Raw genomic sequence first — 60,150 nt, forward strand, 5'->3', positions numbered from 1 at the left:
AAGACAGTTAAATAAAGTGCTTTACAAATAATTACAACAAGATTGAATAAAAATAAATAGTTACATAGAGAAATAGCTCAGATAACTGATGCCCAGGGGAAAGAAAAAGAAAATTTAAATAACTTTAGCTGTGTACATATAGAGGTAAGGTATTCCATACCACATGATGAATGCCCTATCATATATATGTTTTATTTTATCTCAGAAAATTGATGAGAAATGCAACGGATTATCCGAGTGCTCTCTTTGGTGAAATAATATAGAGGGGATTACGTAGACTGGATAGAGTTAGACACTATAAAACTTGAAAAGTGACCAATTACATTTGATAATAAATGGGAGAATAGAAAGAAAGATAATGATGAGATTTCAAGACTGTGTTCCTGCCTTTTTCTGTTGCAAAGTTTACAAAACAAAGAGCAGTGATACCAGTATGCAGCCCTGAGGAACCCCAGAATGAAAGTGGAATAAGCCTCTAGATTGACAGAGAGGCTCCTGTCTGTGAGGTTTCATTTAAACCAGGACAGAACTTTACCTTTAATACCAACATGTTCCAGCCAGAATAGCAAACATTATGGTCTCTGTTATCAAAGGCTATTGACAGGTCCAGAAGCATGTTAGCAACAAAACCTAATGATTCTGAATGAAGGATTTAAGAGACACTTTACATGTTTTAGGTCAACAATAATGTAGTCTTGCCTGTTACTTTACTTCTCAGCAGGTAAACATTTAATATTTTTGTATTTTTAAGTGGAAAACATGAATGTCATAATAACCCAAGAACCTTACTGCCCCAAAAATATACCAGAAATACTCATAGTTGAGTTTTACAAAGGCATGATGCTGTCACCACCATGCTTAACAGATGGTAGGGTGTTATTTTCTTTTTAGTTTTAAAAGCTTTAACTTGAATTCTCCATACTGGTCTTCATAGCTGAGTTGTTATTCTGATCTCTTTCCAGTAGTCATTTGGAAATTCCATGTGGACAAAAAAACATTTTTGTTGAAGTACAGCCTTTTTTTCTCAGATGGTGGAGCTTCAGCCCATTAGCCTCTTGGTGAATCACTTTTGCTTACATGTAATACATTTTGAAATACACATTTTACACTGCAGGTGATTAGATGGGGTTTCTCTCAGAAATACCTGCAATTCTTACTCTTTGATTAAGGTTTATCCTAACAAGTGCTATCAAACAAATTATATAGAAATCACCAGCTGCAGAAAATCCTGATTATCTTAGAATATGAATTTGCGTTGTCCTTGTCGAGTAAATATTCTCTCATAACTTCATCAACTCCGATTGAAAGAGGGTTTGCATTAAACTGAACTTATTTTAAAAGCTATTGTTTTTGGCTTATTATTGCATAATAGTTCCACACTGCCAAATATACAGTTCAATTAACTAATAAACCCCAAATGAAATTGTAATAAAACAATCCCCATGAGGAGTGTTTGGAATATTTCTGCCTGTAAAAACAAGATTTCTGCAAACAACTCCCCTCAATCTTTTCTCTATCATGCGACTGTTTTGCATGAGATGTATTCTCTTATTGCTTTTAGCTTCCAGTGCAACACATTTATTGATCTTTGGAAGACAAAGGATAAAATTGGTTTTGCTTTTGCAAATGGCATTGACATTTGCATCAGTAGGGAAAAAACACATATACTTTATTAAAGCCAGTCATTGAACGGCAGCACCTGAAAGTAAGCAAGGATCTTTAATGGACGGCATCCAGGAGTTGATCATTAAGAGGTTATGCTCAATCAAGACATCTTAGGATAAAATCTGTCTATTCAAATTGGGAATAAACATGAACAGAGATAGGATTAGAGTCCTTAGATATTTACTTCCTATAGAGCAGAGCAAGGCCAGATTCACAGAATCATGCATTTAAAACATTATAGAAAATCTCTTTTATGATGGGTTTAAATGGTTTTGCTCTTATGTTGTTAATATATTTTTTTCTCTGTTCATTCAGGACCATCCTGATGGGATGACTCTGGTGAAGGAGGAAGGGGACAAAGACGAGAGCAAACAGGAGCCGGAGGTGGTTTATGAGACAAACTGCCACTGGGAGAATTGTTGCCGGGAGTTTGACACCCAGGAGCAGCTGGTGCAGGTGAGTGTCCAGCAGAATTTACAACTTTTAAACATCTCCATAAAGAAAAAGTAAATCAACGCAGCATAACCTGTAACTTTAAGGATCTTAAGAGTTTTCACAATGTATCGGGCACTTTCCAGGACATGACTAGTTACTATTCTGACCTTTGTGGGATCTACTTTTTCTTTCCTTCTGAACTTAACTTGATAGATTTAGAAAGTACTTGGTACAGTGCAGAGTAAATTATGAGAAAGTAACCTGTTACTTTTAGGTAGGTGTGCAGTAGGGCTTTGAAAGAAACCTTAAAAGTACAAGAAAGTAAAGGCTGTTTTATTTACTGCATTAAAAAAAAAGATTTTACTATAAAAGGCATGGCGAAATATCTCAACATCTATAGACCGTAGTTTGCAGGGTAACTTTTAAATGTGTGTGACACTGCAAAAAATATAGACAAATAAGTCTTGCCTGGAAGCATTGCCAGGAGAAAGCCTAGGGGCCCAAACACATTAAATCAGTGTTTTATGCTTCCCTGACTCCCTCTCTTTGAATGACCAGAAGGACACAACCGGTTTCCTGCAGCTCCTCAAATCTGCTCAAAAACATCCCAACAAGCCATGCTTCCCTCCCCAAACCTCCCTGATCCCTGCCACATAACCAGAAGCTGCCACTCTGGACAGCACCTCCTATCAGGCCTCAGCTTCTGTGTCTGGCAGCCCACAGTAGAGCTGAGGCTGAATGTTAATAATGCTGCATTGCTGATTGGTTCCAGGGACAGAGCTAATGGGCTCAAAAGCCAGTGTCCCATCACACAGCTGGATTGTGTGAACTTATTTGGCGGGTTAAGCCTCATAGAGTTCTGTGTACTCTACCGGACCAGACCCCCTCCCTGTCTGTTATCGTAACTGTCACAGAAGCCCAGAAATGGATGTTCCCCCATCATACTTCGCCTGAGGGCTCCATCTAAAGCAAAAAATACCATTAGCGTAATCATCGTGTCACCTTTACTGCGGCCAGAGCTGCTTTTAGCTTTGCTTTGCTGCATGTGAACCACTTAGCCTTCATCTGAGTGAGAAACCAGACTAGAGTTGGACAAGTGATGAAATTACACCCGTACGAGCAACGGGGAAGTGCTCACATACACATGTGCAGCTGAGGAACACATCAGGACACATCTGATAGAAAGATCCTAAGCTCTCCACAGCTGTCTACCTGCCGTCTTGACATCGCAATCCTCAGCTGCGGTGGTAACCCCTATCTATAATTGATATCCTCAGCACGAAATGGGCTTGCCTCCCGTGTTTGAAGGGCTCAGCTCAAAAGGTTGAGGATCTTGACAACTTCTTGCCCCTTTTTCAGGAAGTGGGATGAGTAAAAGTGGTTGGGAAGCAATGGAGGCAAAGATTGCTCACCTTCTCCCCCTGCCGTACTCATAGCCTGGCTACCATCAGAGGGACAGTGTGTCCTCTCTCATTAGTTTCCTGTTTCTGTCTTGGAATTTTGTATCTGGCATTCGACTTTCTGATATGACTTTTTATTTCTCATTTTTAATTGCACGTAGAGATATGCAGAGAGATGCCAATAACAGTCTTCGCTGATGGAACCCTTTCGCTCTAATGTAGCAGAGCGGAGGGGAAAATGCTCTTATCTCTCCACACCCCCACCCCCTCAGTAATAGGATAAGTACAGTATTTGGACCACAGTGGCTCTTTTCTCTCTCTGGGAGGGGGGGTATTTCCATATATCCAAACAATAGAGCGTCCCTTCCCCCGTACTTGTCTTCTTCTTAAACAGCTTCAGGGAGGAAAAGCGTTCAAGAGAAAAAAACATATATATATATATATATATATATATACTTTTTTTTTTTTCCTTAGCGCAAGCAGTTTTAATGTTTCATTTTCATATTCAAACATCTTTATTAGGACTGCCATGTTAACGGATCTATTGGAAAGTATTTCAAGTTTGAACCGTATCTATCCCTGTTTCTGTTTGGTTAGCCTAATTTTGGAAATAAGCCTTAACGCCACCCTCATTGCTTTTCACCTTGTTCAAAAGCGCTTCCTGTAGAGCTCTTGATGCGTATTTCTACGCCCCTCCGACATGTTTTTCACTGGCATTCCTTTATCACGCGAGTTTAAATGCTCACGGTGCCGACGATAAGATAAACATCAGATCTATGCAATTTGGCCCACTTTATCAGGCCTATCCAGTCAGCAAAAGCCAGGCGGGTGTCAATTGTAAATTTGAGATATTTATTCGATATATTATAATTCTACTCACTTTACCTCTTAATCTGGACGTTCTCCAGCCCCCCATTTTTCTATTTCAGTGTAACTTTCTCTCTCTTTCCCTCTCAATTTCTTTTTTTCCTCCCCCTCCTCTCCTTCCCCTCAAACAGAGCACTTAAAGATAAGGCCTGGTGGATTCTTTAATGTCTCTTGAAATGGGCTTTATTCCTAATTGCTATTTGGCCTTTCTTAACATTATGTTATTGTTAAACTTTTTGTGATTTTTCACAACTGATAAGTCTTCAAGGAAGAGGTGTGGCCATCTTAGCGACTTAATTGCTATATTTAGCAGCTACACTTCCCATTTCCAGTTGAGATGCTGCTAAAATTCTTAAAAGGGTCATAGAATGCAAAACCGAGTTTACATTGTCATTGATGAATAACGATAGATCAGTGGGTGAAATGGACGTACAGAAAAGTTCAAACCCCATCAACGCCTCCTTTCTCTGCAAATCTCACAATTCTAAACTTCCAACATAAAACAGGCGAATCCAAACGAAGCACTGCATTGGTCCTGGCCTGTACTTTTGTCATGCCCCCTGGGGGCTGCTGGGTCGCTGACTGGGCCGGACCGGGCATTCGAACCTAGCCATCAGCTCCGCAGCTGGTCTGAACCTGACCCAGTGACAGTACGCTTCCCCTCGTGCTTCGCCCCGGCAGGCGGCGGGAAACACGGTAAGGCAGGCGGGGGGAACCATTGGGCTGTCGTTGTCCAGGCTACCGTCACCGGGTCGGGTTTGATCGCTCCATCCCTCGCTGACTCCCTGCACCACACCAGCCCCGGAGCTGACGGCTCTGTTCTGCTGCACTGTAGGGGACCAAAATCCCTGACGATTTTGAAATTCCCCCCGGACATTTTTTTTAGGTATGAAAAGTAGGACATGTCCGGGAAAAAGAGGATGTCTGGTCACCCTACCATATCAACAATTTGATGTTTCAGTGTGTGAGTGCTTGTTGCTATGATGTGTCTTTGCTCAGCACCAAATGTCCTATATAATAATGACCCCTTTAAGAAAAACAACTTAAACTAATCAAATAGGTCTTTAGCATTATTGCAGACTAACGTGAAAGCATAAATCTATCTAATTTTTCTCATTTTGAGGTCCTAGTTTACTCAGAGGGGCCTCAGCCTGATTGTTGATTTCCTTCAGCATCTAGACAACAAATGTCCATTTGGCTGCTCCCTTACGCAGGGGCTTGGCAGTTTTTACTCCATAATCCTTTCCTGATTCAAACTGGGGTCCCCCGCATTGAAGTGGATGACTTCTAGAGGGTAAATTCATCTTGCAAAGCTGCTACTGATTGATCCTCAATCAGAGCAAGATTTGAATGTTAAATCTTATCTCTGCAAAATATAACCCATCAATTTCCAATTCTATTAGCAGAAAAAGGGGGATTAAACCTTAATTTCTAAAAAAAAGTCACGGTGTGATGGAATGTTTTTGTCTGTCCTTGGCCAAAATGCTGATCATCTGTCATCTTCCAGCCAACCGAATGCATTATATAGATATAAGTAATGACTTTATATGATCTTATTCTGTAGACCATCTAAGAGATGAAAGATCATCAGTAGGGTATCAGAAAGTCCATATGTACCTGTTCTTGCACTTTACCAAAAGCATACTTGGCACTATAATTTTGTCAGCCGTAGCTCCATGGATGCAGCCTTGTTAAAACTCCTGTTGTGTGCTTCCCCTGTGTTAAAGAATGATAAACGCCGGAGCAGTCTTAAAGCAACCCCCCACCCCCCTCAGCCCTTCTCTCTGGCTGCTGGCACAGGCCTTTAATTGGTAAAACGCTGCTTTTTTTGATCACGAGAAGGATTAGGCCCTTATCTGTCTAGAGTATCTTACTCAGAGATGAAAAGACTGCTGAATTACACATGCCAATTTCAGCTCCCTGCCCCCTGGTTCTCATTCGCTTTCTCTCATCCTCCCTCCTTCTCTCACTAACCCACTCTCAATTCCCACTCTCATTTCTCCCTCCCTCCTTCCCATTGCTTTCCATCTTTTCCCTTTTTGTGCTTTTGCCTCTTTTTTTCCCTCTCCACCTCTCTTTACACAAAGCATTTCAGCTACTGACATCACAAAAGAGCATATGATTTATTAGGCAATGTTTGATAAAGCTAAACGGTGTTACGGGTCCCATCGCTTTGTGAAATTGCCTTGTAAACAGAGCCTCTTTTCATGCAAGCTTGCATTCTAATGCATGACGGCAGCATCCCAAAGAGGGTTTGATAAGGAAACATGGAAATGAATATTGAAGTGAACAAATGGTGTGAAATAGCAAGAAGGAAATTATATGATTATATGTATTCCAATATCAAGTGTTGAGACGTTGTGATACATAAAGCTATACCTCAAACTGTTAAATCTTCAAGCAGTGGTTAATGGAACATGCACTTTGGTGGTTAGGGGTTCCCCGATTACAGGTTTCTGGCTGATCACGGATTCCTGATTCTGATTTTGACTTTATTTATTTTTTAAATAACTGACTGTTGGTTATTACAAGATCGCAACACAAAATATTTCAAAACTTCTGAAATAACTTACTTTAATGCATTGAAAGTGGGTGGTTTTCAGGCCTTTAGGGAGGTAGATAAGATCAGCGGAAATTATCTGTTTCACATCTAAGTATGGGCTGATCACTGATCTACCAAAATTGTGAATCAATTGGCCAGCTAATAAATCTGTGCACCCCTTGTTTAGTAGATTTAGTCTGCAGAAATAAGTTCAGTTAGAATCTGTACATTAGCACCAAAGAATGTTCTTACACTGGGACTGGCAACGCCTATGGCGAAGGAGCAGCTCAAACCTGTAAGGTTTAAATTCTTACTAATTCACTTCCTAATTAATGTTCAATGGGCCAGGCTAAAGCGAGTAAAAAAAAATGACCATGTATGAATAATTGTGGGGGGACTGCAATGACACAGTAACTCTTGAAGTGCTTGAGAAGTTGGTTTTTGAGGCCTGGCCATGGCCCCATGCTTTCTTGGTACTTTGGGCCAAGTGTGAAACTGATACGTCCTCTAGAAGGTGTTTTTATTACAATATAGGGGATAGAAATGACAGAATTTAAAATTGGCAGCTTAAATTAAAGTTGGCTGACATCCTATTTGGTACCGCATTTGTCTGATATAAAAAATAGTTGACATGTCTTAGGGACTTGTATGAAAGTTTGTAGCTCTGTTCATATTTTCAGGTTTCCACCACATAGTTCCAGCATAAGAAAAAAATAATTATTTTTTTTAATTGGTAAAAAATAAAAATTTAAAGTAACAATGTGTAAAGTTTTACCAAGTTATTAGTTAACTTTGAGATTTCTGGTCAACGTACACTATTTATTATGTGTTAATACTCTAGTTCTGAGGTCTTCAACAGGGGGTCCGCGACCCCCTAGGGGATCCATGGAGGTACTGCACGGGGGTCACGAAAGTTTCGGTTGATTAGACTTTTTTTTTTTTTATTCCCCACTGCAATTTTTCCACTAATTGAAATTTCTTTAAATACACATTAACATGAATTCAACACACTGTAGTAAACAGATAAATGGAGGCAGAAGATGTCTTTCAGTCATTAATGCACACATTCAGCGACAAAAAGGAGCTCTTTTAACCTGGGCACCATTTCATTCACAACACCTGTCCCAGCAACAAGGAATCAGAATCAGAAATACTTTCATAATCCCAGGGAGAAATACATTTCATTACATTATTACATATGTAATAGAGTGACTATAGGACCAGTGTGATATAACACAATTTCATACAGTATGTATAAAATTAGGGGGTCCCCGCTCCATCTCACCATCAGTTTGAGGGTCCTTAGCCTGGAAAAACATTGAAGACTCCTGATCTAGTTAAAAACTCCTCTAAGTATGTTCTTAGGGGAGTCGGGTAAACTAGAGCATCACTTTATGGCTTTCTGAGCTCTCCTTAAACATTAGAGCCAACTATAAAACGTTGTTAGGCAACAAAACAGACATGACAATTAGGTGGTAAGATGTATTTTTTGCTCCCTGATGTAGGGTTTCATCTAGAGTGTGACCTCGTCTTTACAACTAACTACAAGATTTCTCCAGATATCAAAACACACAGACACTGTTTAATTTTGCGACCATGTAGTGTTGAAAGTAGTTTTAATGGTCTCTGGAATTACAGCTCTAGCGCTCCTAGTGGCTAAAAGTTATACTGTGCCGCTTTTCTTTGAAATATAATGTGTAAAACATTAAATGGCAAGTTTAACCTAGAATTATAACTTTTCTTGTAAGTCTAGGTGAACTTTTTATAGTCTTACAAAGTGCTATATGTAAAGCAATTCTTGGTGGTGCTGTTGCTCCAAGAGACGGCAATTTCACCTGAAAAACTTAAATCTTTAATTATCTCAATTTGGCTGCAAAATGTCAAGACTTTTAAACATGTTCAGCCCTTTTTCATGTAGCACGGTGATAATAAACACTCCTGATCCAAAATACCTTTTTGTCATCTTTGGTACTAGTGCTTAAGTATGTTCTGTATGTTGGCTAACCACAGGAGGCTCACCCAAGGGAATGGTGTCTGCACCTGTGCATGTGTGGGGGTACACCGTTCATACGTCACAGCTGGTGTCTGCCTCCCCTGTGTCCGTGTCCCATGCGTTTCCTATAGTGCTGCTCCCTCCTAAATCCATCTTGGTGGCGTTTCTACAGTTGTTGGCCGATAAGCTGGCAGGGAGAAGATGAATAACCAGCCGCGCCGCAGCTATCAGCACCTGTTTGTCGATTTAGCCGACCAACGGGACCTGTCTGCTCAGCATGGAGATTATTGATTCAATAAGAATTGCCATTAGATCATGCCATTAGGTTTCGCTGCAATCCTGTCCCCACCACCCAACCCCCCCTGCCGCGCTGGCTGTCCCCCTCACTGTCAGCTCAGGGCATAATGCATCACGCCCGTCAACGACCTCCTTCATTTATACAAACGGTAAATGTGTGTAACTGTGCCAACTGCCACAGTTACACACCAACTCTACAGCGCTCTCCCATCGCTCTCAGCCGCGGGATATCGAACACAGGTCACAGCAGACTGATCGCTTGCCACCAGGATTCCCTCACGTAGAGGAAGAAAAAGAGAAGGTTTTTTAAAGCCCTCACAAACATGGAAGAGAAGATTGATTTACTAGAAAACCAATGCCTTCTCCAATTACCCTGTTTTTCTAGCTTTCTCATTTTAGCCTGGTTTGGTCAATTTACAATGACTGAAATTGCAAGCGAGAATATACAGTGTCTGTTTTTTTTTTTTTTATGCAAATTATCGACAATATCAAGTTCGAGAATAGATATTGAAGCAACAAGATTCATGTTTGTTTTTTTTATTCTTTCTTTATTCTTTTACCATAGTAAGTCAGAAATGTTGCATAAATTTGGACAACATAAATTTGGTGCAACCAATTCAAATAAACAAATTAAAACTTATAATGAAAAAATTTAAAATATCGGCCTTCTATATGTAATATTATGTCGATATAAAAAAAATGCTGGGCAGGCCTAAGGGGTTTATTAGAAAAACAATGGATGCAACATGACAAACACAACAATGTCAAAGGGTATTATTAGCAACACATGCTCTCCTTTTTTAGTGCTAATTTTACTGCTGACTCATTTGTCTGCCTTTTCTGGAAAGTTAAACCAGTTTGGCTTCTGCTGGATGTTTGCACAAAAGGTTGAATTTGGCCAATGGGAGCAACACTGAGAGGGAAAAAAAGTTTAATTGTCAACCCATTTCCTTAGGCTAAACCTTTATTTTCTTTAGTTCTTCTTTTTTATTAGTTTTGTGAATCATAGTTTGAACAAAGCACAAAAATCCCAAGCTTTTAGACTTAGCGTCAGTCTACTTGTATCCAGCCCAGGGGTTAAAAGAGCCTTTTTTTCCTGCTTCTCAGGAATGTCATAATAACCACAGTTTCCTTTTGTCAGGATATTGTGTCTCTCTGAGTTTCAATTGCCCCCAGAAAAGGCACTTCAGAGGCCTGATGTTGACCTTATTCCCAGAGGGCCATAGTCTTCCCTTCCCTTCTTCACCTCTCCACATTCCTTTATCATCCGCCACTTTCCCGGTTTTACAAGGAAGTTAGGCGGGAAAAAAATGGAGAAAATGCTGGACTTGACTGAATTTTTGATTTCTCTCTCCTCTGACATTTTTTGTGCTTCCTTTCTTGTGCCACAGTTTAGAAGTTGCAACAGCAGCACAACTGTCATCTCTGACACAAAGTGATGAGGGCCCGGAGTCATATGAAGTGACAGGGTTGCTTTGAAAATCCCTTTTTTAGGTTGGACGCAAAGTTTCAAAAGCCTTTGTTTACTTTCCAACAGTGTAAATTAGAAATATTAATAATGCTGAAAGGGAAATAAAATGTCTGACAAATCGATATGGAAGTAAGCAATAGATATAATTTTTTTTTTATTTCTTCTTCTTCTTTTTTATTCTAGCACATCAACAATGACCATATCCATGGTGAAAAGAAGGAGTTTGTGTGTCGGTGGGAGGAATGCTCTAGAGAGCAGAAGCCCTTCAAGGCACAGTACATGCTGGTGGTCCACATGCGCAGACATACCGGAGAAAAACCTCACAAGTGCACAGTAAGGATGCTAATTAATGTTCAAATAACTGCTATTGCAGATGATGTTGTTCTAAATATGATAAATGTGATTATGTTTGATAAAAACGAAAACATGTGATTAATCTAATCCACATTTTAGTTTGAAGGCTGCACAAAGGCCTACTCACGGCTGGAGAACCTGAAAACACACTTACGTTCCCATACTGGTGAAAAACCGTATGTGTGTGAACATGAAGGCTGTAACAAGGCTTTTTCCAATGCATCCGATCGGGCCAAGCATCAGAACCGCACGCACTCCAATGAGGTACTAAGAGATCCATCCATCCATCCATTGAATTTGCATTTCCAGATTATCTTAAGTATTTCATTTCAACATGACAAATAATTGAATTTAAATAAGCTTATTCAGTTCTTTTTGTCTGTTTACCTTCAGAAACCTTACGTCTGCAAAATCCCAGGCTGCACCAAACGCTACACAGATCCCAGCTCCCTACGAAAGCATGTAAAGACGGTACACGGGCCAGAGGCCCACGTCACCAAGAAACAGCGGGGCGATTACCCACGGCCACCACCTCAGCTGCGGGAATCAGGGGGTAACAGCCAGGGTCGCTCACCCGGGCAGCTGCCCCTGGGTGGATACACGGACCAAAGGGAGTACAACCACACTACCTCAAAACAAGATGAATGTCTGCAGGTGAAATCAATCAAGACAGAAAAGCCAATGGTAAGACTTTTTTTTCTGTTAATCTTATTGTTTTTACACTTTCTAAATTCATTACAATAATTTAAATATGCTTTCATGCCTTAAATGTACTTGAATAAAGGGTTTTCTCACTGACACCTAATGATTCTAATGAGTACATTTCCTCCTCTATCCAATGCTTCGGCATTTCTTCTCATTCCTTTCTAAGGACAGTGGGTAATCAGGTGAGATAGGTTCCACACTACATCTGTTAGCCCTTCATCTCATCATGCCGACATAGAGTTTGCTTATCCCATCAGTCGGGACTTTCATCCTAAACATCCTCAGGTTGTTCCCAATCTGGTTGTGCATCACCAGTTCCCACATTCATGAAATGTTTTTTCAAAATTTTCTTTTTTATACATATTTTCTTATATTTGTCATGAGCATGTTTTTGTGTGAGCAATGCCTTTGTCTGTAGGGAGGGATGCAACTCATACTTACAGATGTACAGTAAAGTTGTGGGTTGACGGAACAGATGTTTGGCTTGATTAATGGGCATCTAAAGCAAAAATAAAATGTGTTAGTCATTGTTAAGGCAACTAATTAAGCATCCAGTGAAGGTTGACTTTAACTATCTTTGTGGTGGATGCTGTTACTAAGTAAAAAGAACTTGATGTTCTAGCTATTTTTAGTATGTTGGAAATGGAAGCCAGAGGAAGCAATGAAACGTGAAAAGCTATTGCAAAGGAAGGTGTTATGAAAGAAAGAAAAAGAGTGAATTTGAGAAAATGAGTTCAACTTGTCTGTCATGGAACATGCTGTATTTGTTGAAATCATTGACATAAAATGGCAAACACACAAGAAAAGAAAAGAGAGAAACAAAACAAGTCTTCTCCTATTTTGTATAAAAAATTAAAGTTCTGTTTTACAATGATTTCCCTCTCACTCTTGGTGGGACGTCACATTTGATCCTGAAATTGATAATTACAGATTATCATAATTATTATCACCGAAAGCAAAAGCCACCAAATTCAAAGTAGTGTATCTCTATAAGATCAGAGATGAGAGGGTGCTCAGGGGTTTAGTGTCCAGCATAAAAAACCTGAACATTATCAGGACTTCATCGTTTGTGTTTCTGTCATGCCAGGTATATATTTCTTAGTGTGATTTAGATAAATTTTTTTCAATTATTCCTCTGCTTCCTGTTTGTTTCGATCAGACGTCTCAGCCAAGCCCTGGCGGTCAGTCTACATGCAGCAGTGACCAGTCCCCAGTCAGCACCTATCCCAGCAGTGGAGTCCAGCTTGCTGTGAGCGCTAGACGCTCGCCAGGGGAGGGGCTGGAGGAGGACGACGAGGAAGAGGAAAACGAAGAGGAGGTGGAGGAGGAGTGCGAGGGGGAGTCAGTCCCCATTATGGATTCCACGGTGTCCACTGCCACCGCAGCCATGCTGACCCTGCAGGCAAGGCGAAGCATTGGCCGGCCCATGCGCTGGATGGAGCACATGAAGATGGAGAGGCTGAAGCAGGTGAATGGAGCGCTGCCCAGGCTTGGGTCCCTGTCTCCCACACCGCCCCCTAAAAGTTCAGGAATGCCAAACATCCTGGGGAAGGGTGAGTTTAACTTTGTTAAACTTTTGGTAAATTTCCACAGGCATCACATCTTGTATTCATAAGATCACTCCAGAGCACCTGTAGACATAATTTACAGACCAGAAAGATTTTGATTCTCATCTTGCTGCCTGTAGCTGAAGGTTTAAGGCAAAACAAATGTTGAAAAAATGTTCTGTTCCACTGCAAAATAGTATCAAGCTGTACATCATATCAGAGGGAACACCGTGTAATGTGGTGTTTCATGGCCAATTGTTGCTAGTTGTCCATGGTAACATCTGTTTGAGAGATCTCTCCACTCAGAAGATTTCTTGGCTTTGTCTCTTTAATCCAGCTGTAATATTTCTTTCACCACACTTCATTTTCCTTGGTTCCTCTGTAGCCGTCCTAACTTTCTCCCTCCACTCTTCTCAGGATCGTGTTTGGGCAGGCAGTGGGGGGTGCCTGCTCCTCAGCCACCTGCTCACCCAGAGTTAGCCAGCACAGAGCTGAACGTGCTCAACTTGCTCAGAGATCGACGTGACAGCAGTGGGAGTGCCGCCAGTTCAGCCTATCTGAGTAGCAGTCGGCGCTCCTCAGGCATCTCTCCCTGCTTCTCCAGCCGGCGCTCTAGCCAGGCTTCACAGGGTGATGGCGCAGTGCCGGGCCACCATCACCGCCGCCTTCACAACCTCAGCTCCACCGACTCCTACGACCCCATTTCCACAGACGCCTCCCGCCGATCCAGTGAAGCTAGCCAGTATGGAGGTGGAGTGGCAGGAGGAGGAGTTGGGGCTCTCTCAGGTGGAAGTTGTGGAGTGGGAGTTAGCTACGGAGGAGGAGGTGGGTCGAGAGGGATGCTCAATTTAACTCCTGCACAGCATTACCACCTTAAGGCCAAGTATGCAGCAGCTACTGGTGGCCCACCCCCCACGCCTTTACCCAACATGGAACGTATGAGTCTGAAGACTCGCATGGCCATGATGGAGGAGGGTGGCAGCAATCACAGCCTTCCACCTTTAGTCAGGCCACCTCGCTGTGGTGAAGCCAATGGTGAGCTCAACAATGGGCTTATGGGACATGCAGGTTACAGGAGGAGGGTCCTCTATCCTGGTGAGGGAAATCTGAATGGTAACCGAAGGGCCAGTGACCCAGTGCGGTCACAGGCTCCTGAAAGTTATAGTCTGCCTCCAGTGCAACGTTTCAACAGCCTTAATAATCTCCATCCTCTTCCCCCTCTGGCTCATAATCCCTCAGCTGAATATCGCAGTTTTAGCCTTCAGAATTACACACGCTCAGAGGGAAACTTGCAGAGAGGCCTGCAGCATTCCACAAACACCGTTAGTATTGCAGAAAATGCAGCATTGGAAGCATTGGCAATGGAGGATGAAGGAGAAGTTGGCTTATTTCTTGGGGATGAAGATATTTTACCTGATGACTTGGTGCAGTATCTGCATTCCCAGGATCAGATGAATGGTGGCTCTAACATTCAGAATGAGGGACAAATAAATTCTAGCCAAAGGGACAGCTCCTATCCAGTTGTGGAAGCAGGGGAAAACGGTAACTTCCCTGGCTCTCACCATCTCCAGCCGCAGCAGATACTTGATAGGAAGAGTCCTAGTAAGCTTCCAATCCAGTGGAATGAAGTAAGCTCAGGGAGTGCTGACAGGTCTCCTCAAAGGCTTCAAAGCCATAATTTGCAGTGCGAGAGATGGCCTGAACCTCCAATTGCATCAACTGGCAGGTTGCGAAACATGTCGGTGCCCCAGCAGGTGTCTGTGGATTTCCACAGCAGTTGCCCAGTAGCTAACCAGTCACAAAGTTCTAGCTACATTAACAGCGGAGTGAAGCTGGAGGCATTGCCTAACTCTTGCATGGAAATGAGAGGTACTAGGATGTCAAACATGTCACATGGCATCAATGGGGGTCTTCCTCAAGGTCTTAAACAACAGATGACCAATGGACCTTTGAAACCTTTCAGCCATTTGGAACAGAACAATAGCAGAACCATGTGGCAGGTTGGAAACAACCTCATGCTTACCCGCGCGTCCATGGACAGTCTATCCAACCTGTCCCATGGAACTGCTTCTGATCACAACCCCCTAGTACATGCTTCATACCCACAAATCAACAATTACAAAAACTTGGCAAAAACCCAGCAGTTCTTCAATCTGCAAAGCTCAACTGAAATTCTCCCAAACCCCCATCAACCGCAACAGGTACAGAAAAATGGAGACCAGTTTTCTCTTATGTGTGAGGTATCAGGGCTGAAACTGGAGAACCATGAAAACATGGGGCAGACTCTGTCAGATTGTCTTTCCTATGGCACAGCAGACTGCAAGTCTTCCTCCTTCCCTATACTGGAAGAGCAGCGTTTGCTAGAGTCGATGGTTTTATCTGAGGGATCAGGTAACAGAAACACCAACACCCTTCCCTCCCCTGGAACTGACTTAGTAACAAGCACTGTTGATGGCCAAGTCCCTGGCATATTAGATGATGGGGTAAATCTAGATTTTGGTACCATGCTGGAGGACGGTTATGATCAGGGTAGCCTTGTCTCGGATGTATTGAGCCCCTCTATGTTCCAGGGATTGTCAAGAACCTCGTCACGCCTCACAACTCCCCAAGGATCTACCACCTTCAACAGTGTTGCTCCTGGCCTGAGCAACATGGCCATTGGAGAAATGAGTTCACTCCTCACCACCCTCGCAGAGGAAAGCAAGTTCCTAGCTATAATGCAATAGTTGCTACTTCTCTCCGCTTTCTCCTCCCTAAGGGTTAAAAAATGAAAACAGAAAGAAAAAAATTGGTGTATGTGAAGATTTAGACTCACATAGTGGCAATTAAGAGAACTTTACAAGAAGTTGCAGTTGCCAAGGTGTTTTATTTTAGGAAAACATCATCCCAAACAGAACAGGGATGTGCCATGTATATGTACAGATAAATGGTTATATTCCTTTTCTGGAATTAAGGCAATTTTTGAAAGCCCTTCTCTTTGTACATGTTGGCGAGACAAAGCTTGTTTCCCTTAAATCAGTATTGTGTATTGTCACTGTTTTATCTATTTGTGAAATTGCATGTAACTCCAGTCAAACCTTGAACACTGTCAATAGGACTTGAAAGACTAGACCCATGTGCCAACCTTACTAACATCAAAGGTACACACTGCAACTGAGACAGGGGCTGTCGATTTAACAGGCCCTAAGGACAACTTTATTAATTTGTGGTATATTCACATCTTTTTTGTGTTGCTTTTGTAAACATGTAAAATGTTTCAGTGCTATGACCAAGTTTTACCAAGTGGTATTTTTGTCGAAAAAAAGGGACTACACATCCAAGTCTTCAGCCGCTGTAGATTGTCTTCTACTTGATATCTTAATGGCTTGATTTTAGTTAGTCTTGTAAGGTACTCAAGTGTTTGTAGCTGTGTTTTTGTATTCTGTTTGTGTTCCTATTTTTAATGTCTGATTTTACAGCTCTTCAGAACTGATGTGTAAATGGACGCTCCTCTGTCTTATAAATCTTGGTGCTTCGCTTGTGCTTACAGGAATCGACATGAGTAGTTCAGTGGTTTTGAAATGTCTTAACTCATGAAGAGGTCTCCAGCATGGAAGTGCTGTAAACGTGATACGTTTTTTTTCTTTTAAATAGGAAAATGTGCATATTATTTTCTCGAAAGCTCTTAAAATGTAGAATGTGTACTACTAGGGGTGTAATGCTACACATATTCGTTTTTGAACTGCCACGGTACAGACATCACATGCAGGTACATGCAATAATTTGACAAAAACATCAGTCACAGGCTATCACCACTCTAAAGAATGCTTTTACTCCTTTTTTGTTAGTACCACAACACATAATTTCAATTCAGTTTACCTATATAGTGCCAGTTCACAAGATTTGATACCTTATGGCAGTATGCAAAGACAATGCAATCAAATCATACAGACAAACTGGTTAAGACATCTAAAGAAAGCCAGCTGATTACATCGAACTGTGGACTCTGCAGCAATCCCTTACACAGAGCATGCATGCATTATAGAGGAAAAACACCACTTTTACAGGAAGAAACGTCATTAGCCAGGCTAAAGAAACTAGTTCCATAGATGACTCTATTTGGGAAGGAACTGTTAAGTAGATGAGCTCTGAGCCAGTTTTCATGTCAAAAAGAATGAAAAACGTACAGTTAGTCACTGTAATAGGAGAGCGCATAGCTATGTCTTGGAGAGAAACAGGACTAAACACTGGAAAACAGGTCTTACTCAATCATCTATAATTGAAGTTGTTGAGGGTACCCACCACGCCTTTCAGGATGGTGTCGCAACTTAACAGAGCACCAGGACAGATGCACATAAAATGACGAGAAAAAGGCTAAACCTACAAGTACTGCATAATCGCAGAATATAGGTTGAATAAAACAGAGTGATTAAAAGTCTATTTCATCAAGCACTTCATGACAAACTAAAACAAATAAATACATGCACGAGTGGGAACACACCTGTATGCTGAGTATGGGTTTATCGGCATCAATGAAGAACTGAAGTTTGGAATTGTTCAAACTCAATAATCACCCAGTAAATGGAATATGGCTAGCAGTTTTCAATTTATTCTATACCCCTTATTATGGGTTTTCCTACTATTAACCATTGACACTAAGGGGCATTTCCATAGCAGAGATAATTTCCAATAATGAGAGTAGTCTCTTTGATTTCGATTGCTGAAACCTGAACCATTTTAATACATCTATCTATGTAGCAACAGTGAAATAATCACACAAAAAAAACTCTATAGATCAAAAATTTAAATTCCCCATTTGTCTTTATTTTGACATGGCTCAACATTTACTTTCGTACCATAACCACTGCGAAACAGTATAACAAATATTGCTATGTTTGTCTGATTTCAATGCTTTAAATTGCATTCTATAGTCTGCTGTAGCTGTAGTTGGGATTTATGGACCCAGATGAAAGCAGCAACACCCCTGCCAGGGGAAAAGTCTATGGACAACATCTCCAAAAAGGCTTTATTCAGGACACCAGAATTGAGACAGCAAATGTGGATAACAATGGATTCCTTGAAATGAAGTTGTGAGAAGCATACCTAAAACACATATTTATCTGCTGCTGTCTTCTCAAGCGCCATATTGCTTTTAAAGATAATGAATAGATAAAACAGGCTATTTAACCTATGTTGATATTTTATGATTTTTTATTTTATATAACGTTTTCAAATTTACAGAATAACTATATTTTTTGTTTAATAATTACAATTTTGAAAAAGATACAGATGGTTTGTTGTTCGCAACATGGCCTTATGGGGGCGCTTTAACCAAAACATTATTATTCTTGCTTAGCACCTGCAAAAATCTTGACATGCTGTAAAGACTTGGTTAACTTAAAGTAGAGGTAAAAGTCAGTTTGCATTAGTTTTTATACTTCAGAGTGCCTGTAGGACATATGTGTACCGTTACACCCCTAATGCGTACTGCCATCAAGTATTGCAGTGACTTTGTCCAGAAGTGTTAGTTTTGCCTTGCAGTCTTCTGCCGATGCGCACTGAATATTGTGTTTACCTTTCATTTGCCATTGGAACAAAGAGGTACAAATCTGTTTTTGTTGTTGTCCTTGGGTACTTTTGTCAATTTTGTAGCTGTGCATTTGGAGGAGTATTTTTTGGTTATTTCAAAGAAGTAGAGATCTTTTCCTTTGACAAAAGGAGACAAGTGAGGTATGTGCCTTAAATGAGAGAGATCACTGCCAATCTTCCATTGTGAATACTGATGAAAAAAAGGTGAAACTTTGAAACCTGAAAGGAAATAAAAGAGAACATTTATATAAGAAAAGTCTGAATATCTGAAAAGTAAAGATTTGCAACATACATTGTACTTTTTCTTTTATTTTCCGAGTCGTCACATTTACTGTGCTTTTTATATAAATAAATAAATAAATATATATATGTAAATAAAATACTCTTTCTGTAGATTTAGAAAAATGAAATGTGGAGTATCTTGGGACCAATAAAGAACTTTGAAATCAAGGACTCCCAGCCCCTCATCCACAGATCTGGCTTAGAGTGCTACACCGCCAGAAAAGCCGCTTCACTCTTTTATAACTGACAACAAATGTTTGTATGGTTTTAATAAAAAAATGTTAAAAAAAAAAAACATGTATTTTCAGACTCTGGGATTTTTTTTTATGTGACAGCTTTGGATAATCTTCAAAGAAAATAAATAAAAATTATATACACCATCTTTTGATTCTAAATTATCACACTTTAGGGGATTATTTTAAAAAATCAGGACTGAAACTTAAAAATAACGGTAAATGGACAACAACCAAAATGTTTTATTAAATGGAAAACAAAAAAACTATGTAAGTGGACAGGTTAATTTAGGGAAATGGATTAATAGAGACATTAAATGTGGTCATGCCTATAAAGTTAGCTGTAACAGCAGGAAACCGTCTGCTGCTAAAATGCAAGATATCCCCACATCCATCCATGAAACAGAAAACCTATTTGAGGGGGTGCAAAACATCTGAAAGGGAAAAAAAATGAACATCTAGATTTCCACTTTCAGTCCCCTGCAAATAATTCACCTTGAACTTTTAAACAATTTCTCACAACCAGAAGAGATACAGAGACTACTGCATCCTAAAGAGAAAACCCCCAGACCAAATATGAGCATTTGTTCAATGCAGTGAGGAACGCTCTGATCTTTATATTGGAGAAACCCAACAACATGGAGCTTGGAAAACTGAAGTTCTGAGTTCGAGCCCCACTCCCTACCACTCTGGGTCTCTGAGCAAGACCCTTAACCCCCGATTGCTCCGCAGGCGCCCCACGATGGCAGGCTACTGCTCCCTGAGGGGACGGGTTAAATGCAGAGGTAAAATTCAATTATTTATTATTTAAATTACAGGCCCAGATCACGTCTATTAGCTGAAAGGAGAAATTTCCATCACTCTTGACTTTCGTTCAGAGCCACCCAAAGTCATTCAATAAATGGATTGCAGGCTGTACTTTAGGCATCATTATGTTAAAGACTGGGGCGGAGGTTAACCTTCCAACAGGACAGCTAACCTTAACAGCTATATAAATATCCATGCAAACACCCTTTGCAAAAACCTTTTATAATAATCCTAAAAAGAAAAGCTGCCATATGTGGACACACTGTGTATGCTGTATATATCCATGTATCTTTTTCTTCCTTTGACACATTCTTTTTTAAATATTTTGTGACGATTAACGAGTAAATTTCTTTACTGTGAAATTAATAAAGTCAATCAATCAACCAACATCCAAAGTGTGAATGGAATGGTTTAGATCAGGGATGTCCTGCATCTTTAGCTGTATCCCTGCTTTAACACACATAGATCAAATAATTAGGTCAGTTAAAGGACCGAGGAGCTTGACTTTAAGTAATTGGTAATGAAAAATGAACCCCAAGCAGCATTAACCCATTTAATCAAGGTGTTTTGTATCAGAGAAATTTCTAAAAGTTCCAAGATGTTGGCTTTCAATGACTTGAGTTTGAAATCCCTGGTTAAAAACAAATAATTTTAAAATGGTCTAGTTAAAGTACCAATTTAAAACCCTCAACACAATAATCTGTCATAAGCCTTGAGATGATGTTTCCAGGCCTGAGCTTCAGCTGTTTTACAAAAAATAAAAAAGCAATTTAATACTCATTTGTTTAGGTCTATCATCTTACGTCCCTATACCAAATACTGCTGATTGTATTTTTAACGTGACAAAATATAAGTAGGTTTAGGGGTTGGTAATAATTTTGCAAAACACTATTAATTACACATTTTCCATAGGAGCAGATTGCTATGATTTTATTATAATCAAAATCAAAAACCTAAAATAATTTATTTTCTTTTTCTTTAGGACTTGGCTGGAAATGTATGTGAATATTATCACATACCTTAAGAAGAACCAAATGGAAAAACATAAATGCAAAAACATTTTAAAGAACTAATACTCCTACAATCCCCAACTAATAACTGTTAAAATAACTTTTCAGATTAAACAAAAAAAAAAAAAGGCTTTAAGAACCTCAGATCAGTGGTTTTTAAGCTGATTTGGAGGGAAGGAACGCTAGAGGAGAAAAAATAGTAAATAAAAATCTTAGAAAAATCCAAAGGAAAGGTGATGTTCTTCTCAGAGCGACTAAAGGCAAAGCATGTTGGGGCACAGGCTTCAATTGCACAGTAAGAATAGAATAGAATGGAAAATCCCTTTATTGTCCCACAATAGGGAAATTCTGCTGTTTACAGCAGCAAATACATAATAGAAAAAATGGTCACACAAATATGGACCTTAGCAAATTTATAAGAATAACATAAGAGTGAAGAGTTAAAAGATAAACAATAAAATACTGTATTTAAAAGTGTTTTAACATTATAAAAACTGTTCACCCGGAGAATAAATAACCAATGTCCAGCTATGGAAATGTTCAAAGTAATAAACATTTGAAAATAGCAGCAACATCGGAGATGAGCAAAATGACCGCATTACTGACTAAGGTAGAGACTGCAGAATCAGCATGAATTTAACAACTTATTGAGGTTGTTGGGAACAATGGTGGTTATAGAGTCTTACAGCTGCTGGGAGGAAGGATCTTCGATAACGCTCCCTGGTGCATTTAGAGCTCGTAAGAATAAAAAAATCCGTCAGACGGAAACTGAAGCCAGATGGGGAAACAATAAGAAGTTCAATGAAATCATGTAGAATTTCTGCAGCCAGACCTAATCTATAGTGGAAGACCTGTAGAAATCTGCAAATGAAAGTTACAAAGCAAATAACATTGGGGTGTTTCAAGAGGTTGGTATTTTACAAGCTGGTTTCACTTTTGTATCTATGATCTTAATCTGGAGAGCATTTCTCTCATTGCTCATTAGGGAATATTCTAATTATGCACATTTAAAGTAAATAAAAATTCTAGCCTCCCTTTTATAGTTCAGCTCCTAGAAGATGTGAGCCATCTCTGGCGCCCTCTACTGATGTATCTGAGATGTTACATGATCTGGTTGGCTCAGCAGTGCCCCCACCTTCACTCATGAATTTGATAGGCAAAAATGACTTCTTTGCTTACATTTTCACATTAAAGGCAGTCATATCATCATCCCTTCATGTTGAGATTAAAGCTAGCAGCTGTTAGCCTGCCGGGTCATTCATGCTGGCTTGTTTAGCAGCGCTTCGCCCACTGCACTCTCTGTGTATTTACAGACCCCTTGAGGTTGACAGGCCATCAGCTGCTATCAGGGGCCCCTTTTAGGACATTCTGTACATGTGCAGAGACCCTGCATAACTCTACCTTTGAAAATGGAGCAAAGGGGAGACGTTTTCACAATCGGACCTCCAATTTTGCTTTATGGAGCCTCAATTTAAGTGTAATCCTGACTAAATTTAAAAGGTGAGATGTCTCTGATAGTATTCTATAAAAGGTGCATCTAAGTTTAACCCAGAGAATCAATTAAAGAGTGAGGTTCATATAGATTTAAGACAGTCTTGTAAAAAAAAAACGAAAAGAAACTTTAAGAAATAAAATTACTTTTTCCGGTTTTAACTCGGTTATGATGTTATTTTTAAATACCGAATATCTGACAGTAAAGCGATTATTTTGTAGTTTTTTTTTTTTTTTATATATATATAAGTCTATGTTACATACACTTAACCTTTTAATTGGAATTGCCATTTCAAGCAAACATTTTTGGTTTCCTGTCATTTTTAATCTTAGTCTGTTCCTGCTGACAGAACAGGTGAGACTGTGTCCTGTTTGTGTGTCACCTTCTTTTATTTTTGTGATTTATGAATTTTGCCCCATTTGTCCTCCATATTCTTCAGGGGTAACATGATTCCAAAAGTCTTATTGTAGACCCTGCTTTAGGAGCCCCTGTTATAGGTCAGGGCATGAACAGGGCCAGCCCAATATATAAGCTAAGTGCTACTTGCTTAGGGCCCGGGGGCAACTGAGGCCCCCCAAGAATGATTATGTTAGCATGTATACTAATTTCTACATGTAGTTACAAAAACACAGTTTGATGCTTAAATTGCATTTTCTTCACTTACAAATGTAGAAATAATTACCTGTACAATCAATAAAATGGTCTTTGGGCCAGATTAACACAGGGATGAGGGAGGACAAGTAAAAACCACCGAGACAAGCTTATCTTTGGCAAAGAGTCTGGTAGAGGGCAGCAGTTTCTCAGATGGAAAACCTTCCACACATCCTAAAGCACAGATGACTCCATTTACTCTCTTACCTGTTACTGAGCTCTACTTTGGGTAGCTCTGTGGATGGAAAGCTTTCCCTGTGATTCTGCCGTGCAAAGCTTTTTAAAAACATTTTACTAAGAATCTATAATTATTAATCAAGTCTTCAGATCTATCACAGTAATGTCGATGTCTTTTAAACACTACTGAACTGTGCAACATAAAAGGTTGTCTTAATAAAGGTATTTTGTTTTCAAATGGAGTTTTTGTAAGAACTACTTCCATAAAGAACATGCTTGGTGTTTTTTGTTTGATTTGAATGTCTGTTTTCATAGAATTTATTAGAAGCTATTGTATTTGTTTGCTGTTCTAAACACACATTTGTTCACACTGCTGTCTCAGCTCAAACCAGAAATTGGAAACATGAAACTTGTACTTTAAACGAACTACACAGTAGTTAAAGTAAAACCAAATGATACAACTAAGACAGTAAATAGACAGTGTTCTTGCAGATCAGCATACCCCCTCAGACCAACATACCTATAGTCAACATGCATGAGCAAGACATCAGATTCGCGTTTATCTCTTTAGTTTATCACAAAAAATAGACTAAACTACCTCGATAGGCATTTATTTTCTTTAGTCATGTACAAAAAAACAATTTAAGGTCAGATCGCCTTAAAAAACAGTAAAAAGTAATTGAATCATTTTTTGTACATGACTCAAGGGATACACGCCCGTTGAGATAGTTAAGAGTGTATTTTCATACAAAACTAAAGGGATAAATGGGTATTGACTATGGGTATGCTGGTCTGACAGAACGGCACTCTTAATTACAGCAATCAATATTATATCTTTTGAATTCTATTCAGTTATTGACAGGTAAATGTGTTCAACCTGTCAAGTTACCATGACTGAAAATGAACAAAACACATGAGTTTGAACATATTGGGAAACATTTTATTACTAAAAAGCAATTTGATATTGAAGGTGCTCTTACGGCAGCGTTTCCACAACTATCATTTATTGAAATCACAAGATTGGTTTTACCACTGGATGTAAAGAAAGAAATCAAAGATACAGGAAAGGACAGTTACCTGTGGACTATATATACACAACATCTGGGGAAGGGGTGGCAACTGGTGTGGTTTTTACAGGCCAAAATTGTTTGGCGTTAAAAACACACGGCTCATACAGGAGGCACTTGAATGTGAGAGCCTTTAGAGCCAGGATGTAGCCAGAGTCTAGGAGGAGGAAGGAAAACGGTTAAAAACCAAAAACAATCCAGAAATGTAAGATTAATCAACAATTCATGTTCTGCATTTTTTTCCTTCGGTTCAGGTGTTGGTGTGTGAGGGCGTGGGATGATGTTGGTACGGTTTGCTCTTACATGTGGGACACGGGATTTGCAGACACAGAGCATTTACACAGGCTGGCACCACATACGGAGTACAGAAGGTGCACATTCAGAAAGCATGCATTGTCCCACAGGTAGCAATGCAGTGTAAAAAAAAAAAAAATGTGACGTCTGGTTCTACGACAAAGTTCAACTGCCTGCTGCTTGATGATGTTGATGCAATAGACAAAGTATGTACAGGAATTATAGTTTTATTTCAAACATCTGTAACTCCAGTCCCAGTTAAATAAAGTCTCCCTGCATTTCAGTGTATGAGGGGTAAACCAAATGAAAAAATAAGCGTGGAGAATGGCTACCGTTTCAGTGATCTATTTACAATCCAACACGTAACGTAGAACAGGGAAAAAAAAAAAAGACAAAAACATTCTGTAAGTTTGTAGAGGTCAGTGGCCTCGCTGCTGAGTCCCTTACAGAGCTGGTTTAGTGGTTGCGTCTGTCCCCTCGGCTCTCGGAGTGTATGCGGCATTTCAGCTGTTAGATTTTCTCCTGGATAAAGGGGTGCTGCAGAGCCTGGTTAATGCTGATGCGTTTAGCCGGGTCCAGCATCAGCGTGCTCTCCAACAGGTCCTTCAGCTGCATGACCTTCTTCCTCTGGTCCTCAGGCAGTCGCTGACCGCCTATCAGTTCTGCCAGCATGTCTTTGGTGGGGTTGATGGTGCTCATCACAGTCACTTTCTCCTATTGGAACAGACACATGACAGATGTAGCACCTTGTAAAAAACAATGAAGTCTTCATATTTTACATTTTGACACAGATACAAAAAAATGACAAATTTTAAATAAGATTTTGTGCTACAGACCAAAATGAAGTGGGTAATTACAGGAAGGGAATTTAACAATTACTCCATAGAAATAAATTTGAAATGAGAATAAAATTCTGTGAACCCAGCTTCCTTCAAACATCAACTAACAAATTTGGTCGTTATGGAAGAAGGAACCCATCAGGAAGTCCTGTTTCCTGCGAGTGATGTAGCAGCAAACAGGAGGAATGATAACAGCTAAAATAAATATAAAGAGTCAAATCAAACCAAAAATCTTTAATGGATACACCTCTAAGTCGGCTGATTGCTGTGTTTTTGTCTGTGACTTTCATGCTGATAAACCCACAAGGCCCGACAGAGGGACCATAACAGACATGAGTGATATAAATAACAGCATCATCCAAACACCAGCCTTCCAGTGAAATGATGTGGCAGCACCATGTGCTTGTTGAGCAGGAAGAGTGAGGCTGAACAGGATGATAATGGATGGAGCTAAATACAGGGAACCGTTGGAATAAATCTGTTGAAGCTGAAATGTTTATCTCGCAGCAGGACAACCACCCTAAACACGCCGTCTGGCTTCAGAGGGATGGTTCATGGGTTACAATGGCTCAGGAATGCCAAAGTATGCATTGAGCTGGAAATCTGCAGCTTTACATGGAAACTGAAATTCCATCCAATCAGACCAACCCTAAGCTAGTTTGTTAAGAACTGATCAGAAATATCGACAGACAAAGCAGTGGCAGGTTCCAAGAAGTATTTACAAAATCTTCAGAAAACCATATTTCATATTCAAATGTTGAAACAATGCATGTTAAATATAATGGCCATTATAAACCTTACCTGCACTAAATATCTTTAATACTAGATACTATAAAAGGAAACAGGGTCAATTATGTCAGGAAAAATAATGTAACAAACCTCTGAGGTTTTCAAACATCAATTAATATGATAGTTAATGCAACCGATTGCACTGGATTAATGTAGAGGTGTCAATTAAGTGCGGATCAACATCAATACATATTTATATAATTTTCCTTCTACTTCATTATGCACCAATTAAATTTTAGCAAAATACAAATATATACATTTGTGATTGAAAAGTTACAAAAATGTAATAAAGTTTCTTTCTCTTTAAAAGCATGATAAACATGTCATTGAAGTCGTATCATCATCTTACCCTCTCAGTCACTTTGTCTACTTCAATGTACAGGAAGTTCAAGTTCTGATCGAAGTGCTGGTCTTTGAACAAGCCTTTACGGATCATCTAAAAGGAGAAACCACACGGTTGCATCAGAGAACAGCGTCGCTTCTCACTTCAATAAAGGGATGTGATGCAATGTGTTACCTTGTTGGGCATCTTGCCCTTGAGGTCCATGGCCAGTTTGAGCATGTGATTGTTAGAAGAACCGGGAAGCAGGATTTTGCCGGTGTACAGCTCGTATAAAGTGCAGCCGACGGACCACATGTCGATGCCGTAGTCGTAAGGCTTTCCTATGACTGAAGGAGAAAGTTCAGGTAAAACTGAGAATCAACAGAAACTCAACGTCTGATGGGCCGCTGATAGAAAAGGTAAGAAGCTTAAAAGAAATGAATCTCTTATTTCAGCAAAATGTCAGAATACCAGTGGTTCTACATCCTACTTGTTTTTGTTTTTTAATATAGCAGATTAGAACATTTTCAAATAATTAAAATAAAACTCTAGAGGTAAAAACTGAAATTGGTCCAACAGAACAATCTGTTATAGCTTCTGTTCTTGCATCACCATAAACTGATTATGTTGTCAGTCCAGGACCAGTTCTACTGGCCCCTGTTGGCCCCCATCTAGAACCACCCATCCAGAAAACCTAACCTATTACCTAAACTTGTTAATGATTCCTGTGCCATTTATTCTAATATCCAATAAAACCATATGTTGTGTTTTACATGTTGGATCTAACAGCTAGCAGGCGATCAAGGACTTAAATAGTCTTACAAACAAGCCAAAAGAGATCCTGAGTTTTTGTGTGAGCTTCCAACATGCCGCATTTAAAAAAATAGAACATATGGTTCTATTGGAGATTAGAAGTTGTATAAATGGCAGAATAATTATTAACGAGTTCAGGTAATTGATAAGGTTTTCTAGATGGGGGCCAACAGGGGCCAGTAGAATTGGTCCTGTACTGACAACAACATCAGTTGATGATGATGTGGGGTAATGGTGACCTAGTGGTTGGGGCACGGAGCTTGGAATCCTGAGGTTCTGAGTTTGAGCCCCACTCCCACAGACTGCCACTCTGGTTCTCTGAGCAAGACACTTAACCCTACATTGCTCCCCAGGCGTCGCACAATAGCAGCCCACTGCTCTCCAAGGGGATGGGTTAAATGTAGAGGTAAATTTCTCTGATGCGAGATCAATAAATTATTATTATTAATATTCAAGGAACGGGATGAAAGGAGGTGGATTTTGTGTCGTCATACGGTGATGACCCATTTTCAGTTGATTGCCAGAAGTCACCAATGTTCAGTTTATTAAAAGTTATTAATCATTAGCACCTCATCAAGACGCCGAACGCTTCGACAAAAGGTACAGACCCACAGCATCACAGATCCTCCACCATACTTATCAGTGAGCTTGCAACTTGAGCTTAGTTTTACTTCCATCAGACCAGAGCCTGAAGTTACAGGAAAAGATTTCTGCCACAGTTTTTAATAAAAAAAATCTTATACTTTAACACATAACATTAATAGATGTTTTTGATAGTTTTACTGAATATTTTAAACATGAAAAGTTTAGTTTTTGGATTAATTTTTTTTAGCATGGTCAGGTTTAATTTAGACTTTGTTGGATCCTGGACTGATATTACCAAGCTCTATACCAAAGGTTTGAATATAAAGTACATTGCATACATTTTAGTATCTTTGATTAAAAATGTGAAACTTACTAATTTCCGGAGCCCTGTAAAACCGGCTGACCAGATATGGTGTGATGTCATTGTCAGCAACATGTGATGCAGATCCAAAGTCGCAGAGCTTCAGGATGGTTTTGGATTCGTTCACCTTTCATAAAAAAAATACAATCATAATACAATTATGTTTCATATTTATAGATGCCCGTTTGGAGCATCATAGCAGGCTTTAATTTTGATTATACCAGGATGTTGTCTGGCTTGATGTCAGCATGGAGGATGTTGCATCGTTTGAGCAACTTGAGAGCCAAGAAGAGCTGTTGGCTGTACGAACGCACAGCTTTGATGTGGAGCCCCACGTCTTTGCCGTATTTCTTCAACACCTCTCGCAAATTCATGCTACAAAAGACAAAGGTCACGGACAATTGAGGTGAGAAATGCTGTAATGTGGGAGGAGAACATGAAAAGCCGGTGCTCAGTACCTTAGGGGCTCGAAAACAAGACAAAGATGTTGCTTGTGGTAGAAGTGGCGGAAAAGGCGAAGGCAGTGGAACTTGTCATCGGGGTCAGCGTCGTTCAGCTTCCTGAGGAACTCTAACTCTTTCAAACCCGTCTTCTGCCTGTTTAGCAAAAAACACACATGGTAGACATACATTTTTATATTCACCATGAAGACTTCCCGTACATTTTCAGTAGGGCTGGGCATTTAATAGCATTTTCAATACTACTGTAATTTCACAAAACATAATTTTCAAATTGCAGGGGCTGTCATTTTTGGTTACTTTAGTGTAACTATGAGTAAGTCAAGGAATGATTCACTCACTCTAGGAGGCTGTAATAATAAGAATAAGGTGGGTTTGCAGCCACAGAGAAGGAAAAGAGTTGCAGCTAGTAGCAGAGCCATGCATGCAAATGGAAGCAAGCATTTTCTTTTCACACAACAGCAACAGTTAAGTTCAGTAACAACAAACTCTGGGCAGGCAAGATTTCAAGGTTATAAAAACAAAACATCTACGTGTTTATTGCAATTTGGGTTGAAAAGAATACAAACAAACATAATTACATTTAGATTTTAGGCAAAACAGCTCAGTTAAAGTTTTCAGGTAAATAATTTATGCTCTTTTTAAGAAGCAAATCTCAAAATTTATAAAACATCTCATCAATATTTTAAAACCTGAAAAGAGATACTAAACATTTTTCAGATTATTTTCATATGAACTGGAAATGGTTTAAAAACCAAAAAATTGTGAGCAAATGCAGGAATCCCAATAGTCTGGTGTTTTCCATCGAAATTTATGAGGTCAAGATCCAATAACTGCAACCCTCCCTAATACAGAGCCCCTTCCATTTTCCCTAAATTTATCCAGGTTTAAAAATATTAAAACCAAATTCCTAACTTTCCCAAACTCCTCAGAAACTCTTTAAACATACATAACTTTAAAGCAGCACAAAAACTATAATTTTTCTTTCCAGTCAAGAAGTGGGACTCACATGAGCTCGTTGTTTCGGATGATCTTGACTGCCACCTCCTGGCCAGCCCTGGCAGTGTCCCTGGCTCTGATCACATTACTAAACACACCTTGGCCTGTGTAGCCGTACACATCATAACGTTTGTCCAGGGTCTCACCGATGTTCACCCCTTGGAAAGAGAAAAAAGCGTTTATGTAAACTGGACTGTTTACCACCTTAAATAAAGATCAGTGCAGTCTACATACGGACAGAAAAATCAGACAAAAGAAATACCAATACTGGTTTGCTCTATGTTGCAGGATTAACTTCAGTCACAAGTATTTTGGATCACTTACTGTAGTATCCCTCAGCGTCGGTCCAGTTGTCCCTGAGGTTAGGATTCTCCTTGAAGTCTTTTCCAACACCTGCTGCTCTCATTCTGGCACTCTGCAAAGACAGCAGCAGTAACCTCAATTACAGATGTATCTTTCGCATCTGTTTCTCCCATTTGCCATAGAATATCTTTGCTGTCGTTACTTACATCGAAATGAGCAGCAAACATGTCATCAGACTCTGTAAACATATCGGGAGCTGACGGCTTCTTTGGGTTGGCTGCTGAAACAAACAAAACACCAATCGGAAGAGGTCATCAGTTCCTCGGCCCACATATGATTTAATTTAACAGTATATCTGGAACATGTGTTTGATTAACATACTCTGCAGAGATCAAAACATGCTGCAGGATGCAGACACAACCAGGCTTTGGAAAACAAGCCAGCAACTGAATGAACACATGACAGAGAAAGATATTCCATTAAAATCCCTGCCTCACAATGCTGCATGTTTCAGACAGGCAGCTCCATGTTCTTATAGGACAACCAACCTGGAACACACTGCAGGGAGCTGTTCATACTTATGTGTCTTTATGGATCACGCTGAAAGAAAAGGTAGACCTGTAATGTATTAAGACTTCATCCTTAGAACTTCTTTCCTTTCTAGTTTCTGTATTGGTTACCACCTTAGGGAAACTTTTATTTTCCCCAAGAGGAATAAAGCCAAACATAGTCTAAATGTGGACATTCCTGAGATGGAGCCTTTAGTTCTTTGATCCTCAAAATGGGAATGTTACCCACTGGAAGCTGGAAATTCCCTGTTACCTTCCCTAAATTATTATGTACTTTATCAAAAGGCTTAACAGTGTAACTTGAAAGAACAGCGAAAAAACAGCGAAAATTCAAGATAGCTGCATCTTCAACTCTATATTTCTATACTTCAAATTTCTTTAAATATATCTTTTTTTTTAAGGGTTGGATGATGAACAGAAATTTTCTAACGAGTGAAAAGTTGTAAATCCAGGTTCAAATCTGAATGTAAATCATTAAAATTTAGTTAAATATCTCTTTGGGAGTTTGTGAACTTTCCACTGGAGCTACACACGGCCGAATGATTGTTTATTCCACTGGCTTTCTATGCCAACAGAAGTTATTTCCAATGGGACTTTACCGTCTTTCTCCTGGGCGATGAGGTTGTGCTTTGCTTTGATGCTGGCCTCGAACGTGTTGAGATTCTCCCTCTCGTACTCCTTGACATCTGCAGCGACTCGCTCCAAGATGTCATCGGGTGAGGGCGATCGGCTACGTGTGCTGCTCTGGGGGCTGTTTGGCTCAGACACCATGTTGTTCTCCTCGTTTGCAGTCTTGTATTTCTGTGCGACACAAAAAGGGAGGAAAGAATGGATCAACCCGAGAAACATGAGCTTTCTCCATTGAAGTACAGAAAATCTTTGGGTAAAGGACATTGTTGACGTCAACAAACCTGGACAATGGCCATGCGCTGCTGACGACGCTGCTCAATAAGAGCTTCTTCATCAATCTCCTCACCTTCAAAGTCTTCCAACCTGCAAACAACAGGAAACAAAGAAATTAGTTCCCTTTCTCAAACAAAAGTTTCAAACTCTAAAAGGCCATTTATACACATGCAGATGTGTCTACAAATTTTTGCATGGAGTCTCCACAAACAGCTGTGCCCAAATGAACATTTTTCTTACACTGCAGATGCGGTGTCTCATCAAGAACAAGGATTAATACTGAATTATTTTAAATGTAACAAAAGCAGACAGTCTAAGGTCCTGCAGCATCTCAACCCCTCTCTTGTCTCAATGACAATTTTTTTGCTCGTTTTCTGTAAAGCTAGAGGGAACCTGTCCTCTGAGGCCCTGTCAGTATTGAAATGAAGGCTTTCTTTATGATCAGGGTTCTCACCAAAATAATTTAGCGTAGCAGGTCAGAATGCGGAAATTGTTCCCCTTAATTTTGGCAAATATACACTAGGTTTTTAATCAATTAATCGACCCCAAGACAATTCGAATACCAGGACTCTATTATAATAATTATTAGTAGCTGCTCAACAGAGTATAATATCATTACTACACAAAACAGAATTTGGGACTGCCCAACTTCAGCAAAATAAAACTCCAAATACAGAGCCTTTCAACGGTTTATGTAATCCTTAACCTTCTTCACATTTTGCAACCACAAACTTCCCTTAACTGTAGGATTATATGTCATAACTCAAAATTAAATGGTACATTGTGAAGTAGAAGAAACTTAGGCTTAATTTTTAATGCCTTAATTAATAAAAACATAAAAAGTGTGATCTACATGTACCTGAGAAAATACTCTGTCACATTAGTTTCTGCTTACTGATTACTGATTAGTCTTTATCTGCCATTTACGCACATAAAAATAGAAAACTTCTTTCTCCATTCCAATATTGCAGCTTTCAGAATTGGCAGATATGGACCTGATAAAATATTAACACTAATCAAACCAGCTTTTATGACCCATTTGATACTGGAGAATATGAGGAAAGGCTTTACTAAGTAAAATATTACAAAAACTGTCAACGAATTTGAGCAACAAAAGGTTTGAAAACATCTGACGGTTGTAGAATTAACTGGTGAGTTACAGAAACTTTTAACAGAAGCAGGGTGTTTACTTCAGCATGAAATTATCTGATACTTTAAATGCCAGCTGATAAAATCCAGTATAAAGTTTTTTGGCTGATATCAAAATGATATTCGATATTGGATTGCCACATCCTTTTTGTATAGCGTATGTCTCTGAACACCTCTTTTCCAGTCTTACCACAGATTCTTATTCGGATTTCTCTCTGTACCTTGACTGGAATAAATTTGGACTCATTAGACTCAAGTCTGAGGTTAAGCACACATTATTATGGCTTATAAGTTTTTATAGGGAAATACCTTTAAAAACACTGCACAGCTTAAGGACAGTGTAATATAGCATATTTAACTAATCACAAAGACTTTTCTGACTCACATTTCATCGTCTGAGGACTCTTGGTCAAGTTTCATCCCCTCTGAAAGGCTTCCTTTAAACTTATCTTCATCTCGGCTACGCCGTCTTCTCCTCTCTCGATCCCTCGAAGTTGAGCGCCGATACTGACGGAGTCTTCCATACCTGTCTCTCTCACCAGACCTATAATTTCAGCATGGACAGATTTAGTTATTAAAACAAGATGACATCAGCAAATGGGGAAAAAAAGATGACAAATCTTCTGGTTTTGCGAGACACAAAGTAACATTTTCTACCAAAGAGGATGGGTTCTAAGTAAATACATGAGCCTCAATCACCTGCGTCTAAGTGGAGACCTGCTTCGCCTTCGGGGTGAGGAGCGAGAGCGTCGTGGTGGTGAAGGAGACCTCCTTCTTAGAGGGGAGCGGCTAATTCTGCGACGGGAAGCAGACCTGGGACTCTTCTCCCTCGATCTGTCTCTGAGTAGTCCGCCGTCAGCTCGAGATCGCTTTCTGCACAGGAAAATACATCATTGACTCATTTCTGTTGACTGTTTACTGTCCTTTTGCTTTCAGTAAGATTTTAAATAATGAAAAAGGCCTTGGCTTTAATATGTTTTAATTTTAAAAAACAAATAAAAGAAACACCGTTGGCAAATAATTAGTTTTAATTTAGTGCTTCTTGGTGCCAAAAGTCAGATTATTATAAAATAATGTCTATTAAACTGATTTAAAATGCTCAAATGTCACAAAAAATCAAACAGTATATCACAGTCATAATTTAAATATCCATGAAAATCATTCAATTAAGAGATGGATCTTTTTAGTATTCACCTATAACAGACATCATATATATTACAGAAATTAAAATTACGTAATACGCAAGTAAAATTATTGTGGGACTAATTTATTTTTTTAGGTTTGATTATTGTAGTGTACAGGTAAATCCAAATCTTATTTTAAAATCATTATAAAGACTTAAATGTACATTTTTACTCCATCTTTTTTCACCATTCATTTCCCTTTGATTCAGCTGTACAACAGCACTCTGAGGCAGTTCTTCAGAAATGACTTTGTGGTATCGAAGACTGAGATATCACACCAGTAGTCTTGCTCCTGGATGGTTTCAATCATTCTGTAACATTTAAAGCTTGGGTAGTATTTCTATAAATAAAACATAATGCAACCGAAATGCAACAGTATTTGTACAAAGTTGCAAAACATATAGGTTTTATTTTTTTAACTGCATCAGTTTAAAAGTATGTGTTGCCAAAAAGTCATTTTTTTCAAGATACTAAAGAAAAGTAATGCAATTATAGTGTTCTGTATGTGGGAATGGACCTATGCAGCTTTAACCAACCTCACAGGTGAGTCCTGCCTCTCTGCCTCCCTCCTCCTGGCTTCTGGCGAGCGGCTGCGTGCTCTCCTAGGCGGGGACCTTCTGGATGGAGAATGTTTAGTCCTGTCTGAGGCACTAGCAGAGGTGTGGTGGCCATCTCTGTGGCGGGGGGAAGCGCTGCGTTTCCTTGTCGGGCTGTGGGGCCCTCGTCTATGAGGAGATCGGTTCTCTTTTCCCAGTGAGGTGTCCTTAGAGGGGGATTTCGCAGGCCGCTTGTCCCGGTCCGCTTCTGATCGACTCGGCCGTTCTCGTACAGGTGATTTAGACCGTCTGCTCGGTCTCTCTTGGTTTGGTCTGTCTTCTCGCTGCGGAGAAGAACGTTTGTCAGAGCGACTGACTTTTTGTTCATTCCTTACGCTGGGAGAATTAGACCTCCTTTTCTCCTTAAAGCGATCTGTGCTGCCTGACTGTTTTCTGTCTTTTGATCTGCTCCTCGCGCGTCCTCGGTCTTTAACAGCAGCTTCTTTGCTGCTTTTGGTACCCTTTTCAGGCTTAGTCTCCTTGGTGGGTTTTTCTGCAGACTTACTCCGACTGCGACGCTTAGAACTAGCTTTGCTGCCATCTGTTGAGTCTTTTCTAGATTTCACGCTTTTTTCCCCTCTGGGGGATACGAGTTTACCTGAGCTGCCTCTTGGACGCTGTTCTCCATTTCTAAACCTTGCATCCCCGTCCTCCTCAGACCCAGAGTTATAACCCTGAAGGATCAAACCCATGCCAGACTGAACCTTTCCCTCCATCAGCTGGCTGTCAAGTTCAGCTTTGATCATAGCCCTCTGTTTCTCCAGATCCTCCAACACGGCTCGGTCATCCAGACTGGGATTTCCCGAGGATGGAGAAGATTCCAACTTCCTGTTGCTAGCAGAGCCAAAGGAGACATCCCCGGTGGGCGAGGATGTCTCTTTGCGTTTGTGTTTCCGACGTTTGTGACGATGCTTGCGTTTGCGCTCCTTGTCCTCCTCGGATGCATGCTTGTGTTTTTTGTGCTTGCTGCGATGCTTGTGTTTTTTCCTCTTGTGTTTCCCGCTGCTGCTGCTGTGATGTTTGGACCCTTCCTCAGTCTTCTCACCGTTAGTTCCAGCCTGCTCCTGCTCCTGGTTTGGAACAATAAAGGAATTAAACTTAGCAGTAAGACCAGGAACAGAGTCTTAACTTGTAATCTTTAGAAGAAAAACATAATCTATCCATTATCAATATCTTAATTTTCCAAGTTAACATTTTTGTTTTTAATAGGGCGGACTAAACTTCAACATTCAAACTGAGACAACAGCAAAGAAACCGCATCTAAGCTTTAATTTATTACTGGAACCTAATTTTGTCTAAATCTATTCAATTTAATAAACAAATTAATATAGCTTATTTAGAAACAAGGTAGTAGAGGGAATGTTTGAACTTAAGATGTGAATAAATTGCCAAAAATAGTTAAAAAACCTTCAGTGATTGATAATATTGTAAGACAGGCTTATTTATTATTAAAATGTAATATTTTGTCATGCTACTGCCTCAAACTTCAATAAATATTTTGGTAGATTTTATATGCCGTTATAATGGTGACGTTGAAGGAAAAAGGTTTCAAGCTTCTCTACACACCTTACTAAGACACTAGAAAAGGGTTTTGTATTCAGTCTCTTTCAGTGCTATACTATTAATAAGGCTACCACCTGCTTTAGAGCTCATTCAACAGATGCCAACATTAAAAAAATTTTTATTTGTCAGTTACAGAAACAGACATTAAAAAACAAATTTTTTCGTTGGCTGTAAAGTAATAAAATGGGATAATGTTCAAGGAATAATTCTTAAGGCAATGTACAAAAACCAAGGTGAGAGATCATTAAACAACAGAAGAAGAGGGGAGAAAGAGTACGCAAGGAAAAATAAAATTAAACATTTAATAAAAAAGTTCAAACCCAAACCAGCATTTTTTTAAACACTTCGTTTTTACCTCTTCACCCTCTTCTTCCGACAAGTCTCCGCTGTCTTCATTTCCACTTCTGTCATGTGTTTCCAGGTCTTGCTTTCTGTTTGAAGATGATAAAAAGGAAAATGCTGAAAAGAAGATGTTCCCCAAGACTGTCTAAAAAGAATCTACTTCAAATTAGGGTCAAGAATATGTTGACCAAAGTTTTTGCACAGGTCCAAAACCATGGCAGGAATGTAACAAACCGGTCCTGCTGGGCTAGGGAGGATTTTGGTTTTGCTTTGAAATACCTCTAGAATAGTAGGCATTTGAAACCGAAGTTTAACATTTAAACCATTTCAATTTTACAATTTCAAGAAATCCAGACGATGCTCAATTTCAAAGACAAAAACACTTCAATCATATATAGTAATGTATGAAAGGTGGAACTTCTCATTTCTTCCAGAGCATGATCCTCACCCTGGCCAAAGCTTGACTCTTACATATAGCATAACTACACATCTTATGACAAAAAAAATCTACATTTGTTTTCCCCAGTTTAAGTGGGCAAAATCACTTAAACAAAACATGAACCAATGGAAATTGCTGCTCTAATCTCTAATGACTTTAATAATCCATGTAACTTGCTATGATCATAATGATATAACGTATTTTGTGGCCTAGACGTGCACATCTGTTGTTGCTCACAGTGATGCTCGGTGTACTTGTAAGTGTACTCAGAAACAAAAAACATTATAGGGAACATTGGTCCCATAGCTCTGACACTTTTTTGGTGTTGTGGGCCACATGATGGAGAATAAATCTGACGTAGTGACACATGCCTGCTATCAAGTGTGTCTTTGTTACTGTTAAAAACAGACTTATTATTTTCGAGAAGAAGAAAAAAACAACAGCTATGAGTCATGTTGCAACTGATGCAGTTTAGGTTGTGCTTTATTCACACCATCCTTATGTATATTTTCAGAAACTAGAAGATGTTGTCTTCCAAATGTGTATCACTTGAGTAAATTGGCCTTACAGCTCCTTCGTTTGCATTATTCCCCAAGCCATTGCCCCCCCTCAACTCCGACCTGCACTGTCGGTCACTTTACACCTGTTTTGCACTATCCCCCCCCCACAATCTGTGCCAGTACTGTTTACATTTCCTTTTCACTGTTTACATTTCCTTTTAATATATTTATATATATTTTTTTAACTGTTTACATTTCCTTTTCCTTTTAATATATTTATATATTTTTTATTATATTTTTTTATTTCACGGTAGCTGTTATGGAAGTCCCAAATCTCATTGTATCTGTCGCAGAATATAATGACAATAAAGGCTTTTTGACTTTTGACTTTGACTTAGTTATTTGCTTTTACATTTGAGTACACAAAAAGGCAAGTATTACATAGAATGAGGTGGATGTTATTGCGTTTTATATGGACATATTAGCATTAAAACTCAATAGCTTCCAGGTCATGTGATATATTGACTCAAACTCTGTTTTGGATCACAGTACATCACTGGTTTTAAAAGTTATGCCTTATAATTTTGGATTTCAAATTTGTCATTACTTGTAATTTATTTTTATATGAAAATAACATTTTACCCCGATATCTTTCAGGTCATGTGATCAAATGACTCAAAATCAGTGTTGGATCATAGTACTGCTATGGCTTCAAGAGTTAGGGCTTTTGTTTTTTTGCATTTCAAATAACCAAATATTTTTATTAACTTTTATCTAAAAATATTATATCTCATCAACTTAAAATTACCAATACATTCCTTATAATACAGGAAAGCTAACTTGACAGCACTTTTCACATTGGAGCTGTCATTGTGAAAAGCATGCAAAAAAAATCCTTCAAAAACGTAAAAAGACTAGCACTGTAACTTAACATAACATTGTGCAGATACACTGCAATTAATCCGCTTCCTGTTCAGAACATACTTGAATGAAAAACAATAGTAATAATCATAATCCGAACCACCATAAACCCAGATATAACCGTTGGATTACGCAATGTTCCTGCTTCAATCTCAAACTAAAACGACGATGACATAAGTGGCACCAGTAACAGTGAACAATAAATGTACTGTCATGACAACTTTGTTTGCTAACCCTTCCTCTGACCCAGACCGCCGAGGCTGTTTCATTAGCATGCTAACGTTATGCTAACGTCTTTAACGGTTAGAATTAGCAAGCTAAATGAACACAGCTAACATACGATAATGAGTTTAAAAAAAAAATAGTATAAAATGTATTTTCCGCACGTGAGCGTCTGCAGACACATCAGCGAAACAAACGCAGATGAGTACAGTAAACGTACACGTTCGAATGGTGAGTTTAGGAAAACTTCGTTCTAGCTAAGCTAAGAGCATTAGCCGGTTAGCTTCAGCGATTAGCATGCTCCGGTAACAACGTTAGCCTGCGTCTGTTCCCTTCTCCCATTTAAAATTGTTCGCTTTTTTTTACCTGAGTATTATAAAATGCGAACGTCCTCTAGCCATACATATAAATTAATTTAAATGCAAAAACTTACACGTGCTCGTTTCCATTATTCATTCTACTGGACATGATGTCCATCTCAACGTCAGCCATTTTGCTCAGCCAAGCAGGTTCTTCTTCGGCAATCAGAAACACGATGTTTCCATGACTCCGCTCTGCCTCCCGACTGTTGGCGTTCAGACGAACTGAGCATCGAGTTCAGTCCATTTTTTGTCCAGCAGGGGGCACCCTTCTCTAAATTACAGGTTTCAGCTACTCATTACTGAGAAAGTAGACGAGAATGTTGAACAGAACAGAATAGAATAGAATAGAATAGAATAGAATAGAATAGAATAGAATAGAATAGAATAGAATAGACAATCCCTTTATTGTCCTACAATGGAAGAATTCTGATGTTTACAGCAGCAAAAAGATTGTAGATAAAAATGGTCACACAAATGTGGACCTTAGAAAAATGTATATGAATAACATAATAGAATGCTGCACTGTAAAGTGTTTTAACAACATAAATACTTTGCACCTGGATGTACCAGTATAACCAATATACATCTATGGAGATTTTTGTAGTAATAAATATTTAAAAATAGCAGCAACATCAGAGATGTGCAAAAAATGACAGCAGCATGTTATTTCACTGAATAAAGTGGAAAATATGCAAAATCAGCATAACTGTAACTACTTTTTGAGGTTGTTGGGAACAGTGGTGGTTATTATAGAGTCTTAAGGCGGCAGAGAGGAAGGATCTGTGATAACGCTCTCTGGTGCATTTAGGGTGCAGCAGTCTGAAGGAGCTCTCCAGTTCTGCAACAGCTGCATGCATGGGGTGGGAGACATTATCCAACAGAGATGTTAATTTAGTCAGGATTCTTTTGTGTCCCACCTCAAGTGAGATGACATGATCAAAATCTGAGTCCCTGTGAGAGAAGCTATTTTGTTCTTTTCTTATTTTATTCAGATTTTTTTGTAAATTGTCTGCATGCACTCCCTATTTGCCGAAGATGTGTATTCAGAGATAATACATATTACTAAAGGAAACAAATAAAGCAACAAATTATTTGGATTCAAGTTTTGCATTGTTGAGTTTAAGAAATTATAATTCAGAAAGCCAGCCATAGGTTTTATTAGAAATATTGCATACGTTATCCGTAATACAAAGAATGGGTTAAACGAAAATAATTCTATTGTTACAAGCGCCATCTATGGTTTCCATGTACAGACGGCAGTGCAGGACAACAGGAAGTTCAATGCGCCATATTCATCACCTCCTGGAACATAAGGCTTTGACTGTAATGGAGAGGACAAAAAAATCCAGTTCTCTATAATTGAATAAGTGAGTTATTTTGGTTGCTCCGTTATTCAGGGGATACAGCAAATTATTACCAATTACACACATATTTGGTATGCCTGTCCTGATACAGCAGGGAGTTCAACCTATGTCATGGACACAGGTATAACATGCTTTACCAATGAGGGACAACCTGATTTCTCTGCAAAACACAGCAAAGAAAAAAAAAGTATAGATTACACTTTTGACATTGTATTAAAGTGTAAATGAAAAGGCTGTTTGTCGCAGCAGGCCTGCTAACATTTAGGAAAGGCCCTAATGGCTGCTAGGCGTAGCAGTAGAGAGGGAGCTAATGTAGAATAGAATAGAATAGAATATAAACTTTATCCCTGAGGGGCAATTCCACTGCTTAAAGCAGGCAAACATAAAAAACAAAAACAACCAAGCTTGTAAAGTCAATACTATGACAATAAAGTCAGAATTTCCATAGGGATTAAAATCACATTACTATCTATATTAACATTATTATGTAAATGTATTTACATATTTATGAAAGAAAATTAAAAACAAGGAGCTACTTACAGACGTATAGATTCATGTATGTATGTATGTATGTATGTATGTATGTATGTATGTATGAATGTATGTATGTATGTATGTATGTATGCTATATGAACGATAAAAGCAGTTTATCATGCTGAGTTATCTAGAGTATAATTATTAATGCAGCAGTCCTGGCTTAATTTCCTGACCTTAAGACCTTTGCTTCTTCTTTCCTCCTTCTCCCTCTACAATTTACTGTCTAGTGAACTGTAAATATCAGGCCCTAGTGCCAAAAAGAAAGAATTACCCTCATTTCATTTGCTTCATTATTGTGCTCTTTGCATATTTGTACAGCTGGGGTGACTGAACCAGCCCTTCAGGGTTTCAATTTTATTTAAACTCTTGTGAGGGGGAGATATAAAAAAAAAAAACAGCAGCAAAAAAATGTTGCAATCCCTCCTAATATTGTCTCAAGGAAAAAAAATAAATTCATAACAAATGCTTACAATATTTGCTGAGACTCTAAACTTTTAGCATTTAATATTCTTGCATTTTTTTCCAAAGAGGGCACTGTGGCCATATCTGTTCACAGTGGTTGTAAGATAATAATGACTTATGATCAGGAGTTGTTAGGGTTTTAGGAAAAGCATAGAAGGGGATGGAAAAGTCTGAAACCTTAGCAAAAAGCAAGAGCTAAAGTGAGGTTGTTGGGTTTAGCAGAACCACAGGATGGCCCTGTGGGTCAGTTACTGAATCATGTTTATTCCTCCATGTGCACCATTGCTGTCCACAGCAAAAGCGATGACGTAAGTCCTTTTTTCTTTATTATTCTCTCTCTTCTTGCACAGCTTTAAGCTAAATTCATTCTATGGAAAACCCATCACAAAGAAATGTGTTGCTAAGGAAAGAAACTTAAGCAGCACAGTGTCAGAGTTAGCACTGTTGCCTTGTAAGCACAAGCAGCACCATCAGGTTCTGCAATAACATTTCCCCTGCTGCCATTAAGCTGTTGAACTGTTAAACTCTAAACTGGACTCTGCATCTCACTCTTAACATCCTTTTGCACTAGCAACGTGGCTGAAACATTTAGAATCCTTTTAAATAAGACACAAATCAATGGTCTACTGCATTTTGAACCATTTTAATTTGCACTACACTGAACCTTTCAATAGTAATACTCCTTTGCACCACTATTTTTTCAGCTGGTTTTACTTTACTCCTATATTGATAACATGATGATCACTGCTGCACTTAATAAATGGTAATGCTCATTTCACTGTTGTAAGCTGTAAGCAACATCATTTCTTTATTGTCAATTTGTATACACTGAATGTATACAAATTGACAATAAAAAAATAAAGTCTAAGTCACTAAGCAGTCTGAAGCAAAAAAGAAAACAGCAAAAGAAAAAAAAGAAACATTAGAGCCTTATTAGACTAAATGCAATCACAAATTCCACTTATACAGAGATGTTTTGAACAACTATCAGGAAGTTTCTGTCTTCGACTTTTAGCAGGACAATTATCAAAAACATTTGGCGAAATCCTCACAAAAAACTTTTGACAATGGCTAAAATAGCCTATTTCAGTCCTCAGACCTGCATTCTCCACAAGACACCTTACAATAGCTGAAGAAAAGAGAGACAGAGAGGATATAGCATTCAAAGTGAAGAAAAATAATTGTAATTAAAAAAAATATAAATTGTAACATTCTACATACGGTAATTCAATATTTAAAAAAGAAAAGAAAAAGATTTTAAAAAAGGTTAGATCTCTTTTCCCAATAATTTAAACAGTTTTATGAGCCTTTGGACCAGCTTTGCAATGGATGAAGGCAGAGCAGAAAACTGGCAGACACCAACCCACCACCTCATAAACTGAAGCAATAATTGGAAGTCTCTGATAAAACCTCAAATGACGCATCTCTCCTGAAACCCCGGTGAAAACTCTGAGCTTTTAAGGATGCAGAAGCATTACAGCAGCGTGATTATCCACTCTTGACAGTTTTATTTGAAGCAGTAAATTATGTTATTGTGCGGCACCTGCAGTTGTCTTTTGCAGAGTGGTGAGAAAGTAATGGGTGCTCAGAGCGTTACAGATAATAGCTCTGGAGAAGTAGAAATCAGATCTTTAGATAATAACATCATCGTGTGTTTGGATGGTTTCTTGCTTTGGGTCAATAGATAAAAAAAGAATAAAATGCTGCTTTTCATTTTACTTTGTAAAGTGCATGAGAAACTGGATGTATGCAGTGAGTGTGCAGACAGTGTGAATCTATAACTCACAGGTTGGGCCTCCTGGTACCCCATGTGCCTCAGATTTATATGTTCAAGTTGCAAACCGGAGGTCTCAGCACAGATTAAAGGTGCAGACGCAGCCGTTAGCTATCCTGTCAGCTGAAACCTCTGTTCCCATGAGCCCGTTAAATCCAGACTCTGAACAGTGTGAGATGAATGCTGTGAGCTGAGTTCTGCTGTGGAGTCAAAAGATGGATCTCTGCGTCATGTGCTTTATTATTACATATCTGTGCGGGGTGCAAAAAGGTATGTTCGCTTTCTTTGAGAAATAGTTGCTTCTAGGCTTTAACCCCACATCATCATTCATAGCACATTACCTCATGGATTATATAAATACACAGTTTAGCCATCTGTGATCCTTTGACCCTGATTGGAAATAGTCAGGCATAGAAAACTGGGATGAATATTTTGAAATATGAGCAGCAGAGGGACTTGGGCACCCATTGGATGAAAGAAGAGTCAAAAAAGACCATGATCAACCAGAACAGTCTAGCTATAACCCCTCTGATTGTGCACTGGATGAATTAATACTGTGCTGTAAAAAAGAATCTATCACTTCTAGGGGGCTAAAAAGGGTTGTTAATCAATAAGAAGTTTGTTTTATTTCTCTTTGCTGTTTTGTGTCTATATGCATGGATGTCATTTTGGGTATGAAGGGGGCATGTCCCCTGCACTTTTCCAAACGTCCGTTTTGGTCCCCTGCATGCTTTACTGTCCAAATGTTACGCTATAGTGCGCAGACATTTGTTGAGCACTATGACCAAGCGGAAAACCGCAGCTCAAGATAAGTCTGCTTCCCTGAGATTAGACCGCCCACAAGCTCCTGATTGGCCCACCGTCTTTTCTTGTGTGATTGGCTGTCACCGCTGTCACTCCTGAGAAGCTCGCTTTACAAACATCTGATGCGCCACTGAATAACTTCTCTGATTGGATGGTTAAACATTTTGAAGTTGGTTATATTAAAAAAAATACTTGTGTCTTGCACTTGAGTTTGCTTGATATGCGATTTTCTTTGTTTATCAATCAAATCTCTATATGTCAACTCTCCGAACAGAGGACCCACAATTCGAAGCAGAGTGGGATTCACAAAAACGCTGATTAACGTTGGTCGGATAAGCTCAGCAGCAAGGGTCTCAAAGGCCGGAATCTCTGTAGAGGGAAAGCTCAGGTTAGTGACCATGTAAATCTGATGGAGGACGATTACAAGAAGTTGAGTCACTAACCTGGTTTTAGAGTTCAATCTGTGCCGAGAAGAAGCAGTAGAATCCAGCCAGATGGCTCACAACATCAAGCGGTGAACGCCGCCTAGAGAGTTCCAGGAGCCAGAGCCTGAAGACAGCTGAGCTTGCTGACGAGATGTTCCAAGCAGACAAAGGAAGGCAGGAGTTTCTAGAAGATGAAGTCCAAGCCAGTGTCAAAGAGGTTCAAAGGAGTCCAGACCGGAAGATCAGAGATGCGAAGAGGTAGAAGAAGCAGAAAAGAACTCTCACCAAAGACTTGAATAATCTGGCACTGATGACAGGGAGCAAGCAGCTTAATAGAGACAGGAGACGGTGGATAAGTTGAACAGTGATCAGAAACTGGGCTGAGCTAGGCAGGTGAATGGAATGAACCATTAATCCAGTCATCGGTGGAGAGAGCATGACATTATAAAATATATTACAACATTTTGTTCAAATAATACATTAGCTTATATTTTCTTCTATAGACATTTCATACGTGCTGTGACATTAATTTCAAATGAGTACCATCATCTTTTGACAATTTACTGTAGAGTTCTATGTATTTAATAAAACATACAAACCAGTAGAGGGTCAAATCATTTTGATTTTGTAAGTTAATTATCTAATTTCTATAGGAGTTGACTAGACAGGGACATGTTAGAACCTTATTTAAGATTTCAGGTTTGACAGCTTCCCACTTTCTTCCAAACCTAATCAACCTTAGCTTGGATTTGCTAACTGTACTATGAATTATATCAGATGCATCACCAGATAAATTAAGCATATTCAAGCGTTGAGATGTTCTCTATCTGAATCATGATATCCAAAGTGTGTTTGTAGTGAAGGTGTAAAACACACCCACATGTTTGCATCCCTTAATGGACAGGAAATGAAACAACCAATCATACAGCATAACGGCATAATATATGTTTTCCCAAACTTGTTGAAACAGGGAAATTTCATGTATTTAAACTTTTGAATGTAAAGATATAGTTGAAATATCCTTGTGACTTAAAACTCACAATTTCATAACAGGTATAACAGGCTCTACTCTGTTAACCGTAGAGGTCAAGATTACCTTATTTTTTCTCTCTCAGAATTATTTTTTAACAAAATCCTACCAGGTCTTTTTCCAAAACGGAAGTTTCAGACTCCCACAAATACATAGATGAACAATGTAGAGGTACAAAAAAGATCATTAAGACATTTTCCAGTGTTACTTTCACCGATTTGCAGCTCAAAATACTTTCCCTTCATCCTCAATCTAAGACCACAAGGAATATTTTCCAGAGAGGTTTGTTGACATAAGGAGCCCACAGACCAGATTTATTGCTTGTGCTGGAACTCGTTTTTCCATAAGGAGGGGATAAACGATCAGACATTCCCTCTTTCTCAACTCATTGGGCCTCCACTCTTCAAGCTTCACTGCAGACACAATAGGGACTGGACCATAAAACACGGGGCCCAACAGATGCTCACCAAAGACAACCTCAGTCCATTATGGAGCCTGTTAAAGACACTCAGGCAGTTGGTAAGCCACTGTCACCCAGACCCCAGCACTCTTCAGTCGGTTTTGTCTGCAAGTGTGGGCAACTTTAGAGTTATGGCTTCCCCTAAGCAAAGCCTGTGAATCTCAATGAATGCATCAATAAACGCAGATGTTCTTAGTCATCAATGATGTCTTCATCATTGATTTGTAACTTTTTTCACGACTTGCTCTTTCAGCCTCTAATGTTGGGTTTTTGGAGCAAACAGGTGCTGACATAAGGCATAACAGTTGGGTTCTGAAGTGCAATCAAAACATGTCTGAGTGTTAAATTTACGTTTACTAAGTAATGAGCAAGCTGTTTTTCTCTGGCTACTGCCGCTCAAGAATTCGGCATCAAACCTGATAAACATCTTTTTCTTTTTGCCATTATTTAACATAAATGTTGATCATGATTTATCTATACAGAAATTTCTTCGTCAAAATTGAATAAATAGATCTCTAAAACTTCTTAACTAACCTATAAAGGCATTACAGAGCTTTCTAAAAATACTGACACGTGTGGCCAAAACACAAAAACTGCAGCACTCTTCTGCTATTTCTCATAGCTTGTACTCATATTAAGCAAGATTTTATATTACAATTTTTTTTTACTTTTTTCACCTTACATGGAGTTGCCATTCCTGTTGATTTGAGCTGGATGCCTGTTGCTTCTGAGTATCCACAAAATCCATTGTGAATTACGCTGACCAGATGTCCAGCTTTCAGGGACAGTCCCCGTTTTGAACCACTAAAACCGCCCAATTTTAACGATTTATGAATGAGGGGGAAAATGTTGTGTGTAGACTGTTATTACAGTAGAAAGAGAGTGAGCAGGTTGAGTGCAGAAACAGCTGTTAGGTGGCTGGTTGTGCCACTGTTAACGTAAAGATGTGGAATAGACTGCACCACTTTCAAAAAAGAGAAGAAGAAGAGGAATCGGAAGGTCATTTTACCAAAGAGTACATGTAAGTAAAAACTTACACAATGTGACTTTAATTTATTCTAAAGAAAACTTTGATCCTGCATTCAAACTAGGTCTTATTCAACACAGAATGGTTAGAAAAGTAATTTTATTTTTCCTTAAAGAGTAACTAAAACCAACCTTTTTTTCCAGATAGACTCTATATAATAACCTTAAGGATGCTATCTACATGTCACTGTGCAAGCCTTAGCATTTTGGTATAAACTTTTTTAATTGTGCAATATTTGGAATATTGAAACAGACTTAGGACTGACCTCCAATGGTTGCATCTCGACTCAGGGTGGGAATATTATACTTTCAGTCCTCACCCATTCACACACATTCTCTATTACTCTGACGAGGCAGGTAAACCACACAAAAGAGAAGGAGGTATTAGGGAATCAAACCAGCAACCAAAAGGTTACAGGACCCTTGACCGTCTTGAGCCATCGCTGCTCATATTCTCTTTTGTTAATATGTGAGGACTATGACCAGTTTTAAAACAATAGCAATTACAAAAAACATTTTCTATGTGATATTCTGATCTTTTGTGTAAAAATAGAAGGCACCATAAAACCATGTGACTCAAACAAGTTAGTTCCACTTTGAGGATAATTTTTCGGTCACGGTCATTACTCACAGTTTTATTTGAGTTTTGGACCCAGTGTGGCATTAACTTGTGTTCAGCCCATTTGCTTTAATACGCCCAACTGAAATTATCCAACAATCTTCGGTAAATGAGGTTTACCAGTGTGTAAATTATTCTCTATATAAATCTAGATTTTCTATTTTATGGCTGCTCAGTCGTTGGCACTGTTGGTTTACAGCAAGAATAAATTGACAAAAACAGCCTTTACCATTGCAGTCTGGCCTTGAATAATTTGATGGTGTTTTAGGCCTAAATAAACAAGAATAAAAAAGAAAAACAACTTTATCCCTGTTTTGGAAAAATCCTTACTCTTTTTTGATATGATACACAGATTCAAGGAAAAGGGTTTTGATGAGGAGTGGGCATAATTGTATCTTTCCATGTGAACTCCCCTTTCCGAAGCTTTAAACTGAAATAAGGTAAAAATGTGCTGACTTGTCAAATGTGGCCAGACCACAGATTGAAACCTTGCTCCAAACACACAGATCTTTTTACACATGGGGAGAAGGGGCTTTCTGACATTTTTGGGGCCGTTTATTTATGCGTCCTCATCATGCTGATCAGCAGTTGTGGTCAAATTAGGGAAACCTCAGAAAAGTGTCTTATACATCTTGAACTGTTGCTGCTGTTTCACATTAAACTGCAAATGTCTGTGTTTTTTGTGACAAATGTGAAGATAAAGTGATGCATGATTGTAAAGTGAAAAAAATTAACAATTTTCTTTCATGAACAATAGTCAGAAACATTTTAATTGCGGTTTTAGTCAGCCTTCCCTGAGTGACCTCTTAGTAGGTCAGTCAAATGGGTTTAAATTTGGACTTTGATTCAATTCAATTAAAATACTGGGCCATTAGTTTTGAAATGAATCATTCCATTGCATCTCAGGCTGTTCATTCATTGCTGTACTACTGGAAGGTAATCTTAGTCTCTAATCATTTGCAGCCTATAACTACTATGTTAGTTGAATTTTAGTTCTTCCGGAACTAAGGTTGCACTCTGTTTGTGTTTCACCCCAGTTGAATCGGCAAACTGAACTAATGAACCAAGATCTCAAAGCAATGTTACACTGTTCAAAAAAATAAAGGGAATACTCAAATAACATATCCTAGATCTGAATGAATAAATACTCTCATTGAATACTTACTTCAAAATCATAGAAAAATCGTCAATGAAAAAAAGTATTAACCAATTGAGACCTGGATTTGAAGTCACACACAAAATTAAAGTGGAAAAAACACTACAGGCTGATTCAACTTTGATGTAATGTCCAAAACAGGTCAAAATGAAGATCAGAATTTTTTGTGGCCTCCACTTGCCTGTATGACCTCCCTACAACAACTGGGCATGCTCCTGATGAGGTCGCAGATGGTCTCCTGAAGGATCTCCTCCCAGACCTGGACTAAAGCATCCGCCAACACCTGGACAGTCTGAGGTGCGATGCAACGTTTGTGGATGGATCAGGGAATGATGTCACAGATGTGCTCGATTGGATTCAGGTCAAGGGAACGGGACGGCAAGTCCATAACTTCAAGGCCTTCATATTGCTGCTGGGTTATTGTCCTCCTACACCTTCTTCCATGTCTCCTGGTGTACTGGCCTGTCTACTGCTAACACTTCCAGCCTCTGGACACTACGAGCCTCTGGACACTACGCAAACCTTCTTGCCTTGGCTCACATTCATGTGCCATCCTGGATGGGCGGCACTACCTGACAATCTGTGTTGGTTGTAGAGTCCGTGTCATGCTACCACGAGTGTGAAAGCACCACAAACATTCAAAAGTGACCAAAACATCAACCAGAAAGAATAGATACTGAGAAGTGCTCTGTGGTCCCCACCTGCAGAACCACTCCTATATTGAGTGTGTCTTGCTATCTGCCAATAATATCCACCTGTTGTATATTCCTGTTGCACAAGAAGCATGTGAAATTGATTGTTGATCAGTGTTGCTTCCTAAAGCCGGTAAAAACAGTGTGAGTTCACAGTTCACGATTTATGTTGGGCCCGACGCTCTCATGCGATCTACCTGCTCACGCTGTACGACTAAAAACTTAGCTCCGCAGTGAGATGGCGCTACTCTGACTCGTCTATCCAGAAGCCAAACAAATAGAAGAGGAATATTAAGCTCACTACGGTGAAACGTGCTTCCTTGGCAATTTGTGCAGTCTTGTACTGAAAGCCCTGAAAAGAAAAGGTGCGGATGTATTTGGACAAAGACATGACTGAGCAAATGTGGCTACCGTAATTTTCGGACTATTAGCCGCACCTGAATATAAGCCGCAGGTTTTTTATGTTTATTTACCATATGGTTCATGCACAGAGAGGATTGTCGGGAAAGAGGCAACTGTTTGGGGAAGCTCCTATTTATTAACACGGCTCCTTAAACTACGTCATTACCATAACCCTCCTCTTAATCTTTGGTGAAGTACAAGGCTGTACTTCGTCTTCTTCCTCCGTAATAAAACCACAAAAGTCCTCATCTTCAGTGTCGGAAACAAACAGGTTCAGGGCTTCTTCAGCCACTCTCCCCTCTCTTTCGATGTCGCTCTCAAAACCAATGACCTCCTGTTCGTCACTGTCAGAATCGAACAGCCTCTGAAAGGCCTCAGGAGTGGCGGCGTCCTCCTCTCCATCACGCAGCAGTCCAGCCTTTCTGAACCCGTTGGTGATTGTGGATTTTTTAACACTCCTCCACTCAGGATCCACTCGCAAACTTGTGCAAAAGTGGCTTTTCTCATGCGACCCGTTTTGGTGAACGATTTATCACCGCTCGTCATCCCTGCCTCCCACTAAACACGTAGTACCACGTTGAACGCACGATTGACACTGATGATCTTTGTGTGTTCACCCAATCTTCGAGAATGTCTTCAAGTTCGGGCCATTTGCTTTTGTGACCTCTGAAAGCTTTTTTTGACTTTTTGCATTGAGACAATTCTTCCTGCTGGCGTCTCCAACGTCTCACCATTGACTCGTTGATTCCAACGAGTTGATTATGTGCAGCGGTTCTATTTCCTTCGTTTACTGCCAAATTGACTGCCATTTCACTCACACCCCCGCCATGCTTCTATGTTTACATCTGAGAGAAAGAATCCTTGTTTGTGCACTGAGCGATTTGCCCACGACCTCATGATACCTGATCGGGTGGTGGTCATGAGAGGTTGATCACCCCTCATTACCCCCTGTACACTACATGACTCAGGATGAAAGTCCGCCCGGTTGAAAAATTATTTTACGACTGGAAAGTTGGTCCGAAAATCTTACAGTTTACGCCGGGCTTAAGTGGACAGTTTGATTTCAGAGAAGTTTGATTTAATTAAATGTTGTTTATGCATTCCCTGTATTTTTATTTTAGCAAAGTACATTGTAACTGTTCAGTTAACCCTTCTCCTTGCAGCTAGAATTAGCCGAAAATAGTGTATGGTTACAACTGCTGAGTTTCCTGTTTGCCAGTCCACCTTGGTCAGTCAGACACCTCTTTTCCTCTCGGATGAACCTTGGTCATCTCAGCTCAGCACAATTAATGCAGGTGTAAACTGATGTGGGAGAATGCCATTGCCACCTCTGAACAGGAGATGATCATCATTATTCTCCACTTGACAGATAACAAGATCCTCTGCAAAACTTTCCCAGAGTTACATCGACCCCCATGAGATTGGATCCCTCATTAGTTCTTCTTCCGTTTGTATAAAGTTGACCCCTTGTCTCCATGTTTTTTTCCCATGTTTTTGGTCCTTCCCTTTTGTGAACACTTTCCACAGGAGCCTTTCCAGATGGATACCGTGTAGAATTCAAACTGACCCGCACTTACCAATCTGGCTTATTCCTGGTTACTTCCTGGTGCCCTTCACCCACATTCGCTTAGAATCTCAACGAACATGTGTCTGGGTGTTACAGTTTCTGTGTGTTTGTGTTTTCCATCTTAGCAAGTCTCATTCTGCACAGAGCATTTTTTTGTCGGAGAGATCAGGGCCTTTTTGCACACCTGTTTACAATCTCACTTATCCTGTCCTGGACTTATAATGAGCTGCATGACATCATTCACTACTTCTACTCAGGTAGTGGGGAAAACAAAGCCCTGCAGCATTATGAACATTTGACCAATTCGATCTACCGTATACTTGAGTTTTGAAATCTCCACTCACAGTACTCACAGCTTTGAGCTGCTATATCCGACCTGGACTTCTGCCTCATGCCAGAAATACTCCTCGATTTGTTCCCAGTTTATGGCTGACCACTACAGTAACCCTGGTCTCCTTTCTGCCTAACTGCTAGGAAAATCTCTTTTCTGTTACGGTAACCCATATTGTCAAGAAACTCTCATTTCCAAATCTGTTGAATGTGAATGAAGCCCATCGGATGTTATTTAAACTTGTCGATCCCAAAATACCACTCTATGGCAGATCCCCTACCATCTTCTACTGTGCTTGGTGGCATTAATTTTGTGGCTTTTAATCCAGTCTTACTTCCAGTATTATTTTAGCTGTATAAAACATGTTAATTATTGCTCTCATTGTATAATAGCAAGGGTAGTCATGTATATATCTCAGGTGAAGATGGACACGTATCATCAACAGTGAATTACAGAAGAATCTAAATTTTAATTAGTGAGTTGGAATCAAACAAAGGCAGGGGGAAAAAGTATGTAATGAATGAAAACGATAAATAAAGGAAACAAATTGATTAAACAGAAGATGGAAACAGGTCAAGGTGAATGTCTGATAAACTCGTCATTCCCACAGACTCTCTCATCCGTGCTTTTTTCCTCTTGTGACAAATAGCCTTTCTAGTTGCTGCTGTGATTCCAGTCTGCTTCATTTGAATGAGGCATGATGGATAGTCCTCCACTGTCATTCATCAGAAGAACGTGTTGATTCCATATTAGATAAATGACGGAGTGAAAACATGTCAGTGTTTGTAAAAAAAAAAAAAACAGATGAGCCAGACAGTAAGTCAATGACAGAAAGAGTGGAGCAGATTTTGTAAATTTGAAAATAGAAGGGGGATGTTGTGTGGATGCAGAAATGGATCCTACAAGCATCTGTTGTGGATTACTGCATGGTTCTTTTTGTGAGGGATGACAGAGCGGACACAGAACATAGTCAGGATAAAGCCGGCCTTAGAGGAAGTAATCTCTAGTTTAGGAAACACAAAAAGTTGGGTTAATGGTTTGAAAACAAACTTAAACTGTCTAAAGAATAAGGATAGACTTTATATATATATATATATATATGTGTTATAATAACTTTTTTCTATATTTGCAGTGTACATTTGGGTGGACAATGCCAACCACCCTCTTCGCAGTGTCTTCACCACTCAGAGGAGCCTGATCAGTGGGATATTGCTCCTCCCCAAATGTAGGACCAACAGACTGCTAAACTCCTTTGTTTCTCAAGGCATCAAGCTGTACAACTCCTCAGTTGGGGGAAGGTGGAGGTTATAGGAAGAGGGACAAGGGTCAGCACACCCCTCCTTGGATATCTTGTGCAAAACATTACCTATTGTCACTTATGTGCAATATTCTTCTCTTTCACTGTGCAATAACACATGCTAACTACTGTGTAGTCGGTATAATTTCTTACTTATTTATAAGGTCAGTATAATTCTGAAGTGCAAGTGCAATAATCCAAGTCAACTACTGTGTAGTCTTTCCTTAGATATTAACTGTGCAGCTATCTTTATATGTAAAGGAAACATATTCCAGGTTATTACAACTTTTCTAATGCTCTTTTGTACTATATACAGCCTTTTTATATTTTCTGTTGTATTTTTATCTTTAATTGCATCTTGCTTTAACTGTTCCTTTTGTACTCTTTAGAAGCTACTGGAACCAGTATTTCCCAAAAGGAGTAATCCCAAGGGATAAATAAAGTTGAGTCTAAGTCAAGAGTGTTGGAGACTATAGTCTTTTGCAAATCAGGTCTTGGCAGTTAATGTTGGTAAATCTGAAGGTTTCTTAGACATCTCAACAACCACCACTCATTTGGGACTTTACAGAAACTGGAATTATACACTAGGTGGAAAAAAATCACAGTGATGTTCTCTAATAGCAAGGTTCCCGAAAGCCACAGTGGGCCGTAAATTGTGTGTTGGTTAAGGTGTGAGATTAAGTTTCATATTTAATGTTTTACACAAGCATCTTAAACAAAAAACACATACATCAGTCAGGTTCAAAGGATCCTCTGTGGTAGTTGCCCTCCTGCCAGCTGTCATAAAAGGTCCTAGGATCCCTTTGACCTACTTTTTCAGCAAGGAGGTCAATGTAAAATAAGAGGTAATCAAGAAAAATTACCTATTTTACTTAATTAGCACCTGAATATGGAAAATACCAGATGCAAACCTTCGTTTTTATGTTATTTGGATCATTTCTAAAATATTTTTATTTAAAATGTATTTTAACATTTCAAAAGAAGTTAATTCATTTTTTTTAGGGCAAATCTGCTCACAGTAAAACTACTAACCTTGCCTTCTTTGACCTTTATCAAGGAGTGGAAAAAATACGGTCAAAATAAAGCTGTAGAAATAGAAGCAAACCTGTTTGTGTCTTTTTCTAAGTCAGATATTCTATATATCCGGTAAAACAAAAGATATTCTACAATATTTTTTTAATAATCCCAGGTGTTACTGGAGATGGTTTCAGAAATTGGGGGTTCATCTGAGTCTGAAAAGGAGAATGGATTGTACAAAATGGCTCAGATTAATTGGAACTTAAAATAATGTGCATTTTAGGTGCAGGAGGTTAAAGTACCAGGTGATGGTGGGAGGTGCAAGGGAAGAAGTGGAGAATTGGTAGGTCCCACAGAACTTTCTACAGAAACTTGAGGTAGAGCCTTGGTTCTTTAATAACATCGAAGACTCCTAGAAGAACTGCAGAGCAGAATCACTTTCCCTTCTCATCGGAAACATAAAAACTACTTCCTGTGAGCATGAATACTGTGTTTGTTATCTTCAATATTGATATATTGATGTGAAAAATTAATTACTAGACTTTTTTCAATAAGGGTTAAAAACTAACAATTAAAATGTCACATTAGTAAAGACATTCCACTTGAAAGCATCACTGCTGCCCCTCTCTGGTTTACAGCAGAACTACTTGTTCAAAAGGAGGTAAATTACCTTGCCTCAGGGTTTGCCAATGATGGCCAGTGTGAAGCTCTTCCTGCACGATTTTCTATCTTGCCTTAATGCGAGAAAATAATTCTCAGTTAGAAAAAGCTTTATAACCAAGTTGGTGAATAAGAAATTTGCATTGTGGTAAGTTGCTGCACATAGGCAGAGACACAGTTAGCATAGAAAATATTTGAAATATATAGTGTGGTATATACAAATATAAGGATTTCTAAGGAATGTTATGCAAAAAGAATTATTAAAATTTACAAAAAGAGGAAATTCAGCTAAATTGTATTTACATGTCCAAAGATCTTTTTTATTTGAATGGAAAAGTGTCAGTCAGGAACCCGGTGGGGCAAGTTTTGTGGGGAAAATTTCATCATGTCTATAAAGTATCTTTTATCAATCTTATGCTCTCTTTTACTGATACGTATGTTTATTATGGGATAAATAGGGTAGAAACAGAGGAGTCAAGTGTTAATGTGTATTACTCATGCAACAGTAAACCTCCTACTGTTTAAAAAACACTTTTGTATAAGTTTAGAGTATCAAGTTAAGATTTTTACTTATGTAAAAGTGTAAAATTACAATTTTTAAAACTACTTAAAATATAAAAGTAAAAGTAATGCAGGAAGTACAGATGCTTTACCTGACCAGCCTATTACAGGTATATTTTTCTAAATTTTTGGGTGATAACGTCCTTATGCTTATTTTTCTTGTTTTTAAATTGATTATTTTTAATCTTGTTTATTTAGGCCTAAATTCAGTTGTCAAATTCAATTTTGCATCATTCTGAAAAACGATTTATTTTAGAATGTGGTGAACAACCACAAAGAAATTATCTGGATGAGCAAAATTATTTTAATGTTTTTTGTTTGTTTGTTTTGTTTTTAAATACCAGCAGGCCATGACAAAAATGAGCTTAAATGAAACAAGAAAAACAAGTTTATTTTGAGGAGTATACGTAAAAATAATTACTCCAGTAAAGTATATTAGCCAAAATTTTTACTTAAGTCGGCAAACAAAGCATTAGTACTTTGATACTTGACACCTCTGAGTAGAAACCCTGGTGTTTTGCTTGGTCAAGATCGGGCTTTAATTTTTTGGTCACAAAATTGCTTTTTTATTTCACTTTTCATGTCAAAAATTGATTATGCCATCTTGAAATTGAGGTGATGAGATGCGTATTACTACAATCAAACAGAAAGCTGTTTCGCTATCATCAATTCAAGCATCCTTTACACAAAGGTAAGTAAAGACTTTCAAATGAACTGCATTTGCATGATATTCTGTAAAAAAATAAATATATATGATTGGTTCATTGCTTTTACATTGGAGTCACGGTTGCATCAGTTCTTTGGCAGAGGTTCATCATGTATGACATTTAAGGCAAATCTCAGAAAAATATTGTGGCCTCCTAATATATTCTGTCTTCTATTTAAATAAAAGGCAGAGACTCAATACTCTGATGTTGAAATATAAAGGAAAATAAAAATGTAAAGACTATTAGTGCAGTTATTAAGACCTACTGTAGTTAGACATAATTAGAAATTGCCTACACCGAAATACGCTACTATTGTAATTAAAAATTGTATTTAAAAAAATGTATAGAAAAGAATGCAGTTGTGAGCACCTAACACATGCTTTGCCCTCTCTACAGTTTCCACTCACAGAAGGTGCATATATTTGTCCCTGTACTGTATGAGGTGCTGTAAGCTTTTCTCTAGAACAATATAAATGCTGTTTCCTGTGGGCTGGTGATATGAACTGCTTTCACCAGAACAGATTGCAAATGGTTTGTTTCCTTCACCACTGCCATTAATCACAGCTGGATTGTCATTTCTGGCCTCAACCATCGCTTCCAGTAAAGATCTTTTATTAGTCCCTGCTTCTCCTGTCTCTGAAACCTAAGTGAACTGCTCAATGGAGCAATACAGAGACAGCCTGTTTGATTCTGGTTACTCTGTCAAAAAGCAAATAGCTTTTTTTATACATATACTTTTTGCAATTAAGTGTAATACTTATATTTTCAGACAGCTCATTATGCATGGCATATAATACTGGATTTTTAGATTGTGTGAGGAAAATTTGCATTATCTGGATAATTGTGAGGAGTGATCAGAAGCATTTTTGATTAATTCCAATCCAATTTATCTTATTTATTAATAATATGACAATGTATTACCAAGGTTATAAGATTAGAGAAAAAAAAAGGAAAAAAAAAAACACATAAAGAAATACAACAACAGCATAGAAATGTGGCAGTAAGTGATAGAAGGCAAGGAGGCTTTTTTAAAGTGCCACTTTAAAAAAACAAAACAAAATTAAACCAAATGAGAATGCTACAGCAGTGTTATTTTTCCTTACACAAATAAAGAAAAGTAATTACTCAACAATCACAATGTGATTATAATATTATGTCTTTTATAATATTCTTGATTTGAACCTTGTTTAAACCTGTGTACAGTTATAGTTGATTTTATGTGGTTAATGACATTGTTCCAGCATTTCGCTCCATGAAATTTAACGTGACATTGATAGCAAGTTGCTTTGTACCACATTAAATATGCAACATGCTGTGTTAAGTAGTTATGGAAATGACAGCTTTGCGTGAAATAATGTCAGACGTAGGAAGGCTAATCAGAACCATACAGTGCTTTGAAAACAAATTGAAAAGTCAAGAAAATGTTTATATGACGTATATCTAAAGGGGCAAGTTAAAAAACATACTTACACTTGATGCATAAGGTTTGTAAAAGTTAGCTGTTTAACCATTTTTTTGTTAAATAGAAACTTTTTTTTTTAGAAGGAAGTAGTAAATGACGTTCGCAACACAATTTATTATCAATCAAAACAACCCAAAAAAATCTTGACATTTCTTCAATCCCAATGTACGTTTTTATATTTATCACCATTATATCTTTATCCGATGATGTTTGCGTTAAACCACTTTGGTAATAAACCAATTTTGATTGGTTGCAATTTTCAAAGTATTGATATTTTTCTAGGATATAAAAAAAATTACAACCATCAGAGAGAAATACTGAAAATCTCATTGAGAGAAAAGAGATGCATTGCATGAATACTGATAATGAATAATAAAGGTCCCAATATCGAACCTTGCGGTACTCCACACTCTATGGGATTCATTTGTGATGCAGGATTTATTAAAGCATGCTGCTCTCTGACAGATTACTGATGATTACTGATCTAAATACAAACAGTAGCCCTGAATCCATATTTCTGAAATTACAGAAGCATGATTTCATGATATATGGTATTACCATAGATGCCTTAGATCTAAGAATGCATCAATTTAATATTACAACACAGCTAGCTACCGTAGTCTTTATATTTCAGAAACTTTTCTAGTATTATTCTAGGTTTTCCTACTTGGCCTTGAGGTTCCTTGAGGTTATTTCCTTGAAGTTGAGCAGTATATATGATCCTTTTCAAATATGCCTTGATTCTAGTTGGCTTTTCTCTTGCAGCAATCAATTTTTTTCCGATCCGACCCAATACTGGTATCTGGTCTGATCGAATTAGCCAATATCCAATACCAACCTGATCCATCTGTTGAATGGATTAACCATATACGTATCTTGCCATGTTAGAGACGGTTTTAGCCTTGAAATAAGCATTGCTAAAAACGGTCAAAATTAACACAGATATAAAGTAGTTATTTATTAACAATTAAGCAGCAAAATCCAGCTAACGAGTCAATATCAGAACCAATATCCAATCCAGGTATCGGATCAGTGTATCTTTAAGTTCTCCGAGATGATTTCCCTTCTCTTGTCCTCAGAATTATACCATTTCTCCTGCTCACTCTCATTTGGTTGGTTCTAAAGCTATTTATGTTTACCAGCAACTCTGTTGTTCATGAAGTCAAGAATAGTGACGTCTTTGCTTATTTCTTTACCCTTAAGACACACATTTTCAGAGTTTGACTGTATACTGTACACTGAACTCTTTCCTTTAAGACAAATCTATGATTACACCATCTAGTCTTAGACTCTTGGGTTGTGTTTTTCTAGAATGTTTGCTGGTGGCTTGTTAGCAACAGTTGAGGGCCAAAGATGAGGCCTGCGTGTTCTGGTGTTTCAAAGTCAATGTTCTTTAATTCTTCTTATAATATCCACACAGCTTGATGATATGAGGTAGTCATTAGCAGTAGTCTAATTGTAAAAAAAAAAAAAAGGGGGGGGGGGGGGGGGGGTTTTTTTATTTTTTTTTTTTTTTTAATTTATTGTTGGAAGCAAACAGCCTAATTGATATAGTCTATTAACCTAAAGCAATATGCATGGTATAGTTGTTATATATCAGGTCCACCGGCCATTGACCTTGACCAAGGCACCTTACAGTAGAACTGTAGTCATTCTCTGGACTGGCATTGGCTATCATGATAGTCATGGTAGGCCACTTTTTTGATTATATTTATTTTGCTCAGGCTACTTGTAAGCCCACAGCCCTTAAAATGTTGAAAGGGCAATATTACTGCAATTACAGTTAATATATAGTAGAAATTTTACACATTTTGTAATAAAATGTCACAGGGGAGGATGGTAATGGGGGGGATGGTCATTTAAGAAGGGGGATTATTTTTAAGATTTTTTTTAAGAAGGGGAAAGCCATCCCCCTTTATCCCCCCTCAACTCGAGTACTGGTCATTAGTCCACAAAAGGGAAAATGAAAATAGATCACTGAAGATTCTGTGGGTTTTAGAGAGCTAAGATTATAGAGTGAAGTTCTTGTTGAAGTTAGCCAGTCAGCCAGTCAGTCCTTTATTGGCTAATAACCTATACTTTGTAGAACAAACTCAATTTAATCTGTATCTTTCTACTTAGCTATCATATTTATGGTAATTAAGGGTAAAAAAATACAAGCCACTGAAATTGTGGCTGGGTTCAGCCTTAGAGACAGGGTTAGGGTTTGAAGTAGATCTGCTTCTTCTCCACATTGAGACTTCTGCTACAGTGATTTAGGAAATAGCCTATAAAAAGATTTAACATATCAGATTTATGATAGATACAAAAGATTCCAAAAGATATTTTTCATCAAACTTTTTCTTAGTCCAGCCCTCATGTACCTTTATGAAAGGCTTCAGGATGTCAGTGGGTATTAGTGCAGCTGCACACATATGAGGCTAAGAAGTAGAAGGGCAGAAAACATTTGGTCCAAATAAATCAGTAATAGTAGACTAGACTGGGACTTTGAGTTAAAAGAAGGAAAGGCAACAGACTGTTATTTGTTTGCACAATTGATTATGCTTTCTAAAGAATGTCATTCTCTTTTGTGGAGCATCAACACTTTGAATCCAACCCAGTCTCATGGGAAAATGTACCCCCACTACGTTGGTCCACACTGCAAAACGTAGTGGAGGTACATTAATGGGCATTTTTTTGTGGGACTGTTACGTTTCTTCTGCCTATACGCTTTCTATTGTT

The 60,150-nt window shown here is 38.7% G+C and overlaps 2 protein-coding genes across 3 annotated transcripts in view; one reads left to right on the top strand and one right to left on the bottom strand.

The window, feature by feature from the left end:
- LOC107085457 (transcriptional activator GLI3-like) overlaps positions 1–18,032 on the top strand; it is a 127,603-nt gene extending 109,571 nt beyond the window's left edge. Inside the window, exons 10-15 of the mRNA XM_015375771.1 lie at positions 1,981–2,121; positions 10,854–11,003; positions 11,124–11,288; positions 11,418–11,708; positions 12,889–13,282; positions 13,694–18,032. Coding sequence (XP_015231257.1) covers positions 1,981–2,121; positions 10,854–11,003; positions 11,124–11,288; positions 11,418–11,708; positions 12,889–13,282; positions 13,694–16,002 — 3,450 coding nt within the window. The 3' untranslated portion in view covers positions 16,003–18,032. The remainder of the gene's footprint in view (positions 1–1,980; positions 2,122–10,853; positions 11,004–11,123; positions 11,289–11,417; positions 11,709–12,888; positions 13,283–13,693) is intronic.
- Positions 18,033–24,419: 6,387 nt separating this feature from the next.
- prpf4b (pre-mRNA processing factor 4B) lies at positions 24,420–39,272 on the bottom strand. Of its 2 annotated transcripts, none has more exons than XM_015375773.1 (16): positions 39,148–39,272; positions 36,646–36,721; positions 34,668–35,797; positions 33,647–33,820; positions 33,333–33,491; positions 31,807–31,888; positions 31,495–31,696; positions 30,533–30,603; positions 30,348–30,438; positions 30,034–30,181; positions 29,025–29,162; positions 28,788–28,941; positions 28,579–28,693; positions 27,003–27,154; positions 26,835–26,921; positions 24,420–25,571 (listed from the first exon to the last, which is right to left on the bottom strand). In XM_015375773.1, the coding sequence occupies exons 1-16, from the start codon at positions 39,204–39,206 to the stop codon at positions 25,368–25,370; spliced, it is 3,042 nt and encodes a 1,013-aa protein (XP_015231259.1). In that variant the 5' UTR covers positions 39,207–39,272; the 3' UTR covers positions 24,420–25,367. The 2 variants fall into 2 exon arrangements, with proteins under 2 accessions (XP_015231259.1, XP_015231258.1); XM_015375772.1 differs by having other exon boundaries at positions 30,533–30,606.
- Between the last annotated feature and the right edge of the window lie 20,878 nt (positions 39,273–60,150).

Source organism: Cyprinodon variegatus, unplaced genomic scaffold, assembly GCF_000732505.1.
Source record: "Cyprinodon variegatus isolate N-32 unplaced genomic scaffold, C_variegatus-1.0 Scaffold125, whole genome shotgun sequence".
Classification (NCBI taxonomy): Eukaryota; Metazoa; Chordata; class Actinopteri; order Cyprinodontiformes; family Cyprinodontidae; genus Cyprinodon; species Cyprinodon variegatus.

Excerpts from the sequence above, each read along its gene's own strand:
- prpf4b (XM_015375772.1), bottom strand. The coding sequence starts at position 39,206 with ATGGCTGACGTTGAGATGGACATCATGTCCAGTAGAATGAATAATGGA. Across the intron at positions 27,155-28,578 it reads TTACAGGGCTCCGGAAATTA|TCATAGGAAAGCCTTACGAC; the intron begins GTAAGTTTCACA and ends TTTCTCCTTCAG. Across the intron at positions 25,572-26,834 it reads TAGACAAAGTGACTGAGAGG|GAGAAAGTGACTGTGATGAG; the intron begins GTAAGATGATGA and ends CTGTTCCAATAG.